This window comes from Myotis daubentonii, chromosome X, assembly GCF_963259705.1.
Source record: "Myotis daubentonii chromosome X, mMyoDau2.1, whole genome shotgun sequence".
NCBI classification, from domain to species: Eukaryota; Metazoa; Chordata; class Mammalia; order Chiroptera; family Vespertilionidae; genus Myotis; species Myotis daubentonii.
The window spans coordinates 121,647,267-121,719,355 of NC_081861.1; the positions used below are offsets into that span (position 1 = coordinate 121,647,267).

Sequence of the window (72,089 nt, forward strand, 5' to 3'; positions counted from 1 at the left end):
TCCCTGGGTTCGTCCTGATGTTCCTCACTAGCTGACAGTATTCTGTCTGAATCCATTCCCTGATACCTAGTCATTCTGATCAAATTCTTCTTTCTCAGAGTCAAAGGAAAAAAGTTATTGGCATTTTAGAATTTTAAAGCATGCCCGGAGGAATTTTGGTACTCAAGGCATCACTGAAGAAATCCTGCTTTCTATGGATGAGAGATGAAGTTAATTTTCTGCTCAACCTACTTAGAAAACGGGGAAATTAAAATAACTGAGACAATATATTTTCACCCAAAAGGTGGACCAAAATTTAAAAGGCTAATAAAATGAAACACCTGTGAGTGTAAATTATTTACATATATTACCATGTAAGAATATGAATCAGCATAACTTTATTAGAGCAGAATTTCAGCAATACTCATAAAACTTTGCAATCATATTATCTCCACTTTAATCCAGTTTGCTCTTTGCTGTCTTTGCTTGAAGAAAACATACATATTTGCCCAAGAATTCGTGTCAATGATGTTGATTTCAGTTCCATTAAACACAGTAACAAATGGCAAACAACGTATGTGTGCATCCAGAGGAAAATGATTAAATTAATGATGATGGCATATACACACTTTAGAATTTTAGGGAGTAGTTAAGTGATGGATCCCTATGTGCTCTCACTGAGAGATCCTGCATTCATTTTAGTAAGTGACAAAGGCAAGAGACAGACCAATATGTACACTATTATGCATGTATATTAAAAAGTCACAATGTATTTTTATAACACATCTATGTAAGGATAAGTCTAGAATACATTTTAAGATAACAAAGTTTTTAGTTAAAAAATAGTCCAGCGGTGTAAAGTACAGCATAGGGAATATAGTCAATAATTTATAATAATAAAAGCATAATATACTAATTAGACCAGACGTCCTTCCAGACAACCTTCCAGATGAAATCAGAGCTGCGAGGGAAGCCCGGGTCTCTGGTGCCTGAGGGAAGCCAGTGCCAGCAGCGGGGAAAGGAAGGCCTACTCTTGCACGAATTTTATGCATTGTGCCTCTAGTATTTTAATAACTATGTGTGGTGCTAAGGAGGGTACTGGAATTATTGGGGGGATCACTCTATAAATCATATAAATGTCTAACCACTATGCAGTACACCTGAAACTAATAAATGACATTGAATGGCAATTGTAATTGAAAACTAAAACATTTTTAAAAACAAAGTAACACAAAATTTTAATTGTGGTTACTTCTGAGGAGAGGAATGACTTTTAGAGGAATGTAGTAAGGAAAGAAAATTGTGATTCATTCATGCTGTTGGAAGTTTGGAGCAATGAGACTATTTGCACTATGACCTAAAATCAGATTTTCTCTCTGGAAAAACAAAGACACAAGTGGCAGTGGAAGAATGTTGACTTTTTCCTTTTCTTACAAAGGATATAATCTTTGTCATGGAGCCATTTTCTGGGTTTTTAGAAATTCTATCTACATAGACTCCTGGATTTTTAGAAATTCTGTCTATGTAGATGTTGTCTCAGTGGTTTCTATGATCTTTTCTCATCTGCTTTTTACAAAAGAGGCTTTAGTTTTGACCAACAAGGTAAACTCATTTATTGGCCTATGTAGGCTGTGGCCAATCCCAAAGAATTCAGCCCATTAAAATTCTACTACAAAGAGCCAGTAGATTCTGTGCCAAGTCAGACTGTAGTCATCAGCAGATTGAAAACCCTGAGAATGTGATGGAGGCAGCCAGAGGGGTTGAGGAGAGGTGTGCAAACATCCCCATCCGAAGTGAGGAATTGCATGGAAAGGGCCGCTGCTGTCAGAGGGGTCCACAGTGAAGGAGGGGCTCTGCAGGGAGTTGGGGTGCTCCAGGTTGGGGAGGCAGGGGGCATGCGCTGTGTGTTCAGGGGAGCAGGGTGCAGCCTGCAGGGGAGGATGTGGAGAAGAGCTGGATGGCAGGACAGGCTCCAGTGTGGACAGGAGGCAGGCACACTGGGAAGACCCAGGGGAAGGGCGCTATAATGCAGGAAAGGGCTGGGACTGGGCACTTGTGCTGGGCTCAGGGCAGTCAGCTATCAAGGAGCCAAGGGGGTGGGTAGGGGCTCTCCGGGAGCCTCAGGGGAGGGGGCAGGAGGTCCCTGGGTAAATGAACCACAGACAATCCCTACATTGTGCTTCATTCTCATTTTCACCCCTTCTTTAGGCTTGCTCTCAGGACTTTAGCCACAGGCCTCTGCTTCCTACCATCTGAGAAACATCATGGAATAGTGAGAAGAGAAATGAATGAATAGACACAGGGCTGGGAGGAGTGGAGCAGGGTGGGTTCTTCACCAATTCAGACTACGGCTCTGTCACTCACTAGCCTTGTGAATCCTGAACCTTTCCAAACCCTCTGAGCCTCAGATTCCTCATCAATGACTTGGGCTTGGTGCCTCCTTCCTTCTGGGACTGCTGGGGTGTGTGTGGTGTGTGTAAAGCACCTGGCACAGTGACTGGTGTGCATTGAGATTGTAAAGAATGGCAATTACTACCGTGATTTTCTTGGACCTTAAATAAGACCCACCCTCCTGCTGAGATTTTTTTCTTTGTATTGTTTTTGTGTTAATCCAGGAGATATATGCAGTGCTAAAGAACAGCTAACAACTCTGCCAAAAATTCTGCTTAGCAAGAAAAAATACCTCAGCAAATCATTCCTCTTAGAGGACACAGTATTTAATGGGATGTTAGGGGATGCCCCTCATCTGCATATAACACAAAGCTCCTAAAATGTGTATCAAAAACAACTCTCCTTTCCTCCCTCCCAGCTGCCCTTTGCTCAGAATCACCCCATTTTCCATTCACTTAAGCTTTCCCAAAATCAAGGCCTCCCTTAGAGGTTGACAAATTTTACTCAAGATAAACTAGCTAAGATGCCTTTTTATGGAGCACACCCTGTTTCTCCCAGCCCAGGGAAAGGGGCGCCAGCACAGTGGCTCCCTGGCATCCCACCCTGAGGAAGTACTGCCCTGATTTCTCAGAAACTCCCTGGAGATGAGTCTGTGCCTTGTGTTCTCCTGCTCTGGGCCCCAAGCCCAGGGCACCTTCCATCCCCGCTGCAGGGGGAGAGTTCTCTCTGCTTCATCCAGGATCCCAGTCGCTGCTACAAGCTGTTCTTTGGAGGCTTAGCTCCTCAGCTCTGAGACCCACCACGCAAGGGTCTGGCCCTGGCTCACCACACTCACACCCTCCTCTGAGGCCCCACCCGCCTCCACATAGCATCACCGCCCACTGAAAGGACTGAGGCTTCCCAAGACCCCAGATTGTCTGCTCTTATCACGACTTCCCGCTTCTCCCCTGCTCATAATTCTTTTCACTGAATTATTGTCTTAGAGGTATCTCACCATCTTCCTTTTACCATAGCTGGTTCTAGCCTCCATCATTCTAGGGGCAGTAGCTCTGTTTTCTTTTTCTCACCATCCCCCCCCGCCCTCCCCCCCCACCACCATGGAGCCTTCCCAAGAGCAGATGCTCAATTAATGTTTGAGAATTTTTTTAAAAAAGGCAGTAACAATTCATCATGATTTCATTTCTGTTATGTACTTGAATAAACAAAGCAAGTGCAAGTATATAACTTTTATTTTATAGAACAGCAGAACACAAGGAATAAGGGAAACCAAGAATTGATCATTTTTTTACTTTTCTCTGGATTTTTTATCACAACTATTTTGCCACTTCTTTCTGTTACATTTCTAAGAAAATACATTTCTAATGCCATGATGTCTTGTTCCAGATCACTATGTAAGTCAGAAGGTTAATCCATTTGTTCAGTAAAAAGCAAAACTCTTACTCTTAAGCCTCATAAACAACGTTAAACCCATAACCAATATCATTTGTGCACTTAGATTCTGATGTTAATGAAACTTGTTTTAATGAACATTTGAAAACATTCAGAAACAAAAAGATAAAGCAATCCTATCTAATTAAAGAGAAACATGTTAATTAGTGTATGACCGCTACCCTTCCCATTGGCTAATCAGCGAGATATGCAAATTAACTGCCAGCCAAGATGGCGGCCGGCAGCCAGGCAGCTGGAAGCGAACATGAGATTGCTTGCTTCAGTGACAGAGGACTCCAACGTTCCCCGCCTGCCTTTCCGGGCTCTGAGCTTGCAGTTTGAAACACTGTAACAAATATAGAAGCTAAACAAAACCCTAGAAACCTGATTTCAGCCGCCTGGGATCTCGGAGCTGGAGTTCTACATTGTTTCGATTATAGAACCCAAACAAACCAGATACCTGCTTTCAGTAGCAGAGGCCTCAGAGCTGGAGCCAGAGCTAAAGCTGGCCCAGAATAAAAAAATAAAAAAAGGAGCAGTTGGGAGCTTCAGTCACCTGTCAGCCTGAAAACAGCCCTCAGCCCCTCACCCAGACTGGCCAGGCACCCCAGTGGGGACCCGCACCCTGAAGGGTGTGTGACCAGCTGCAAACAGCCATCATCCCCTCATCCAGGCTGGCCAGGCACCCCAGTGGGGACCCCCACCCTGAAGGGTGTGTGACCAACTGCAAACAGCCATCATCCCCTCACCCAGGCTGGCAAGGCACCCCAGTGGGGACCCCCACCCTGATCCAGGACACCCTTCAGGGCAAACCAGCCAGCCCCACCCATGCACCAGGTCTCTATCCTATATAGTAAAAGGGTAATATGCCTCCCAGCACCAGGATCAGCGGAGCCAGGAGGCCTCCCTGCACTGGGATCAGCATGACAGGGGGCAGCGCCCAAACCCCCTGATCGCCCTGCAGCTCTGTGTGTGACAGGGGGCGGGGCCACAACCTCCCTATCGGCCCTGCTCTGTTCCTAACAGGGGAAGGCTTCCCAACACCCTGATCAGCCCTGCTCTGTGCCTGATAGGGGGAAGCTCCCCAACCCCTGATCTCCCTATGGCTCTGTGTGTGACAGGGTGCGGCACCCCAACCCTCCCACCCCACGGGCCCTGCTCTGTGTGTGACGGGGTAGATCTATAACCTCCCCATCGGCCCTGCCCTGAGTGTGAGAGTGGTGGCACCCCAACCCCCTGATCGGCCCTGCTCTGTGGGTGACCCCACCTCCCCCCCCCACGGGCCCTGCTCTGTGTGTGATCGCGTAGAGCCATAACCTCCCCATCGGCCCTGCCCTGAGTGTGACAGTGGTGGTGCCCCACCCCCCTGATCGGCCCTGCTCTGTGTGTGACAGGGGTCGGTGCCCCAATTCCCCTATCGGCCCTACTCTGTGAGTGACAGGGGGGAGCTCCTCAACTCCCTGATGGGCCCTGCTCTGTGAGTGACAGGGGGGAGCTCCCCAACCCCCTGATGGGCCCTGCTCTGTGCATGACATGGGGGAGCTCCCCAACCCCCTGATTGGCCCTGCTCTGTGCGTGACAGGGGGTGGTGCCGCAACTTCCCCATCGACCCTGCCTTGAGTGTGACAGGGGGCGGTGCCCCAAACCCCCAATCGGCCCTACTCTGAGCGTGACTGAGGGTGGCATTGCAACCTCCCAATTCGCCCTGCTCTGTGCATGACAGGGGGCGGCGCCCCAACTCCCCAATCGGCCCTGCTCTGAGCCGGACCAGGGGCTGCACCTAGGGATTGGGCCTGCCCTCTGCCACCCGGAAGCAGGCCTAAGCCAGCAGGTCGTTATCTCCCGAGGGGTCCCAGACTGCAAGAGGGCACAGGCCGGGCTGAGGGACACTCCCCCCCTGAGTGCACAAATTTTTGTGCACTGGGCCTCAATTTAATAACAGAACAGGAGCACAGATATGATGTGCACTGCATTCCCTCCAGCACTATCCAACCCCACACCATTTCAAGCAGAAAATGAAGGAAGTGCTTCCGATTTCAATACCTTTTTTTTATCACAACTATTTGCCACTCATTTCTGTCACATTTCTAAGGAAATACATTTCTAATGCCATGTTGTCTTGTTCCAGATCACTATGTAAGATGGAAGGTTACTCCATTTCTTCAGTAAAAAGCAAAACTCTTACTCTTAAGCCTCATAAACAACATTAAACTCATAAACAATATCATTTGTGCATTTAGATTCTGACGCTAGTTACACTTGTTTTAAAGAACAGCATTTGAAAACACTCAGCAACAATCTGTAAAGCAATCGTTTAATAACAGAACAGGAGCACAGATATGATGTGCAATGCGTTTCCCCCAGCACCCCTCACCCCCCCACCACCACCTCAAGCCAGAGTGAGGGAAGTGCTTCAGATCTCAATACATGTGGGGGTTGTTGAAAGGGGTGCCGGAAAGATCACAGGCCGGAGAGGCAGCGCGAATCACCGCCTCGAATCTTTGGCGGGATCTCTCCAGCTCATCCTCCCGGGCTTCTTCGTACCAGTGTGGGAAGGCGCTGGGCTGGGTACCGTGCAGCTTGGCTAAGAACTCCAGCACTTCCATCTTGCTGGTCTCCGCATAGGCTTGAGGGCCCCACAGGAACTCGTGGCTCAGGGGATCACTGCGGGGCACCTGGCGGTACTCCAGGTAGCCTTCTTTCACCAGATCTTCTGTGAGCTTCATGGTCTCCCTGTGGAGGCTGTGCTCCTTTCCAGCGTGGATGCCCATCGCATTGAGGACATCCCAGATCTCTTCCTCGGGGGCGCGGTTGCCCTTCATGAAGATCACACAGAGGACGGTCATCAGGAGGCCCTTCTTGGGCAGGATCTGCCCGTGCAGACTGCTATCCCCGCTGTGGTGCAGCTTGCTGACCAGGACGTAGCCATGCCCGGCCGGGTCGGCTTCCTTCACATCAATGCCGAAGGCCAGCACCATCAGCTCCGAGGCTCTCTTGAGGATCTCCTGGAAGTAGGACTTGTGCTTCCTGACGACATGCTTCATCATGTCTTCCTTGGTGATGGGCTGCTTCATGTTATACTTGCGCAGCATGAACTGCGCCAGCAGCATCGCCTTCTGGTCTAGAGGGCTCCTGCGGGATTCATCAGACCGCGACTCTGCCTGGCAGGCACCTTCCTGGGAGGCACCTTCCTGGGAGCCACCTGCCTGGGCGGCACCTGCCTGGCAGGCACCTGCCTGGGCGGCACCTGCACTTTCCTCGCTTTGGCTCTCGCTTTGACTCTCGCTTTGGCTCTCGGTGCTGGTGGTAGTGGTATCAAAACATGGCCACGCGATTCTTGCCTTGCGGGGAGAGCTAATGGCTGCTGCGGCTCCCTGAGGCTCCTGGGACAGCGCAGGCTCAGGGCTGCCCAGGGAAGAAACCTCAGACGAAGAGGAGGAGGAGGACTCATCCCCCTCCTCTGCTGAGGTCTGAGCTCTCAGGACTGTCCCAGCCTCCAGCTGGACCGGTCTGCGTCTCTCTTGGGCGTGGTGCTTACTCTTCTTCCCCTGAGGCATGATGACACTGGCCAGGGGCAGCGGACACCCGTGTGGCAGGAGAGGAGGTGATGTGGGCCCCTGGAGGAGGGAGAGTAAGATGGCCTGTGCGCCCTCAGAAGGGATATAGCACCTGGACCATAACCCCGGCCATGTCTGCAGGGTCTGAGGGCAGTGATCCAGGCACCCACAGGGCTCCTGGTCCGCCCTACGACCCTGCAGAGGAAGTGAGGGTGCACCTTGGGCTGAGAGCAGGGCTCTGCGGGTCCCCTGTGTTCTGCGGTGGAGGATCCTCTCCTTCACAGGATCATCCTGTGGACCCACTGTTGGCAGGGCCCGGCCTCCTCCCCTCTCCACTGTGAACTAAACTCCGTACCCCAATGGCCTTACCCCTGTGAGGCCTGGGGGAAGTGAGGGAGAGCCCTATCTCATCATCCTGCTGGGGATGGGCTTCTAGAGTTATATCAGGAGCAGTGTCTTATGGGATCTCTCTTGACAAAGGTATTAAATATGTGTCCTGATACCACAATTGCCACCCCCCCCCCCGCCCCGCACCTCCCAATCATGCCCTCACCACCCTGGTGTCTGTGTCTATTGGTTAGGCTTATATGCTTGCATAGAAGTTCTTTGGTTGATCTCTCCCCCTTACCCCCGCTCTCCCCTATCTTCCTTCTGGGGTTTGAACTTCAGATCCATGCTTCTCTGTCTCTGGATTTGTTTCTATTCATCAGTTTATGTTGTTCATTTTATTCCACAAATGAGTGAGAATATGTTATTTAATTGCTTAAATATTACATATACTATTACACATCTCCTTTTCGCCCATTTGACCCCCCCCCCATCTACAACCATCTCCCAGCACATGCCCTCACCTCCCAGGGTCTGCGTCTATTAGTTATGCTTATATGCATGCATACCAGTCCTTTAATTGATCTCTTATACACCCCTAAGGGATTCCTGGTCCGAAGCAATTACTAGGGTTTTCATTCCACACTTTTGAGGCCACACCCATTAGAACAAAACCCCATACCCAGTAGACCAAGAACCCCCAATTGCATGAGACTAAGAACTCCCCATTAGACCAAGACCTCCCACCACCATTAAACAAAGACCCCCACCCCATTAGACCAAGAAGAAAGATACCCCCAACCGGGTCCATTCAACCAAGACTCCACTCCCACCTCCCTCCCCATCCCAGAGAGTGAGAGTCCTGCCGTTTCCTCCCCAGGTAGACCGCAGGGGCAGGGGTAAGGGCTTGACAGTACCTCCGGGCGCTCCGGGTCTTCTCCCCCACTCCTTGACCACAAAGGAAGACTGGGATTTCGCTCTTTGACCCGAGGCCTGCCAGCCTCAGGTCCTCAGATCTCAACGTCCACTCCCTGGAAACGCCAAGACAGAGATGAGGCAATAGAGCATTGGCGTCAACCGCCAGGCCTTCTGCGTCGGAGCACCTGGTGGGGGCGGGGCGGGGCGGGGCGGGGCGGGGCGGGGCGGGCCACGCGGGGGGCTCGCGCTGCATTCTGGGAAGTCGCCCTGGTTCCCGTGGCTGGGAGCCTGGGAGTCCCCTTTCCGCAGGTCTGAGAGCCCGCACCTGGATGCTCAGCATCGCTTCTCTCCTCCAAGGCCTGGGACCCTGGAGGGGGAAGCCAGCTAATAGCTTTGCTGAGTTGATGTGTGATCACATGCTATACAAATTGAAACAATAATTGTGATTTGGACCCAAACAGAATCCAGGTATAGCATGTACTCAGGTCTCAGGAACTGATCCTGATGAGTTTGAATGTGTCCTCCTCCTACTTAAAGGAGGCACACTTGTTACTAAGTGTCCATAATTACGGTAACTAACTTTGAGAGAATAGCTAATGTGACCCTCAGGACTGGGTTGACGAGGGTGGCATCCACATTCAACTGTGCCATTTTGTCTCCATAAACTTGGGAAAATGTCTTCACCTCTCTGACCTTAGTGTCCTTTTCTCAAACATGCCAAGCAAAACACCTTCAATTCTATGGGAACTAGGTACCCACGGGCACGGCACAAACATGAACATAACCCACATGAGTCCACAGTGACGCCAACATTGAAATGTTCCGCAAATTATACACCCCATGTCCTACATAAGCATGCAACTTTAAAGTAATCACAAAAATGAAAACTGTCCCCATGATTTAAAAGATCCATTCTGGAATAGTAGGCTATGAGAAATTCAATAGTTAGGTAGCCAGATACCCAAATACTCTCAAATAAGAGAATCATATGAACTCAGATATTAACAGATAAAATGAAGCAGTCACTAGCCATCAACCTATCTGTAATTTCCCAGTAGAATATATTCACCAGCTACTGCAAAGCTTCTCTTGGAACTTTAGTGGTGGGAAACCACAATTTCCAAAACTCTCTTTAACAGTCAACGGTAGACATTTTATTGTATCGATTTATTGAGAATGTAATTTTTTTAAAATTTTTTCTTTATAGCTTAAGGTATTACATATGTGTCCTTATCGCCCACTGCTCCCCTACCCCCCCAATCATGCCCTCACCCCGCTGGTATCTGTGTCCATCCGTTAGACTTATATGCGTACATGCAAATCCTTTGGTTGATCTCTCCCCATTACACCTGCCCTCCCTTACCTTGCCTCTGAGGTTTGAACTTCTGATCAGTGCTTCTCTGTCTCTGGATCTGTTTCTGTTCTTTAGTTTATGTTGTTCATTATGTTCCACAAATGAGTGGGGATCACTTTTTTATTGCTTTACTTATTACATTTGATACTACATGTATCCTTTTACCCCATGTGACCTAGCCCCCTCCCGAGCAACCCCCAGCGCATGCCCTCACCACCCACTGTCTGTGTATATTGGTTATGCATGCATACAAGTCCTCTGGTTGATCTCTTACCCCACCCCCATGGGAATCCTTTTTCCAAAGTAATTTTTAGGGTTTTCAGTCCTCACTCTTGTGGCCACCCACATTAGACCAAGGCCCTCCCCCACCGTAATTAGACCAAGAACCCCAACCTTCATTAGATCAAGTCCTCCATTAGACCAAGAAACCCCATGAGACCAAGAACTTCCCACCCCCATTAGACCAAGAACCCCCATCTCCAGTAAACCATGAACACCCGACACCCATTAGAACAAGACACTTCTCCCCCATTAGAGCCAGACCACCCACCCTCATGAGACCAAAACACCCAACTCTATTAGATGAAGAACCCCACCTCCATTAGACAATCACCCCTCACCCTTATTAGACCAAGCCCCCACCCCCATTAGACCAAGACTGACCCCCAACCGGGTCCATTCGACCAAGACTCCACTCCCACCTCCCTCCCCATCCCAGAGAGTGAGAGTCCTGCCGTTTCCTCCCCAGGTAGACCGCAGGGGCAGGGGTAAGGGCTTGACAGTACCTCCGGGCGCTCCGGGTCTTCTCCCCCACTCCTTGACCACAAAGGAAGACTGGGATTTCGCTCTTTGACCCGAGGCCTGCCAGCCTCAGGTCCTCAGATCTCAACGTCCACTCCCTGGAAACGCCAAGACAGAGATGAGGCAATAGAGCATTGGCGTCAACCGCCAGGCCTTCTGCGTCGGAGCACCTGGTGGGGGCGGGGCGGGGCGGGGCGGGGCGGGCCACGCGGGGGTCGCGCGCTGCATTCTGGGAAGTCGCCCTGGTTCCCGTGGCTGGGAGCCTGGGAGTCCCCTTTCCGCAGGTCTGAGAGCCCGCACCTGGATGCTCAGCATCGCTTCTCTCCTCCAAGGCCTGGGACCCTGGAGGGGGAAGCCAGCTAATAGCTTTGCTGAGTTGATGTGTGATCACATGCTATACAAATTGAAACAATAATTGTGATTTGGACCCAAACAGAATCCAGGTATAGCATGTACTCAGGTCTCAGGAACTGATCCTGATGAGTTTGAATGTGTCCTCCTCCTACTTAAAGGAGGCACACTTGTTACTAAGTGTCCATAATTACGGTAACTAACTTTGAGAGAATAGCTAATGTGACCCTCAGGACTGGGTTGACGAGGGTGGCATCCACATTCAACTGTGCCATTTTGTCTCCATAAACTTGGGAAAATGTCTTCACCTCTCTGACCTTAGTGTCCTTTTCTCAAACATGCCAAGCAAAACACCTTCAATTCTATGGGAACTAGGTACCCACGGGCACGGCACAAACATGAACATAACCCACATGAGTCCACAGTGACGCCAACATTGAAATGTTCCGCAAATTATACACCCCATGTCCTACATAAGCATGCAACTTTAAAGTAATCACAAAAATGAAAACTGTCCCCATGATTTAAAAGATCCATTCTGGAATAGTGGGCTATGAGAAATTCAATAGTTAGGTAGCCAGATACCCAAATACTCTCAAATAAGAGAATCATATGAACTCAGATATTAACAGGTAAAATGAAGCAGTCACTAGCCATCAACCTATCTGTAATTTCCCAGTAGAATATATTCACCAGCTACTGCAAAGCTTCTCTTGGAACTTTAGTGGTGGGAAACCACAATTTCCAAAACTCTCTTTAACAGTCAACGGTAGACATTTTATTGTATCGATTTATTGAGAATGTAATTTTTTTAAAATTTTTTCTTTATAGCTTAAGGTATTACATATGTGTCCTTATCGCCCACTGCTCCCCTACCCCCCCAATCATGCCCTCACCCCGCTGGTATCTGTGTCCATCCGTTAGACTTATATGCGTACATGCAAATCCTTTGGTTGATCTCTCCCCATTACACCTGCCCTCCCTTACCTTGCCTCTGAGGTTTGAACTTCTGATCAGTGCTTCTCTGTCTCTGGATCTGTTTCTGTTCTTTAGTTTATGTTGTTCATTATGTTCCACAAATGAGTGGGGATCACTTTTTTATTGCTTTACTTATTACATTTGATACTACATGTATCCTTTTACCCCATGTGACCTAGCCCCCTCCCGAGCAACCCCCAGCGCATGCCCTCACCACCCACTGTCTGTGTATATTGGTTATGCATGCATACAAGTCCTCTGGTTGATCTCTTACCCCACCCCCATGGGAATCCTTTTTCCAAAGTAATTTTTAGGGTTTTCAGTCCTCACTCTTGTGGCCACCCACATTAGACCAAGGCCCTCCCCCACCGTAATTAGACCAAGAACCCCAACCTTCATTAGATCAAGTCCTCCATTAGACCAAGAAACCCCATGAGACCAAGAACTTCCCACCCCCATTAGACCAAGAACCCCCATCTCCAGTAAACCATGAACACCCGACACCCATTAGAACAAGACACTTCTCCCCCATTAGAGCCAGACCACCCACCCTCATGAGACCAAAACACCCAACTCTATTAGATGAAGAACCCCACCTCCATTAGACAATCACCCCTCACCCTTATTAGACCAAGCCCCCACCCCCATTAGACCAAGACTGACCCCCAACCGGGTCCATTCGACCAAGACTCCACTCCCACCTCCCTCCCCATCCCAGAGAGTGAGAGTCCTGCCGTTTCCTCCCCAGGTAGACCGCAGGGGCAGGGGTAAGGGCTTGACAGTACCTCCGGGCGCTCCGGGTCTTCTCCCCCACTCCTTGACCACAAAGGAAGACTGGGATTTCGCTCTTTGACCCGAGGCCTGCCAGCCTCAGGTCCTCAGATCTCAACGTCCACTCCCTGGAAACGCCAAGACAGAGATGAGGCAATAGAGCATTGGCGTCAACCGCCAGGCCTTCTGCGTCGGAGCACCTGGTGGGGGCGGGGCGGGGCGGGGCGGGGCGGGCCACGCGGGGGTCGCGCGCTGCATTCTGGGAAGTCGCCCTGGTTCCCGTGGCTGGGAGCCTGGGAGTCCCCTTTCCGCAGGTCTGAGAGCCCGCACCTGGATGCTCAGCATCGCTTCTCTCCTCCAAGGCCTGGGACCCTGGAGGGGGAAGCCAGCTAATAGCTTTGCTGAGTTGATGTGTGATCACATGCTATACAAATTGAAACAATAATTGTGATTTGGACCCAAACAGAATCCAGGTATAGCATGTACTCAGGTCTCAGGAACTGATCCTGATGAGTTTGAATGTGTCCTCCTCCTACTTAAAGGAGGCACACTTGTTACTAAGTGTCCATAATTACGGTAACTAACTTTGAGAGAATAGCTAATGTGACCCTCAGGACTGGGTTGACGAGGGTGGCATCCACATTCAACTGTGCCATTTTGTCTCCATAAACTTGGGAAAATGTCTTCACCTCTCTGACCTTAGTGTCCTTTTCTCAAACATGCCAAGCAAAACATCTTCAATTCTATGGGAACTAGGTACCCACGGGCACGGCACAAACATGAACATAACCCACATGAGTCCACAGTGACGCCAACATTGAAATGTTCCGCAAATTATACACCCCATGTCCTACATAAGCATGCAACTTTAAAGTAATCACAAAAATGAAAACTGTCCCCATGATTTAAAAGATCCATTCTGGAATAGTAGGCTATGAGAAATTCAATAGTTAGGTAGCCAGATACCCAAATACTCTCAAATAAGAGAATCATATGAACTCAGATATTAACAGGTAAAATGAAGCAGTCACTAGCCATCAACCTATCTGTAATTTCCCAGTAGAATATATTCACCAGCTACTGCAAAGCTTCTCTTGGAACTTTAGTGGTGGGAAACCACAATTTCCAAAACTCTCTTTAACAGTCAACGGTAGACATTTTATTGTATCGATTTATTGAGAATGTAATTTTTTTAAAATTTTTTCTTTATAGCTTAAGGTATTACATATGTGTCCTTATCGCCCACTGCTCCCCTACCCCCCCAATCATGCCCTCACCCCGCTGGTATCTGTGTCCATCCGTTAGACTTATATGCGTACATGCAAATCCTTTGGTTGATCTCTCCCCATTACACCTGCCCTCCCTTACCTTGCCTCTGAGGTTTGAACTTCTGATCAGTGCTTCTCTGTCTCTGGATCTGTTTCTGTTCTTTAGTTTATGTTGTTCATTATGTTCCACAAATGAGTGGGGATCACTTTTTTATTGCTTTACTTATTACATTTGATACTACATGTATCCTTTTACCCCATGTGACCTACCCCCCTCCCGAGCAACCCCCAGCGCATGCCCTCACCACCCACTGTCTGTGTATATTGGTTATGCATGCATACAAGTCCTCTGGTTGATCTCTTACCCCACCCCCATGGGAATCCTTTTTCCAAAGTAATTTTTAGGGTTTTCAGTCCTCACTCTTGTGGCCACCCACATTAGACCAAGGCCCTCCCCCACCGTAATTAGACCAAGAACCCCAACCTTCATTAGATCAAGTCCTCCATTAGACCAAGAAACCCCATGAGACCAAGAACTTCCCACCCCCATTAGACCAAGAACCCCCATCTCCAGTAAACCATGAACACCCGACACCCATTAGAACAAGACACTTCTCCCCCATTAGAGCCAGACCACCCACCCTCATGAGACCAAAACACCCAACTCTATTAGACGAAGAACCCCACCTCCATTAGACAATCACCCCTCACCCTTATTAGACCAAGCCCCCACCCCCATTAGACCAAGACTGACCCCCAACCGGGTCCATTCGACCAAGACTCCACTCCCACCTCCCTCCCCATCCCAGAGAGTGAGAGTCCTGCCGTTTCCTCCCCAGGTAGACCGCAGGGGCAGGGGTAAGGGCTTGACAGTACCTCCGGGCGCTCCGGGTCTTCTCCCCCACTCCTTGACCACAAAGGAAGACTGGGATTTCGCTCTTTGACCCGAGGCCTGCCAGCCTCAGGTCCTCAGATCTCAACGTCCACTCCCTGGAAACGCCAAGACAGAGATGAGGCAATAGAGCATTGGCGTCAACCGCCAGGCCTTCTGCGTCGGAGCACCTGGTGGGGGCGGGGCGGGGCGGGGCGGGGCGGGCCACGCGGGGGTCGCGCGCTGCATTCTGGGAAGTCGCCCTGGTTCCCGTGGCTGGGAGCCTGGGAGTCCCCTTTCCGCAGGTCTGAGAGCCCGCACCTGGATGCTCAGCATCGCTTCTCTCCTCCAAGGCCTGGGACCCTGGAGGGGGAAGCCAGCTAATAGCTTTGCTGAGTTGATGTGTGATCACATGCTATACAAATTGAAACAATAATTGTGATTTGGACCCAAACAGAATCCAGGTATAGCATGTACTCAGGTCTCAGGAACTGATCCTGATGAGTTTGAATGTGTCCTCCTCCTACTTAAAGGAGGCACACTTGTTACTAAGTGTCCATAATTACGGTAACTAACTTTGAGAGAATAGCTAATGTGACCCTCAGGACTGGGTTGACGAGGGTGGCATCCACATTCAACTGTGCCATTTTGTCTCCATAAACTTGGGAAAATGTCTTCACCTCTCTGACCTTAGTGTCCTTTTCTCAAACATGCCAAGCAAAACACCTTCAATTCTATGGGAACTAGGTACCCACGGGCACGGCACAAACATGAACATAACCCACATGAGTCCACAGTGACGCCAACATTGAAATGTTCCGCAAATTATACACCCCATGTCCTACATAAGCATGCAACTTTAAAGTAATCACAAAAATGAAAACTGTCCCCATGATTTAAAAGATCCATTCTGGAATAGTAGGCTATGAGAAATTCAATAGTTAGGTAGCCAGATACCCAAATACTCTCAAATAAGAGAATCATATGTACTCAGATATTAACAGGTAAAATGAAGCAGTCACTAGCCATCAACCTATCTGTAATTTCCCAGTAGAATATATTCACCAGCTACTGCAAAGCTTCTCTTGGAACTTTAGTGGTGGGAAACCACAATTTCCAAAACTCTCTTTAACAGTCAACGGTAGACATTTTATTGTATCGATTTATTGAGAATGTAATTTTTTTAAAATTTTTTCTTTATAGCTTAAGGTATTACATATGTGTCCTTATCGCCCACTGCTCCCCTACCCCCCCAATCATGCCCTCACCCCGCTGGTATCTGTGTCCATCCGTTAGACTTATATGCGTACATGCAAATCCTTTGGTTGATCTCTCCCCATTACACCTGCCCTCCCTTACCTTGCCTCTGAGGTTTGAACTTCTGATCAGTGCTTCTCTGTCTCTGGATCTGTTTCTGTTCTTTAGTTTATGTTGTTCATTATGTTCCACAAATGAGTGGGGATCACTTTTTTATTGCTTTACTTATTACATTTGATACTACATGTATCCTTTTACCCCATGTGACCTACCCCCCTCCCGAGCAACCCCCAGCGCATGCCCTCACCACCCACTGTCTGTGTATATTGGTTATGCATGCATACAAGTCCTCTGGTTGATCTCTTACCCCACCCCCATGGGAATCCTTTTTCCAAAGTAATTTTTAGGGTTTTCAGTCCTCACTCTTGTGGCCACCCACATTAGACCAAGGCCCTCCCCCACCGTAATTAGACCAAGAACCCCAACCTTCATTAGATCAAGTCCTCCATTAGACCAAGAAACCCCATGAGACCAAGAACTTCCCACCCCCATTAGACCAAGAACCCCCATCTCCAGTAAACCATGAACACCCGACACCCATTAGAACAAGACACTTCTCCCCCATTAGAGCCAGACCACCCACCCTCATGAGACCAAAACACCCAACTCTATTAGACGAAGAACCCCACCTCCATTAGACAATCACCCCTCACCCTTATTAGACCAAGCCCCCACCCCCATTAGACCAAGACTGACCCCCAACCGGGTCCATTCGACCAAGACTCCACTCCCACCTCCCTCCCCATCCCAGAGAGTGAGAGTCCTGCCGTTTCCTCCCCAGGTAGACCGCAGGGGCAGGGGTAAGGGCTTGACAGTACCTCCGGGCGCTCCGGGTCTTCTCCCCCACTCCTTGACCACAAAGGAAGACTGGGATTTCGCTCTTTGACCCGAGGCCTGCCAGCCTCAGGTCCTCAGATCTCAACGTCCACTCCCTGGAAACGCCAAGACAGAGATGAGGCAATAGAGCATTGGCGTCAACCGCCAGGCCTTCTGCGTCGGAGCACCTGGTGGGGGCGGGGCGGGGCGGGGCGGGGCGGGCCACGCGGGGGTCGCGCGCTGCATTCTGGGAAGTCGCCCTGGTTCCCGTGGCTGGGAGCCTGGGAGTCCCCTTTCCGCAGGTCTGAGAGCCCGCACCTGGATGCTCAGCATCGCTTCTCTCCTCCAAGGCCTGGGACCCTGGAGGGGGAAGCCAGCTAATAGCTTTGCTGAGTTGATGTGTGATCACATGCTATACAAATTGAAACAATAATTGTGATTTGGACCCAAACAGAATCCAGGTATAGCATGTACTCAGGTCTCAGGAACTGATCCTGATGAGTTTGAATGTGTCCTCCTCCTACTTAAAGGAGGCACACTTGTTACTAAGTGTCCATAATTACGGTAACTAACTTTGAGAGAATAGCTAATGTGACCCTCAGGACTGGGTTGACGAGGGTGGCATCCACATTCAACTGTGCCATTTTGTCTCCATAAACTTGGGAAAATGTCTTCACCTCTCTGACCTTAGTGTCCTTTTCTCAAACATGCCAAGCAAAACACCTTCAATTCTATGGGAACTAGGTACCCACGGGCACGGCACAAACATGAACATAACCCACATGAGTCCACAGTGACGCTAACATTGAAATGTTCCGCAAATTATACACCCCATGTCCTACATAAGCATGCAACTTTAAAGTAATCACAAAAATGAAAACTGTCCCCATGATTTAAAAGATCCATTCTGGAATAGTAGGCTATGAGAAATTCAATAGTTAGGTAGCCAGATACCCAAATACTCTCAAATAAGAGAATCATATGAACTCAGATATTAACAGGTAAAATGAAGCAGTCACTAGCCATCAACCTATCTGTAATTTCCCAGTAGAATATATTCACCAGCTACTGCAAAGCTTCTCTTGGAACTTTAGTGGTGGGAAACCACAATTTCCAAAACTCTCTTTAACAGTCAACGGTAGACATTTTATTGTATCGATTTATTGAGAATGTAATTTTTTTAAAATTTTTTCTTTATAGCTTAAGGTATTACATATGTGTCCTTATCGCCCACTGCTCCCCTACCCCCCCAATCATGCCCTCACCCCGCTGGTATCTGTGTCCATCCGTTAGACTTATATGCGTACATGCAAATCCTTTGGTTGATCTCTCCCCATTACACCTGCCCTCCCTTACCTTGCCTCTGAGGTTTGAACTTCTGATCAGTGCTTCTCTGTCTCTGGATCTGTTTCTGTTCTTTAGTTTATGTTGTTCATTATGTTCCACAAATGAGTGGGGATCACTTTTTTATTGCTTTACTTATTACATTTGATACTACATGTATCCTTTTACCCCATGTGACCTACCCCCCTCCCGAGCAACCCCCAGCGCATGCCCTCACCACCCACTGTCTGTGTATATTGGTTATGCATGCATACAAGTCCTCTGGTTGATCTCTTACCCCACCCCCATGGGAATCCTTTTTCCAAAGTAATTTTTAGGGTTTTCAGTCCTCACTCTTGTGGCCACCCACATTAGACCAAGGCCCTCCCCCACCGTAATTAGACCAAGAACCCCAACCTTCATTAGATCAAGTCCTCCATTAGACCAAGAAACCCCATGAGACCAAGAACTTCCCACCCCCATTAGACCAAGAACCCCCATCTCCAGTAAACCATGAACACCCGACACCCATTAGAACAAGACACTTCTCCCCCATTAGAGCCAGACCACCCACCCTCATGAGACCAAAACACCCAACTCTATTAGACGAAGAACCCCACCTCCATTAGACAATCACCCCTCACCCTTATTAGACCAAGCCCCCACCCCCATTAGACCAAGACTGACCCCCAACCGGGTCCATTCGACCAAGACTCCACTCCCACCTCCCTCCCCATCCCAGAGAGTGAGAGTCCTGCCGTTTCCTCCCCAGGTAGACCGCAGGGGCAGGGGTAAGGGCTTGACAGTACCTCCGGGCGCTCCGGGTCTTCTCCCCCACTCCTTGACCACAAAGGAAGACTGGGATTTCACTCTTTGACCCGAGGCCTGCCAGCCTCAGGTCCTCAGATCTCAACGTCCACTCCCTGGAAACGCCAAGACAGAGATGAGGCAATAGAGCATTGGCGTCAACCGCCAGGCCTTCTGCGTCGGAGCACCTGGTGGGGGCGGGGCGGGGCGGGGCGGGGCGGGGCGGGGCGGGCCACGCGGGGGGCTCGCGCTGCATTCTGGGAAGTCGCCCTGGTTCCCGTGGCTGGGAGCCTGGGAGTCCCCTTTCCGCAGGTCTGAGAGCCCGCACCTGGATGCTCAGCATCGCTTCTCTCCTCCAAGGCCTGGGACCCTGGAGGGGGAAGCCAGCTAATAGCTTTGCTGAGTTGATGTGTGATCACATGCTATACAAATTGAAACAATAATTGTGATTTGGACCCAAACAGAATCCAGGTATAGCATGTACTCAGGTCTCAGGAACTGATCCTGATGAGTTTGAATGTGTCCTCCTCCTACTTAAAGGAGGCACACTTGTTACTAAGTGTCCATAATTACGGTAACTAACTTTGAGAGAATAGCTAATGTGACCCTCAGGACTGGGTTGACGAGGGTGGCATCCACATTCAACTGTGCCATTTTGTCTCCATAAACTTGGGAAAATGTCTTCACCTCTCTGACCTTAGTGTCCTTTTCTCAAACATGCCAAGCAAAACACCTTCAATTCTATGGGAACTAGGTACCCACGGGCACGGCACAAACATGAACATAACCCACATGAGTCCACAGTGACGCCAACATTGAAATGTTCCGCAAATTATACACCCCATGTCCTACATAAGCATGCAACTTTAAAGTAATCATAAAAATGAAAACTGTCCCCATGATTTAAAAGATCCATTCTGGAATAGTAGGCTATGAGAAATTCAATAGTTAGGTAGCCAGATACCCAAATACTCTCAAATAAGAGAATCATATGAACTCAGATATTAACAGATAAAATGAAGCAGTCACTAGCCATCAACCTATCTGTAATTTCCCAGTAGAATATATTCACCAGCTACTGCAAAGCTTCTCTTGGAACTTTAGTGGTGGGAAACCACAATTTCCAAAACTCTCTTTAACAGTCAACGGTAGACATTTTATTGTATCGATTTATTGAGAATGTAATTTTTTAAAACATTTTTCTTTATAGCTTAAGGTATTACATATGTGTCCTTATCGTCCACTACTCCCCTACCCCCCCCCCTAATCATGCCCTCACCCCGCTGGTATCTGTGTCCATCCGTTAGACTTATATGCGTACATGCAAATCCTTTGGTTGATCTCTCCCCATTACACCTGCCCTCCCTTACCTTGCCTCTGAGGTTTGAACTTCTGATCAGTGCTTCTCTGTCTCTGGATCTGTTTCTGTTCTTTAGTTTATGTTGTTCATTATGTTCAACAAATGAGTGGGGATCACTTTTTTATTGCTTTACTTATTACATTTGATACTACATGTATCCTTTTACCCCATGTGACCTACCCCCCTCCCGAGCAACCCCCAGCGCATGCCCTCACCACCCACTGTCTGTGTATATTGGTTATGCATGCATACAAGTCCTCTGGTTGATCTCTTACCCCACCCCCATGGGAATCCTTTTTCCAAAGTAATTTTTAGGGTTTTCAGTCCTCACTCTTGTGGCCACCCACATTAGACCAAGGCCCTCCCCCACTCTAATTAGACCAAGAGCCCCAACCTTCATTAGATCAAGTCCTCCATTAGACCAAGAAACCCCATGAGACCAAGAACTTCCCACCCCCATTAGACCAAGAACCCCCATCTCCAGTAAACCATGAACACCCGACACCCATTAGAACAAGACACTTCTCCCCCATTAGAGCCAGACCACCCACCCTCATGAGACCAAAACACCCAACTCTATTAGACGAAGAACCCCACCTCCATTAGACAATCACCCCTCACCCTTATTAGACCAAGCCCCCACCCCCATTAGACCAAGACTGACCCCCAACCGGGTCCATTCGACCAAGACTCCACTCCCACCTCCCTCCCCATCCCAGAGAGTGAGAGTCCTGCCGTTTCCTCCCCAGGTAGACCGCAGGGGCAGGGGTAAGGGCTTGACAGTACCTCCGGGCGCTCCGGGTCTTCTCCCCCACTCCTTGACCACAAAGGAAGACTGGGATTTCGCTCTTTGACCCGAGGCCTGCCAGCCTCAGGTCCTCAGATCTCAACGTCCACTCCCTGGAAACGCCAAGACAGAGATGAGGCAATAGAGCATTGGCGTCAACCGCCAGGCCTTCTGCGTCGGAGCACCTGGTGGGGGCGGGGCGGGGCGGGGCGGGGCGGGCCACGCGGGGGGCTCGCGCTGCATTCTGGGAAGTCGCCCTGGTTCCCGTGGCTGGGAGCCTGGGAGTCCCCTTTCCGCAGGTCTGAGAGCCCGCACCTGGATGCTCAGCATCGCTTCTCTCCTCCAAGGCCTGGGACCCTGGAGGGGGAAGCCAGCTAATAGCTTTGCTGAGTTGATGTGTGATCACATGCTATACAAATTGAAACAATAATTGTGATTTGGACCCAAACAGAATCCAGGTATAGCATGTACTCAGGTCTCAGGAACTGATCCTGGTGAGTTTGAATGTGTCCTCCTCCTACTTAAAGGAGGCACACTTGTTACTAAGTGTCCATAATTACGGTAACTAACTTTGAGAGAATAGCTAATGTGACCCTCAGGACTGGGTTGACGAGGGTGGCATCCACATTCAACTGTGCCATTTTGTCTCCATAAACTTGGGAAAATGTCTTCACCTCTCTGACCTTAGTGTCCTTTTCTCAAACATGCCAAGCAAAACATCTTCAATTCTATGGGAACTAGGTACCCACGGGCACGGCACAAACATGAACATAACCCACATGAGTCCACAGTGACGCCAACATTGAAATGTTCCGCAAATTATACACCCCATGTCCTACATAAGCATGCAACTTTAAAGTAATCACAAAAATGAAAACTGTCCCCATGATTTAAAAGATCCATTCTGGAATAGTAGGCTATGAGAAATTCAATAGTTAGGTAGCCAGATACCCAAATACTCTCAAATAAGAGAATCATATGAACTCAGATATTAACAGATAAAATGAAGCAGTCACTAGCCATCAACCTATCTGTAATCTCCTAGTAGAATATATTCACCCACTATTGTACAGCTTCTCTTGGAACTTTAGTGGTGGGAAACCACAATTTCCATAACTCTCCTTAACAGTTACCAGTAGTTTTTTTTACACTTTCTATTTAATGGGAATGTAATTTTATATTAATTTTCCTCATTATACCCTTTCATTACTTATATAGCCTTGCAGAACATGTGGGAAGCATAGATCGCCTGAGAAGAAAGAAACTTCTTTAATAATCTTTGGACACCATTTCACTTGTTCATATCTTTATACATTCCTATCAATCATGTTCCATAGTTTTGTCATGCAAAGTGCTTGCCCAATTTCATTAAAATTTTTCCTAATATTTGATAATATTTGAGTTTGTTTTAAATGTATTTATAGTCAATTTAATATTTTAATTATTTGTTTCTAGCAGATTGAATTGCAGTTGATTTTTTATTAATCATGTATTCATCAGTGTTGCTCAATTCATTTATTAATATATTCATTTAAGATGTTAATAATTGCAGTTGCATTTCCTCTTTTCTCATCCTTATGTTTTTTTGTGTGTTGTTTTTGTGTATGTAGCATTGCCCTACATAAATATTTAATTGAAATGGTGATAGGAATCCTTTTCTCAGTCTTGATCTCAAGGGAAGATTTAAATATTTCAGCACTTATTATAATATTAGCTGCAGTTTTTTGAATTATTTATAATCTTAAGTGGGTGATAAGTTATACCAGTTTTTGCATCTCTTTTAATAGTCATACTATTTTCTTCCTTTGTTTTATTGCAACTTTATGATTTCAAAGTATTAATCCAACAAGAATTTCTTATTGGCTATAAGCCACTTTTGTCAAGATATGTCAGACATGATGTAACTCTAGATTGGTGTCATTCCTTTCTCAATTATAGGAAAAAAATCACCAACTCAGTCACCAGAGACTGTGGATTTTTATAGAAGACTAGTGGCCTGGTCCATGAAATTCGTGCACATTAAAAGGGAATTAATTAGAAAAGTGGTTCTCAACCTTCCTAATGCCGCGACCCTTTAATACAGTTCCTCATGTTATGGTGACCCCCAACCATAAAATTATTTTTGTTGCTACTTCATAACTGTAATGTTGCTACTGTTATGAATCATAATGTAAATATCTGATATGCAAGATGTATTTGCATTGTTACTAATTGAACATAATGAAAGCATAGTGATTAATCACAAAAACAATATGTAATTATGTATGTGTTTTCTGATGGTCTTAGGCGATCCCTGTGAAAGGGTCGTTCAACCCCCAAAGGGGTCGCGACCCACAGGTTGAGAACAGCTGAATTAGAGGCAATATTTTAATATTGCAATTTGCCCTTTCTCTATAGTAGAAGTGTGATAGATGAAAGAAAATTAGTAAAATGTATATGAAAATAATATATAACTTTATTAAGACACTGGGGGATAGGGGAGGCTGGGGGAAGTTCAAGGGGGGAAAAAGGAGACAAATGTACTACTCATTGTAATATTTTAAGCAATAAAAAAATATATAAAAAATATGTCTTTACTGATTTGATAGAGAGAGGAAAGAAGAGGGAGAGAGAGAAACATTGATCAGCTTCCTCCTGCATGACCCCTACTGGGGATCAAGCCTGAAACCTGGGCACCTGTCCTGACCCAGAATCGAACCTGTGACTTCTTGGTGCATGGGTTGACATTCAACCATTGAGCCACACTGGCTGGGCCACTGAATCAACTTTTATAAAGCACTTCTATGCATGGGGAATTGTCTGGAGTCGGCTGGAAGTATTGGGAAGCTTTTTCCCAATGAACTACATGTTACTCCCAAATCCTCTCCTTTCTTGGAATTTGTAAGAAGAAGCTTATATCAAAAGAAAACATGACATCAAAGCAAGTAAGTTTTACTGTCAATCCCCAGAGGGAAAGTAGGGGAGGGTGAGGGTAAGGGGGAGAAATCAATCAAAGGACTTGTATGCATACATATAAGCCAAACCAATGGACACAGACAACAGGGGGATGAGAACATGAGTGTGTGTGGGGGGCGGGTTGGAGGTTAATGGGGGGATGAGGACACATTTGTAATACCTTAACTAATAAAGAAATTAAAGATAAAATATATATAACTTTATTAATAAACAGTAACTAAAGGATATAATAACAACAGAGGCATTAGATAAAAATAACAAAAACATGATATGAAAATAACAATGATGCAAACAATGACTGATAAGTGATTAAACTTATTCTAATATCTCCCTGGACACCACATTAAGAGTGAAAACACTTTCAGAGTGCTTGACTTCCATTTTGATGAAGTATTTAGAACTTTAACTTTAACGTCACATGATCATTGAACTCGAGAGAAAGCAACACATAACTGACCATGTGCGCAAACGGGTTCAGTTAGAAATATGCCTATTCTGTCTAGAGTTTGTCCTTGTGATTTATTAATAGTCATGGCAAATGCTGGCATCACGGAAAACTGTCATCAAATTAATTTAAATGGGAGGCCAGTGTCTGATAGGGACAAATCAATTTTTGGAATCAGAACAACTTCTCCTTCTGCAGATCCTGTTAATATTTCAGCTTCAATAATGTTAGGTCATAATCTTTCGATAATAAATCTAGTGCCATTACAAAGACCCCATTTACTATTAAGATTTCTCAATAGCATGATGATTGCACCCACTTTCAATTGTAATTTATGACACAGAATTCCCGAAGGAGTAATACTATTAAGAAATTCGATGGCAAAATTTTCCTTTTCAGCATCATCTGTGGAATCAATGGAATCATCTCTCAAATATGTGTGAAAATCTCCATCGAGTATATCCAAATTTTCTTCCTTTAATTTTTGAACATGCTCATTTTTTGGACAAAGAATTGCACGTTTAGATATATTTTTAATATTATCTATAGATATACTATTTCTAAAGGTAGCTTCAATAATAGATCCATTACAAATCATTTCACAGGGGATTTCAATAATATCCATTCCTAAATGAAAACTGCTATCAAGTTTGCCATCTACAAGTTTTACTAACCATTCACTATAAGCAGAATCCTCTGATCTCATATTTGTTGTAAGAGACAACTTTCTGAAACATCCCCAAACATTACATCACTTTAAACTTGTTTGTACTATGGCAGATTGCATAGCATGCGGTACAATACTGAGACATTGTCAAAAATCCCCTCTAAGAAGAACTTTCCCACCAAATACAACATTCAAATTCATACTTTCTCTTAGTAATCTGTCTATGGCATTTATAGCATAACTGGATGTCATGGTGCATTCATCCACAATGAGAATTTGTGCCTTTTTAATAGTTTTAGCAACTTCACTGTTTCATTTAATGGAATCGGTAATTTATATTGGGAATGAAAGGTGCTTCTACCGAGAAGTAAATTTGCAGCAATTCCTGTAGACGCTGTGGGTAAAACAGTACCACCACGACCTCTAATATAATGTATTAAAACTTTATAAAGATATGCCTCCACGCTTAAAGGGCGGGTTCCTGCCTCAAAACTTGCCCTCGCGGAAAACAGCTCGGGGAGGGTGCAGCCATTGCTAAGGCAACCCCTGCAGGACTGACTTCCTTCCAGTTGGTTGAGCTTCGGTCGTGATGGGGTTATACCCAGGGTTTTTATATAAATAGATTTTTCATTGCAGGTACACCTTATTTAATAAGCATAGGAGCATACAGGTTTCCCATTTTATTTTTGGTTAAGTTGGGTTAGATATTTCATATAATTGCAAATTTATTGGAATAAAACTGCTTATAGTTTGTCTGTTTTTAGATTCTATAATGACATTTCTCATGTAAATAATGTATTAATTTCTTGATGAATTTTTTAAATCATAATGAAATATCCTTCTTTGTAATTTTTTCCCTGGATGTTTAATGTGTTTGGCATTAATTTACCTATCCCAGTTTTGTTATGCTCAATTTATTTTTTAATTTTAATATATGATACATTATTAATAATACATTATTTCTCTATACTATTACTTTCAACCTTACATTATCTTTCAACTTAAATTTTCCCTCATATAAACAGTGTATACTTGGGACTTTTTTTGTGTGTCTGAAAAACTTTGCCTTTTAACTGGAATATTTAGACTTAAAAATAATACTACTATTAATATAGATTGATATATAGTTGTCTATCTTGTCCTTTATTTTTTATTTTTCCATCTCTTTCTATTTCTCTTTTCTTTTTGTGCCTACTTTTGTGTTTATTAGATAATTTTTGTTATTCAGTATAAATTCCTCTCTTGGGTTTTTATCTGTGGTGATTTAAAAACATGCCACATATTTTTGACACTCCCTTGTTTTAAGAGATGGAGTTTATGGCCCCTGGGCCAACCTTTTGTTTAAAATATACTTTTATTTATTTCAGAGAGGAAGGGAGAGGGAGAGATAGAAACATCGATGATATGAGAGAAAACAAACAAACATTGACTGGTTGCTTCCTGCACACCCTTGACAGGAATTGAACTTGGGACCTTTCAGTCTGCACACCAGTGTTCTACCCATTATGCCAAACCAACCAGGGCTTCTAGGTTACCCTTAATGACTCTCTTATAATCAATAGAATACAGCAGTTTGGTTGCTATGTAAATTCCCAGGCTGAAGCTCCAATCAGCTGCCATTACCAACTGCTATCAATGGAGGATGCCATCTTGGACTGCAGCCCAGACTCTTCCTTCATTCCCGTGATTCTGTGTCTACCACATGTTGGTAGCAATGTTATTTACAGTTAGTCAAGCATAAAATTGTCTCAGGTTTGTTTATGTGGCTGTGTCTTATTTAACTCTCAGTTTGGAAGCAGAATTTTGATGGATGTAGAATTCTGGGTTGACAGTTTTATATTTGCTTTCAGCATTGGAAAGATTCTTCTCCATTTTCTCTGGTTCTCCATGGATTCTGCTGAGAAGCCAGCCATCTTATAAATCATGTTTTTCTCGGATAGGTAATATATCTTTATTTTTCACATGTTTTCAATTGGTATACAATTGTTTACTTCACTGATATTGTTATATTTCATATAAGTGCCTAATATATAGTTAAATAATAAAATGCCTCAAATATTTCAATGCCAATATTGTAAGTCCAAATTATTCAATTTATCTAATTAAAAATATTACTTATGTGGTTGACAGTAGCAAAAAAAACATAGCAGAAGCAAAAGAGAATCTATAGGAAAAATATTTAATTTTTATTTCTTATTGAATACATATCTACAAATTGTGTACAAAGTAAAATAATTTAAGTGCATTTCCAAGTAAAATATCAAAATTGTTTTTATAATTGCTCACTTGCTGTTGAGAAAAAAATAGAAGAAGAAATTAAAATCCTGTATAAAGAATAAAGTGACACTTGTATTACCTACAGCAAAATACTTGCTTTGGCAAATCACAGTCTATATCTGAAACTATTATGTAAGTATATTATGGAGTTGATTCAGTAACAGGCAATATATAAAACATAAGAGAAAGTAACATGAGTATATACATCTATATTTTTTAATATATAAAATTTTTGTTATTCCAAATAATTATAAAATAATAAACTTAGCAATGGAATAGTAAAATACAACAATTTATACAGCATGAGCATAAATCTTCAACAATTATAATAAAAATGCTTAATAATTGGTGCAAATTAAATAAATAACAAGATTCACTTTATCTTGATACCAGATTATCAAGAAATTTTAAAATGGTACTGATCTTTTGGGAATTAATTTGGCATTTTTAGCAAATTCTTATTTTACAAACTCTTTAAAAAACTAATTTGACTTTTAGGACTGTATCCAACACAGCTACTCAAAATTAAGCATAAACTTCTGGTTGTAACATTGGCAAAAGAGCTATTTTAAATAAATTACATTGTGTTCATTCCATGGATATTATGTAACTATACAACCAATCTGGTAGATCTTATATAGTTATAGATGATATATCCATGATATATTGCTAACAAAAATAAAGCAAATTAAAATGTCACTTGTGTGTACATATATATAAAAAATCATTTATGTAAATACATATTTATGTATATATTTGTTTCTGTACACACTTTAATGATATAAATGTTTATATAGTCAGATACTTTCATTTTTCAAAAATAAACTTCAAAGAGTGGGTTGCTGGATCACATGATTAGGGTATCTCTAAGTTATTCTATAATGTGACAAATATTTGCACCATGATTATACCACTTTACATCCTACCAGCATTGTGTCTCCTCCACTCTGCATTCTTGCTAGCACTTGTTATGTTCAGTATTTTTAACGGTAGTCCTTCTCATGGTGTGCAGTGGTATCCCATTGTCTGAATTGCACATGTGTAACCAAGTCTTAGTTCTTTTTGTCCCAGGTATCCCCAGTAAATGGAGAAAACAGATCAAAGGCCTAATGTTAATCCTTTTATACTTTTGCATGTATGGCTACTTTTAGTGCATGTTGCATTTTCTGTATGAACTTCTACAGAGGAAATTGTAGGCTCTGGGTGGCATTTCTCTTCTTCCAGGGACCGTTTCTTTCACTATTCAGAGGCAGTTACCTGGGGGAAGTTCTTTTTCACCTTGAAACCAACTTTTAAAACTGGGTCTCCAGTCTTATTGGAGGCGTTTTCTATTTCTGGTTCATGTAGATATTTAGGGTATAGCCCCTCAGGGATGCCAAAATAACCCACAAGGTTTGTTTTGTTTCATTAGCCTTCTGCCTGGCTGGGTCCTGAGCTCAATTTGTGTCCCTTGCGATGCTGAGAGTGCTGCTCAGGTGCTTAGCTCCTCGGCCTCAAGTTTAGGCTTAGCATCTCCAGCGTTCAATAACCTCTTTTGAGTTGGCAAATACTTTGTGGGGAAACATGTTACCAAATTTGAATCTCACTACCAGGGTCTCTCTTCTTCCTGAGATATTCTGTCCTTTCCATGCTTGCTTCCTTGAGTTTGATACCTTGAAGAGATATCTTTCATATATTTCCAGCTTTCCCAGTTTTTCTCAGCAGGATGTTTATGCTATTTGACTGTTACAAGAAGCAGGTGTCTTCTCCAAGACTATTTTTTGAAACAAGTGTTATGTAATAGGTGTTTTTATTCTCCCATTCCAATCAATTTGTTTTATATCAAAACTATAAACAATCTGTTTGAGGCAGAGACACTGGGGGGTAGGGGAGGCCAGGGGATTGTCAAGGGTGGGGGGAAAAAAGGACACATATGTAATACCCTTTGTAATACTTTAAGCAATAAAAAAAAACTATAAACAAAATTTAATTTCTATTCTTGGTAATTGTATATTCATTTGCAGTTATTAAGAAATAATACAGATATTATGGATACCCTGTACCCACTTTCCCCTAATTTTAACATCTTACAAAACGATAGTACAGTATCTCAACCAAGATATTAACATTTATACTAGTCAAGATACAAAACGTTTCAATCACCACAAGAATCCTTAGTGTTTCCCTTTTATAGACAATCCTCCTTGCCCCTTGGCTTATCCCTGACTTCTAGCAACTCCTAATCTGTTCTTCATTTCTGTAACTTTTTTCATTCAATGAATATTTTACAAGTGGAATCATTCTTCTTTAAATATGAGGCCCACATCTGGGGATGTTCCCTGACAGAGAATTGAACTGTGACCTCCTGGTTCATAGGTCGACACTCAACCACTGAGCCATGCAGACCAGGCAGTGAAGGTAATCATTACTTATGGACCTTTGGGTTGGCTTTTACCACTTAGAATTATTATCTGGAGTATCATCAAGGTTGTTGAATACAAATGTTTTGTTTTGTTTTTTTATTACTGAGGAGAATTCCATGGTATGGGTGTAATCATTCACATTTTTTTCCTTTTTATTGAATTATTGGGGTGATACTGGTTAACAAAATTACATAGGTTTCAGGTGCACAATTCTACAACACCTCATCTGTACACTGTATTGTGTGTTCACCACTCCAAGTCAAGTATCCATTCATCACCATTTATCACCCCTATACTTTCCTCCACCTCTTCTCATTCCCCCTCTCCTTGCCAATCACCACATGTTGTCCATATCTGAGTTTTTCCTCCCTTTTTTTCCTCTTTTGCTCAATCCCTTCACCCCACCCTTCATCCAGCCCCCTTTTCCCCAACAGCTGTCAGCCTGCTCTCTATGAGTCTTTCTCTACTTTTGCTTGTTAGTTCCTTTTGTTCATTAGATTCCACATATGAGTGAAATCATATGGCACTTGTCTTTCTCTGGCTTATTTCACATAGCATAATGCTGTCACAAACTGTAAGATTTCCTTCTTTTTCATGGCCAAGCAGTATTCCATTTGTGTAAATCACTTTTTTAAAAACACCTGGGTGTTTCCAGTTTTTGGCTTTTACAGAAAAAGCTGTGATAAACATTTCAGTACATGTTTTCTTGTGAACATGGGTCTTCATTTCTCTGGGATAAATATTTCAAAGTACAATTTCTGTGTCATATGCTATTTGCATGTTTGGTTTTTATAGAGACTGCCTAACTTTTTCAGAGTGGCTGTATTTGACATTACAACAAGCAATGTGTGAGTTTGTCTGTATCATTGCCAGTATGTTATGGTATTTAGCCATTTTAAGTTGTTAAACAATTTTCACGTGATTATTTGCTGTAAGTATATACCTTTGGTGGAATTTTTCTTCATTTCTTTTGACCATTTTTTATTAGGTCTAAAAACTTTTTGTTATGAGAGTTCTGTATATGTTATAAATACCCCTTTGTCAGTTTATGACTTATAAACAAATTCTCACTGTATGTAGCTTGCTGTTCCAATTGATTAAGAGAGATAAAACTGTTAGTATAGCAAAAGTTTTCAAATTTGATGAAGTCTAACTTATTAATTTTCCTTTGTATAGATTGTACATTTGGTGTCAAATCTATTGACTCTTTGTTCAGTCCTAACACCTGAACGTTCATATCCTATTTCTTTTATATAAGTTTTACAGATTTTGTTTTACAACTAGATTTGTGATACATTTGTGTTGATTTTTTTTTGTATGAGATGTGAAGTTTAGTCTGAGGCTCAATATTTGGCCTATGGATAGCCAATTACTTTAGCACAGTTTGGGAAAAGACTATTATTTTTCAATTGAATAGCTTTTGAAGCTTTATAAAAAATAAATTGGCCATGCTGTATGGGACATTTCTAGGTTCCCTTTCTGTTTCATTGATCTATGTCTCTCTCTCTCTAGTAATACCACAGGATCGTGAATATTGTAGCTATATAATACATCTTGAAATTGGTAGAGAGATTCCTCCATTTTTATTCTATTATTTCAAAATATTGTTAGGTGTTGTAGATCCATTCTCTGTTCATTCAATTTTAGAATGATCTTGTTAATATCTATAAAATGCTCCAAATTTTCTTGAAGACACACATTTGACACATGCTGCACATTTTGAATAGGCTCATTGAGGTATAACCAATTTAAAATAAATTTCACAACACTATCGTTAACAGCATATTTTTCAAAATATGTATTTGTGAAACCATCACTGCAATATAAATATTCATTCCTCCCCTACCAAGTTTCCTTATGAAACTCCCATTTCTTCTGTGTGATCCTTCACAAGCCCTTCACCCTTCCCCATATCAGTAGTTCTCAACCTTCTGACCCTTTAAATACAGTTTCTCATGTTGTGACCCAACCATAAAATTATTTTTGTTGCTACTTCATAACTGTGATGTTGCTACTGTTATGAATCGTAATGTAAATATCTGATATGCAGGATGGTCTTAGGTGACCCCTGTGAAAGGGTCGTTCGACCGCCAAAGGGGTCGCGACCCACAGGTTGAGAACCGCTTCCATATATGGACATTGTTGTAGAAGTTTTTGTAGAGAGGTATCATTTCACTTTTTTCTTATAAAAACTTCAAGGAACAGAATGTATGGATTATGTGATAGTTGTACATTTCAGTTATTTTAGAATATGCCAAAGTGTTATGTGGTGTGAATATACTGTTATACTCCCTACCATCATTATACGAGAGTCACATTTGCTCTATCTCATGCCATCATTTGCTATGGTCAATATTTTTCATTGTTGCCCATCTAATAGGTATCTCACTGTTGCTCTAAATCAACTGGTTGTAATCAAGTCTTAGTTCTGTCTGTTCCAACATCCTCAGTGAATGAAGGAAATGAATTCCCACCCCCACCCCCGTGATGAAATAGGTGTTGTTTTCCTTCCCACTTACTTATTTTTATTTTATTTAAGAACCAATCACTTTATTTGAAGAAATAGTAAAACTTGAACATGAAAACTGAAGTGCCCGTTTTGCAAGGGCAATATGGCAATAGGCATGCTGGGCAGGGCGGCCAGGGGAAGTCACCCCATGGCTTTCAGGAAGGCAGTCCAGGCTCAGTTCTTCTTGCTGGCACCCAGGGTGAGCTTGTCAAAGACGTACTCTGCCAGGCTGGATGTCGGGGCTCCCAGCTTGCACAGCTGGGTGACACTGGCTCCCAATCTGTAGATGAACTTCACCTCCTGGCTCAGGTAGTGGTCCCTCAGGAAATTGCACAGCTGAGTGTCCTTCTTGCCAGTGGCCAGCTGGTGCAGATGGAGCAGACTCTGGTTCACCATCCTATCCACGTGCAAGGCGCTTTTCATGGCTTTCAGGCCGCTCTCCCACTGGTTGCGGTCAGGCCTCCTGATATCTCGCAGGCGGATCCGCCCCCCTCCCTGGTTCTGCAGCCTCATCCTGCTCCCACTCCCTCCCTCGACTGCCACAGGAAGAAGGTAGCCAAGTGCTGCAGGGCCTCGTCCTGGTGGTCGAAATAGAAGGCAATGGACGTGTACACGTAGGAGGCGTAGAGTTCCAAGTTAATCTGGTTGTTGATGGAGGCCTCGCAGTTGGCATGGTAATTCTGGCGCACTTGGGAGATGGGGCCCAGCACCACCGCTGGAGGCGCAGGAAGCATGGGTGGAGGCATAGGTAACAGGTTTTCCAGGGGTGCCCCCCCAAACCCTCCCTCCCCCGACCAAGTAGATCAACAGAGCCTCATGGCAAGGGCTGTGGGACAGGCTGCGGGGCGGGCGAAGGTGGTGGCTTCTCCAGGGACCTACCGGTCATTCCCACTGTGGTGGATGAGGGCAGCGGAAAGCTGAGTCAGCAGCCATGGGTGGCGGTGGGGACCTTGAAATGTCCCTGAGGGACCCCCCCTCCCAGGGTGGCCGGAGACAGGGGTTCTCAGGTGTGAGGCTACAGGCAGCTGACAGCTGGCTCTGAGGTGGGACCATCCAACCTTACTTTTTTCCCCCTTGATTTTTTAATATTTTTTTTTATTTTATTGTTTAAGGTATTACAAATAGTAGTACATATGTCTCCTTTTTTTTTCTCCATTGGCCTTCCCCTTGGCCTCCCTTACCCCCACCCCCCCACCCCCCACCCCCCACCCCTCACCCCTGGCACTTGCCCTCACCCCAGAGAATCCAGAACGTGATAAAAAAAAATAAATAAATAACCACACGCAAAAAGTTAGGGGTTGTGCTTCCCCCTACGTTTTGCGTGTGGTTATTTTTGATCACGTGCTGGATTTTCTATATGAAATACTAGAGGTCATTGAAGTTTCTGAGTGGTTTGATCTTTTCTTCAGTGAACATTTGCTTTTGAGAGGCAATTAAGGTGGGGATAGTTCATCTCATCACACTCAGTGATTGAGTTTTTCTGGAAACCGGATCCCAGGTTTTGTGTTTTCTATTTTAGGTTCAGATAGCCACTAGGGCATAGCCACCTGGGGGTGCCTACCGAACCCCTGGTTTGTTTTTCAGAGTCTCTCTCCCTTGGTGCACAGTTAGGTACAGCTTGTGGCCCTGCGTTGGTTGAGACGCCTGGAACCCTGTTCAGTTGCTTAGCTACAGCTTCCTGTTTAGTACCTTGGATCCTGAGTCTCATCTTTGGAATCAGCAAAACACTTCAAGAGCAACGAAGTAGCAAACTCAGGTGTATTTCACCACGTAGGCTTCTCTTCTGAGATTCCACCTCTTTAAATGCTTGCTTCCTTGGGTCGTGATGCCTTCAAATAGTATCTTCACTATCTTCCAGCTTTCTTAATGTTTCTCAGCAGGATAGTTGGGCTAAATAGACTGCTGATATGCCATGAGTGGAAGTTTCGTCTCTGCAATCACTAGCTATTGAAATACTTTTGGATCTGTATTTTTTTTAATTTTATTGAAAATTAATACACTTTCTATGCCCATAAGACAAACTGTTTTTGTGAAGACACATGATCTTCCCAGGATTGCATTTTTTCTTATCATTTCACATAATGTATTTCAATTTAAATATTTCATTGATTCAATAAATTGTTCTTCAATTTCCAATGTGTGTCAGGTATAAGCCATGTGGTGGTGTTATTAATGAGGTACAATCCAGTGGGAAACAAACACAGTAAATAATGAGTATATTATAAAAGATAAATTTAGGAAGAATTCATTATACAGCCATGGTAATGAGATTACTACCTATATGCCATGTTTAATTGCTACTCTAGGGATTGGCATATAAATCTTTATCTTATACTGGTCTCTTTAGAGTTATGATAGTACCACTCAATTTGAATGTATCCTCCCAACACTTTATTTCCTTAAATTCATTTCCTTTCCTTTGTTATATTTATAATATGACAAATATATTTTTGTCATGTATTTTATATATACAATAATATTTACCATTTTGCTTCATAGAGATATATTTCCAAATAGAAAAGAAGTCATATTTATCCACATATTTTCTCTCTGCAATATACCTCGCTTTTTTCCTATAGCTTTTCATTTCCATGAGATGTCTTTTCTCTTCAGCTTAAAGACTTTGCTTTAGTATTACCTGCATTATAGTTTGTCTAGCGACACGTGATCTTAGATTTGATTGTGTTTTATTTCATTCTCAGTTTGGAAGGATAATTTTGATGAACATAGAATTCTTAGTTGACAGCTATATTTTTTACTTTCAGCATTGGGAAGATGCTGCCCCATTTTCTCCATGTCTCCTTGGATAAATACTCCTGAGAATGCAGGCATTTATATCATCATTTCCAGGTAGGCAATTTATCTTTATTTCTCTGGCATTTTTAATGTTGTTGTTTTTTAATTTGTTGGCTCTTAGCAGTTTAAGTATGATGTACACCCATGAATGTCTGTTTTAATCTAATCTGCTTTGGTTCTATTGATCTTGCGTCTTTAATTTGACATATTTCTAAAATTTGGGGAATTCTTTATTTCAATATTCACATTTTCATATTTAGTATATAGAAATGCGATTGTTTTTTGTGTTTGATCATGTATCCTACAACCTTACTGAAATCACTTATTACTTTTAGAAGGATTTTTAGTAGATTGCTTGTGATTTTTGACAGACAATAGTATCTTCTGCAAATTGGGATAATTTTAATTCTTCTTTACAATATGTGTGTATATTATTTATTTTTTTTCACATAATGGCAAGAATTTCTAGTATAATGTTTAATAGGAGTGGTGGGATCAGACTAGCTTGCCTTGTTCCTGACAGAGTGAAAACATTCGATCTTTCTCCATTAAATATGATGTTAAGAGGTGGAAGAGCGTATAGGGGGGATAAATGGTGATGGATGGAGACTTGACTTGGGGTGGTAAACACATAATGCAGTGTACAGATGATGTGTTGTAGAATTGTGCATCTGAAATCTATATAATTTTGTTAACCAATGTCACCCTAATAAATTCAAGAAAAAGATGCTCTTTACCAAATTGTGGTAAATAGACTCTGTGGATAACTTGATGTGATTTTTTTTTAAATCATGAATGATTGTTGGGTTTTTTCCAAATGTCTTTTCCATATCAGTTGCTATGATCATATTTTTTTCTTCTTTATTCTGGTTATATTGTGGTTTGTACTGATTGATTTTTTAAAAATATTTTTTATTGATTTTTATAGAGAGGAAAGGAGAGGGATAGAGAGCTAGAAACATCGATGAGAGAGAAACATCGATCAGCTGCCTCCTGCACACTCCCTATTGGGGATGTGCCTGCAACCAAGGTACATGCCCTTGACTGGAATCGAACCTGGGACCCTTGAGTCCGCAGGCCTACGCTTTATCCACTGAGCTAAACTGGCTAGAGCTACTGATTGATTTTTAAATATTGAACCAGCTTTACATACCTGGAATGAATCTCATTTTGTCATGCTGTATAATTAATTTTAGGCACCACTGCAAAAAATTTGCTATTCAGGATTTTTGCATCTATGTTCATGTGAGAGATTGCTGTGTAGCTTTCTTTTTTAAAAATATATTTTTATTTATTTCAGTGAGGAAAGAGAGAGAGAGAGAGAGAGAGAGAGAGAGAGAGAGAGAGATCAATGATGAGAGAGAATCATTGATCTGCTGCAGTGGGGGTGAGCCTGCAACCCAGGCATGTGCCCTGACCAGAATTGAACCATAACTTCCTGGTTCATAGGTCAATGCTCAACTACTGAGCCATGCAAGTTGGGCTGTAGTTTTCTCTTATTGAACTGTCTTTGGTTTTGATATCAGGATACTACTGGTCTTATAACATGAGTTGAGAAACATTCCTTTCTTTTCTATTTTGTGAAAAAATTTGTAAAATTGGTGTTAATTTTTTGACAACTTGGTAGATTACCAATGAAACCATCTGGACCTGGATATTTTTTTTAATTTTTTAAAAATTTATTTCAGAGAGAGGAAAGGAGAAGGAGTGAGAGATAGAAACATCAATGATGAGAGATAGTCATTGATCAACTGCCTCCTTCACTCCCCCTAATGGTGGTCGACCCTGCAACCCCAGCTTGTGACCTGACCAGGAATCAAACCCATGACTTTCTGGTTCATGGGTTGATGCTCAACCACTGAGCCACAACAGCTGGGCTGGGCCTGGATTTTTTTGACATCTTGTAAAATTATGAATTCAATTTCTTCAATAGTTTTAAAACTATTCAGATGATCTGTTTCAACTTGATTGTTTTGGTGTTTGTGGTTTTCGAGGAATTGATCCATTTCTTCTAAATTGTCAAATCTGTGTAAAGATCACTGTATCATTCCTTTATAGTGATAGCCTCTCTTTCTTTTTTAAAAATATATTTTTATTGATTTCAGAGAGGAAGGGAAAGGGAGAAAGATATATAGAAACATCAATGATGGGAGAGAATCATTATTTGGCCGCTTCCTGCATGCCCCCTACTTGGGGTTGAACCCCCAACCCTGGCATGTGTTCTTGACCAAAATCAAACCCAGGACCCTTCAGTCCGCAGGCTGACACTCTATCCACTGAGCCAAACCATGTAGGGCCCTTCTTTCATTTCTGATATTAGTAATTTGCATCGTCTATTTTTTTTGTCTTTGTCAGTCTTGCTATATGGGTTTACCCATTTTTATTGATTTTTTCAGACACTTTTTCTTTTTAAAATGTTTTCTTTCTTTCTTTTCAATTTCATTTTTTCCTGCTTTTCTTTTATCATTCTCTTCTGCTCACTTTGGAATGATTTTGCTCTTCTATTTTCTTGTTTTTAGCAGTGCAACTTACATATTGACTTGAGACATTTCTCTTTTTCAATGTAAGCACTCCTTACTAAAAATTTTCCTCTCAGCACTAGTGTAGCTCTGTCTCACATATTCTGATGTGTTGTATTTTCATTTCATTTATTTCCATGTAATTTTCAAAATTTACATTCAAGCTGCTTCTTTGACCATAGAGTATTTAAACATATATTTATTAATTACTGGGTGTTTAGAGATTTTTCTATTGTTTTCATGTTACTGATTGATAGTTAGATTTCATTATGGTCAAATAACATATTTTGTATGACTTCCAGCTATTTTTCTTTTACTGATTTCTTGTTTAATTTCTCTGTGGTCTGAGAATAGAAACTTGTGATTTTTATTCTTTTAAATGTGTTAATGTGTGTTTTGTAGCTCAGAATGTTCTATGTAAGTTTGAGAAGATGTGTATTTTGATGTTGTTGGAAATAGTTTATAAGTGTCAGTTATATTCAGTTGATCAATGATACTGTTGGGTTCAACTATGTCCTTACTGATTTTCTGCCTCCTGGATCTGTCCATATTTGATAGAGGTGTGTTAAAGTCTCCAACTATAATAGTGGATTCATCTATTTCTCTTGCAGTTATATCAGCCTTATCCTCACATATTTTGATACTGTGTTAGGTGTATACACATTTAGGATCAATATGTGTTATTGGATGATTGACCCTTTTATCATATAATGCCCCTGTTTATCCCTGATAAATTTTCTTGATCTGAACTTTCCTGTCTGTGAAATTAATATAGCTAATGCCACTTCCTTTTAATTGGTGTTAGCATGGTATAACTTTCTTCATTCCTTTACTTTTAATCCGTATGTTTCTGTATATTTTAAGTAGGTTTCTTGTAGACAACATATGCCAGGGTCTTATAAAAGACACTGTCTTTTAATTGGTAAAATTAGGGTGTTGATGTTAAAAGTGATGATTGATATATTTGGATTAATAGCTGCCATATTTATACTGTTTTCTATTTGCTGCCCTTGAAATTTATTTGTATTTTAAACTTTTAGATATTTTCTGCCTTTCTTTATTTTATTTTTTATTTACTTCTAGTTTTATTAAGGTATAATTGACAAATAAAAATTATATATATTTAAGGTGTACATGACTTTTTGATATATGCATACATTGTGAAATGATTACCAAAATATTTTTTTCTTTTTTGTGAGATACTTAAGATTCACACTGTTTTAAAATATATTTACAATATTATTGAAATGATTTTTAAAAAATATTTATTTATTAAATTTATTGGGGTGATGTTGGTCAACATGAACATGTAAGTTTCAGGTGTGGGTTTCTATGTTACAAGATCTGTATATTGCACCATGTGCCTACCACCCAAAGTAAAATTTTCTCTTATCACCAAACCCTCCTCCCCGTCCCCCCTCACCCCTTCCCTTTGACAGTCACCACACTGCTATTTGTGTTCAAGAGTTTCAGTTTTATACCCCACTAATGAGTGAACTCATATAGCTCTTAGCTTTTTCTGACTGACTTATTTCATTTAGCATAATATTCTCAAGATCCATGCATATTGCTGCAAATGGCAGTATTTCATCCTTCCTTATGGCTGAGTAGTACTCCATTGTGTATATGTACCACATCTTTATCCAGTCCTCTATCGCAGGACACTTTGGTTATTTCCATGTCTTGGCCATCTTGAATAATGCTGCAGTGGACATAGGGGTGCATATACCTTTGTGAATGCATGTTTTAATGTTGTTGTTTTGTTTTGTTTTTGGTATATACCAAGGAGAGGGATTGCTGGGTCATATAGTAGCTCCATTCTTAATTTTTCCAGGAATCACCAGACCATTTTCCATAGTAGTTATACCAGTCTACATTCCAACCAGTAGTGAATGAGGATCCCCTATTCTCCACAACCTCTTCAACACTTGTTATTACTTGTCTTGTTGATAATGGTGACTCTAACAGGTGTGAGGTGGTTTTTATTTTCATTTCCCTAATTGCCAGTGAGGTTGAACATCTTTGCATATATCTATTGACTGTTCGCATGTCTTCTTGGGAGACATGTATTTTCAGGTCTCTGCCCACTTTTTGATTGGGTTGTTTGTTTGCTTGGTGTTGAGTTTTATGAGTTCTTTATATGTTTTGGAAATTAAAACTTTGTCAGAGCCACTGTTTGAAAATATCTTGCATCTGGTTGGCTGCTTTTTTGTTTTGTTGTCAGTCTCTTTTGCTGTGCAGAAGCTTTTTGGTTTGATATAGTCCCATTCATTTATTTTTGCCTTTACTTCCCTTGTCTTGGGTCAATTTCATAAAATGTTCTCTACAAACAAGGTACATAAGTTTGGTACCTATGTTTTCTTCTGTGTAACTTATTGTTTCAGGTCTTATATTTAGGGCTTTGATCCATTTTGAATTAATGTTTGTACATGGGGACACACTGTAATCCAGTTTCATTCTTTTGCATGTGGCTTTCTGGTTTTCCCAGCACCATTTATTGAAGAGACTATCTTTAATCCATTGTGTGTTTCTGGTTCCTTTCTCAAAAATTATCTGCCCATATACATGTGCTTTTATATCTGGGCTCTCTGTTCTGTACCACTGATCTGTGTTTCTGTTTCTCTGCCAAAACCATGCTGTTTTGATTATTGTAGCTCTGTGGTATAATTTGAAGTCAGGTAATGTGATACCTCCAGATTCTTTCCTTTGTTCTCAGGGTTGCTTTGGCTATTCAGGGTCTTTTGTGGTTCCATACAAATCTGATAATTTCTTGTTTTATTTCTTTAAAAACCAACATTGGGATTTTGAAGGGTGTCACATTAAATCTGTATATTGCTTTGGGTAATACATCCATTTTAACTGTTGATTTTTCCAATCCACGAATGCAGGATCAGTTTCACATGTGGGTTGCACAAGGATCTGCCCAGGACTGAACCAACAGGGGAAGGTTGGGGGACATGCATGGTATTTGTTGGTGTCTGGCTATTTGCTAAAAGTGTTTGTTACTCTGGCTTTCCCTTTCTGTGTGTTTTGGCTGAAAAATTGGCTTTTCTTTGGGCTTTTCAGGGCATGTATCTGTTTGGTGTTCCAAATTAGAGATTAATCCACCACCCACTAAGAGTACATAGAATACTTAAAAAAGAGAGAGAGAGAGACGAAAAGAAAAAAAAAATAGAGAACCCGATGTCACATAATTTCTCAAGACCTGAGATTCCCTAGCCAGTCTGCCCACTTCATGCTACCTTTCAGAGTACTCTTATGATTGTCTGTTACATCTGTTATAATTTGTCCAGGGTTTTTAGTTTTACTTATCAGGGAAGAACAGGGTGAAGTGAGTCTATACCATACTAACTGTAACCAGGAGCCCAATATATACCCTTTGAGTCATGTTTTTCAATTAGCATAATATTTTTAAATTTAATTCATATTGTTGTATGTATCCAAGATCTTGCTGTTATGAAAAAATTTATTTTAGAGTTTTACCTTCAGGTTCAAAAATTAATTATTTAAACCTTCATGGGATAATATCACTCTCTTATTATTATATTTTTGTTCCTTACTCTTTGCTGATACTTTGGGAGTAGATTTTTTTTATATTGACTTAAAATATAAAAATATTTGCGTTTTTAATACATTTCATCCAACATTTCTATGGGCTTGTAATTGCTAGTGTTGGAAGTACATGGGGGTCAAAGATGGTAAGCTGCATCAATTCCTTTTATAATAAAAATATACATAAATTAGCAATTTAAAAAATTAAATTTTTTTTATTGACTTCAGAGGGAGGAAGGAGAGGGAGAGAGATATAAACATCAGTGAGAGAGAAACATTGATCAGTTGCCTCATGTATGCCCTCTAGTATGGATCGAACCTGCAACATGGCCATGTGTCCCAACCAGGAATGGAACCAGCAACTTTCTGGTGCATGGGATGATGCTCAACCAACTGAGCCACACTGGCTGAGCAACAACTATTTTTTATAAAGAAATGTATAATATGGGAAGTGTGTCACTTACTTTATTTCATTTAGTCTATACCACAATGATGTGAGGTAAATTAGGGTAGATTTTTTTGTTGCTAATTTTATGGGAAGTAGACATCAAATATATCTAGGTAATTTTGATTAGACATTTTATTAGAATGTAAAAAAAGGCAGAACATAACCTAGGTCTTATGCTCCTTTCTTCATATTCTTTTTGCTTCAATTTACTGCTAAATAAAATACAGCTTTGTCAAATTAAGCTTTGAACACCATGCATAAAAGTAGACGTAAAATTTTAATATAAAAAGAACAAAAGAAGTTTAATTTAGCTGGAATACAATAGCTAGTTGAAATCTCTATTAAAATACTGTTGCAGATGTATATTATTACATTTTACTTTATAATTTCACTAATTAAAATTTCTCTAACTGCACTATACAATCAGCTCTGTATTAAAGTTATTTTTACAAGGATGCAAATTCCTCTTAGAGTAGCTTTAGCCTTGATTTTTCGTGGCCTTTTGCTATATAAATGTCCTTGTAATGAGAATCTGTAAAATAGGGCAGCTAATGCCTTGTTCTCAAGTAGAAATGTGAGAGACCCAGAGAGAATGATTACCCAACAATTATCAAGTGGGTTTGGAAAATGTAGTTTCCAGAGTTCCAACTCCTGCAGTACACACTATAGTATGGAATGTCAGTGAAACAACTAAAAGACAACAGGCATGATCTGTCACAGTTAGAAGGATGAAGACAATTTGTGAATGCTAAACTTGGTTCAGTAGCTTAGATAAAATATAATGGTAAAAATAGTTTTGTATACGAACATACATTGTTGTAAACTAATAGTTGAGCCATTTAAATTTATTAGTTAATTTATTTTTCTTTAGGTTTATTTATTTGCTTACATCTTCTTTTTAAATTTATCAGGGTAACATTGGTTAATAACTATATAAATTTCAGGTGTACAACTTTATAATACTGAGCTATTTTGCAGAAAGATAATTTTTATTAATATGCTCACATCCAGATGCTTGCATTTGGATATTCCAATGGTATTAGTGGAGTTGGCGTATACTCGACACCCACATTTATAAGAACTCAGTTTTCCAAGCCAAATAGTTTTGCTATTTTCCAATTGTTTATTCATAAAGATGATATAATACATGTGTATTTTCAAAAGCGACATTTTTGGTGTGGTTTGGATACATGTGAGTCTGTATATTTTTTACATGCCTATATTTTGCATGTTAAATTAAACAGTATATTTAAAGTGCTTAGTACAGTGCTTTTGCTTCTAGATTATTCTTATGATAGTACCTTCCAGTCTTATAAGACTAGTAATTCATCTACTTAGTTCAGTTTAGTTCTTCCTAACCATCTTAGGTTTTGGACAAGAAATCCTCAAGTAATTACGTTTTCAGAATGATATCCTATGATTCCATGATCACTGATCAACAAAATGCTTCTTAATACAGGCCATCTCCAAGAGGTGGGTTTGAGGGTGTGGGAAAAGTACATGCGTTAGAGTTCTAGGGAACCATCTGATACATAACTCTCAGAGGGAGAAAGAAAAGGAAGGAGGAGGAGGAAGAGAATGACATAGTAAGATGTAGCCTATAATCACATTACAGACAGTAGTTGTCTCTAAGCAGCAACAATGCCTAAAGCCCTAAGATACATACTGCCCAAATCCTATATTCTAGAAAGTTTTCATTATTTTCCTACCATCTTCTTATGCACCAGTGGCTATTGCATGTCATAACCTATTTCTAAAAAGTTATGTAAGCAATTCTCAATTTTATATTAACATCCTGAACAGGTGGTTTTTAAAAATAGTTTCTCATTGGCAAACAAAACTTTATGATATATATAAAATTTGCAAAAGTATGATATGATCACACAAGTTTAAAATTTTTCTCATCACACACCCGCACCCATGTTAAGTCATGCTCCTGCCAAATACACACAACCAGAATATGAAGAGAGGACAAAATTGAATTTAAAAAGTGCTCTATTAGCCGAAACCGGTTTGGCTCAGTGGATAGAGCGTCGGCTTGCGGACTGAAAGGTCCCAGGTTCGATTCCGGTCAAGGGCATGTACCTGGGTTGCGGGCACATCCCCAGTAGATGTGCAGGAGGCAGCTGATCGATGTTTCTCTCTCATCGATGTTTCTAACTCTCTATCTCTCTCCCTTCCTCTCTGTAAAAAATCAATAAAATATATTTTAAAAAAAAGTGCTCTATTAGAAAGTATTAGTTTCCCCCAGGTTTTCTCCCCCTCATTTTCCATATAGTACCAAATCAACACTTCGTACAACCATTAAAATAATTTTGCTAAATAAAAATTATCATTTTGTGAAACTATTTTAAGTGCTATATTTTGTATATTCCGATACAATAGTTGTTATAAATATACATTATGAATAAATAAGTACTCTCTAAACATTTTAATTGCCTAAAATAGTTTACTGTTTTTACCTATATGCTCTGATTTTTTTTTCCTTGCTGCTATTATTCATGATCATGCTGCTATGTACCTTTCCCTTCCCATTGAAAATGTGTAAATCCAGGTAAAAATAATTTCATTTATTAAGCTTTTCCTAATCACTTCTACAAGAATATGGCACTGTTTTTATAGTAATTTTTTCTTGTTACTGATTTTCTGATTGGCTGTCCCCCATAAGGCTGTGATTTGTCTGCTGGTAGGAACAATTTCTCTTCTATATCAGAACCTAACATAGTGCTACACATAGAGTAAATGTTCGATGAATGTTTTCTCAGTTGACTCAAATTAAGATTTCAGTATTAATGCAATTCAAAAATGCTAACATGCATATGCAGACATTATACATGATTAGAAAAAACAAAGCCCTCTATTTCATCTTCCCCAGTTCTTTATATGCAGCTTATGTCTGAATGGGAATATTTTTCTAGACTTCTAAAGCCCAAATGAGTTTTTAATTATACATGATAGCAGACTATATTATGTGAACAGATTTTCATTTCACGGATACTGTTCTTCCTTATTTTAATGGGATATTTTTGAGAAAAAATTTTCCCTTTACTTATGACTAAAATGTTATTTTAAAGTTATATTAGCTCTACCTCAAACTTGGGTGTGTGAAAGAGGTTTATGAGTTGACTTTGAGGTGGTGCAAATTAGATGTATAATTTTAGAATACTCAAACTAATGATTTCAAAGTAATCTAAACCTGACATAATATATCATTATTCTAAGTTTTAAATTTTACATGAAATTAGATTTTGTGAAATGAATGAAGGTAAGACAATTTGATGTTCTACTAATAGCCATACAATAATGTTTCTCTTCCTTATAGCAGTCATTATGTTTGGAATGTAATTTTCATTTGAGTTGTATTTTCATATAGAGTTTTAAATGAAGTATACAAAACATTGAGATATTTGTTTGCGAATATTATTAGATGTTCTATGAACACCAGCTTTGATGCCCACAACTATTCTATAAAATAGGCACGATTTTTCAGATGAGGAAACTGATGTCAGAAAGAATAAATAACTGGATAACTTTATCATAGAATGTCTTGACTCTAAGTCATCTTAACATTTCCACTTTCTTTACAGATTTTTCATTTTAAAGATAGTTTAAATGGCCTCTGCTTTCCCAATAAATAATAGTTAATTTAATAAACAAGAATGCTTAACATTCCATTTGTTATGGTTAATAGCACTATAACAGTTATTAAAAGTCAGAACCTACTAAAGTACAAACTGAAGCAAGAAAATGTAGTATATTAGATGCTTCTCTACAAGGCTGGAAAGAGTATAGCTGAAAATATCACCACGATCTCGTGAGCTAAATTCTGAAAACAATGGGACTAGTTTTTAAAATATTTTATTGAATTTGTTGGAGTTACATTGGTAAATAAAATTATATAGGTTTTAAGAGTACAATTCTATAATGTATCATCTGTATATTGCAGTGGTTCTCAACCTTCTGGCCCTTTAAATACAGTTCCTCATGTTGTGACCCAACCATAAAATTATTTTCGTTGCTACTTCATAACTGTGATGTTGCTACTGTTATGAATCGTAATGTAAATAGCTGATATGCAGGATGGTCTTAGGAGACCCTTGTGAAAGGGTCATTCGACCGCCAAAGGGGTCGCGACCCACAGGTTGAGAACTGCTGGTATATTGTATTATGTACATACCACCCAGAGCCTAGTCTCCTCCTATCACCATTTATCCCCCATTTACCCTCTTCTACTTGCCCCCCACCCCTCTTTGCCTCTGGTAATCACCACACTGTCTATGAGTTTGTGTGGGGTTTTTTGCTTAATCCCTTCACCTATTTCACCCAGCTTCCCAACACCCCTTCCCTTTGACAGATGTCAGTCTGTTCTCTGTATCTATGAGTCTGTTTCTATTGTGTTTGTTTATTTTTTTCATTAGAGTCCAATGTAAATGAAATCATATGGTATTTGTATTTCTGTGAGTCACTTATTTCACTTAGCATAATGCTCTCTAGGTCCATCTATGCTTTTCTTTCTTTTATGGCTCAGTGGTATTCCGTTGTGTAAATGTACCACACTCTTTTATACACTCATCTACTGATGGGCACTTGGGCTGTTTCCAAATCTTGCCTATTATTAATAGTGCTGCAATGAACATCGGGTTGCATATATTGGAATCAGTTTAAGCAGAGAGAGGCAATGATGGTTGAGAGCAGAGATTATGGAGCCAGACAACCTGGGTAAAAAAAAATCTGCTTTTAAAAATAAATCCTTGTTTTAACTCTTACTAGCTTGGCAAGTTACTTAACCATTCTCTGTTCCCATTTTTTTGTGAGAACTAAATGAAGATATGTAATATATATAATTTAGAACTATAATATATATAATTTAGAACTGTACCTGGCACATCTTGAGTCTGATAAACAAGCTGCTGGCTATCCTTTCCCTTTTCTTCTTTTATTTTTTGACAAGCTTAAGTAGCTCACCCTTTGTTATTATCCCCACCATTATGGTTTTTATAGCACTTTGTACTACTCCTTGCCAGTAATTTTCAGAACAGTAGTCAGTGGATTTTATAGTGAGAGTTAGCTAAGGTTCCCATAACTGGTACAAATAGAAAATCCTATATAATAAAAGGGCAATATACAAATTGACCCTAAAAGCAGAAAGACCAGAACAACCACTGGACCAGTCACTGTGAGGCGCACTGACCACCTATTGGTCCCTTTCCCTGGCCAGTAGGCTCCAATCTCCTGATGATCACCCACTGCGGGGGTTGGTCTGGTGAGTGGGCAGGAATAGCCGACCTCTCGGTCCCTTCCCCCTGCCGTCAGGCATTGATCACCTGATGGCGAACGTGTAACTAGGGTGGGTGGCAGTGGGGGGCGGGGCTGGCTTCAGGCAGCTGGGGAAGGTAGTCCTGATCCCAGGCCAGGCCTAGGGACCATACCTGTGCATGAATTTCAAGCACCGGGCCTCTAGTAATAATATAGTTAACAGTCTTTGATGTCAACATTTGCCCACTATTTTCTCCATCTGTACAATTTTTCCTGGGGTATATTTTCCAGTCTCCACTATTCACCGCCATCTGTATGCAGATCACATTCAAATCCCTTTATCCAGCAACAAGCTATCCCCACAGCTTCAGCTGAAATATCCAAATGTCTAATGGCCATATCCATCCAGATACACAAAACCCACTAAAACATGCTCTTCTTATTGCAATCTCACTTATGGGATAATATCCAAACTTCTTAGCATAACATACAAGACATGTTATTGTTATGCCCAGAATTCAAGATCCCCAAGATACCATGCCAGGGAGCCAATCCGATGCAAAAGCAGAAGGTCCTTTATTGAGTTAGCTAACCCGACCCGGGCCTCCAGCCGACGCGGCGACCGGAAAACCGAGTGATATCCATGGGAAAATCAGGGCTTTAATAGTGAGGGGAGGGGGCTAGCTGTGGGCCCTTCGGATTGGCCAGGCGCCAAGTCGGGTCTTGTTGCACAGGATGTGGTCATCTCTATGGCGCGAACATCCCTTGCTTGTCATTGGCTAGTTCAAAGAAATCCCGGGCGTGGCCAGCAGGGGCCTGGGCTTCCGGGAAGAAGGCACTCTTCTGAGCACATGGTCTCTGTCCCAACATGGAGGATCCAGGGTAAGATGGAGGGCATAGCCCTCGCCCTTTCATTCCCCCCTTGTCTTGGAACTTCCGTCTCAATCATGAGACGGACTGCACTTTTATTTCACCGTCGCTAGGGGCCCATAGTGAGCACACAGAACTATCAACCGAACTATTTTATACACTTAACAAATGGTCCGGTGGAAGGGAAAGAAACCATTTTAGCTTTAACAACTTCTATTGAAATAGGATTTTTCTTCTTAAAATTCCTCCATGGCTATTAAAAAGCCAAATCAAGATAAATTTATTTACTGTCCTGATGTTTGCATAAACACAACAAGAATGGTAACTGACTATCTTTGCTGGAATTTCATGGTTGAACCTTAATGTGCCCCGTAGGGCCAGGAAGCCAAGCCATCCAGATGCCATCAGGCCTGCCTGCAGTATCTGCTGAGTTAGGTGAATCCCTCACCTGTAGCAACTCCACCTGAGCCCACGCTCCAGGCTTTAAGGCCCATCTCAGTAGCCCTCCTACTCGTTGCGGCCCAGAGTGTGTGGGGGTTTCGCAGGGATGCAGAGGCATCTTTACTGCTCCCCTTCTACTCTTACCAACCGCCAGTGATGGTAGGGCATGGGCCTGACGCTCCAGCGCCAGCCATCTTCAGGGCTCCCAGGCAGGACACCAGGCTTTCTTCGTGGCATTCTTAGTGGCTTCAAGTCTTTAGAGCTCAGATAGGTCTCTTCAAAACATGATACTCCAGTCAAAGTTTTCCGTTAATAAAACCACTATTAGGAACCGGTCTTACTGAATCTATGCAAAGAAATGTACTTACTTAGCATTGCCAGATTTCGGAGGAATTACATAAGGAGAAAAACATACTGATCTACTCTAAGATTTTCTGACTTTCCTTGCTAATTTCTTTTCATGGATTTAAAACAAAACAGTAATTGTTGGTATAAAACCTTCTTTCTATGCATAACCATGCCTCAGACTTTCTAGTCTAAACAGGCTTTTTTCAGCTTTACTACCCCTGACATGGGCATGGTCACGCAGGCCTGCAAGACAGTATTACAGGCTGCCAACTGTTAGCTGTCTCTCAACAGAGACCAAAACCTGATGGGCACCCTTCCCTGCCCAGTTGGGCACTTGTCCTCTTGGCAGCTAGACACCCTTTACTTTTGGGGGTCACCCCACACAGCTCCCTTCCAGGACAGCCAACATACATTCAAACCTGCAAACGAATCAAAGGTCAATATAACATATCAGTACAATAAAACATGATACTAGACATGTGATACTAAAGTCTATTCCTGATCTTTCTATGAATTGTCCTTGTCATTTTGGAGCCGTGTCCATGAAGGTGCAGGCATTATCTAAATCTATTTAATGTTACCAGCATCACGCAGGTCGAGCACGCCGTAGCTTGAGCTTGAGCGGGTTGCGTTGATCTCGATCGACGCTCCATTTGGTGATGAAGTCCTTCCGGATCGTGGAGGGGTCCGCTGACCGGACGTGAGTGTGATGAACCCAGGTCGCGACGCCGTCTACCTTGAGAGCAGTGGGGGTTGTTAGCACCACGGTGTAAGGACCCTTCCAACGTGGTTCAAGGGTTTCTTGATGATGCCTTCTGACGTAGACCCAATCTCCTGGTCTGTGTTGATGAGGAGTTGGGGTTGGGCTGGTCTCATAGATGGCGCGGAGGCGCGGCCAAATGTCCTCGTGTGCCCTCTGGAGCCCTCTTAAGGAAAGAGATAGTTCTTGATTTTCAAATTCAGCGAGTAAGTCAGCTTTAAGGTTAGGAATGATAGGGGGTGGCCTGCCAAACATGATCTCAAAGGGAGTAAAACCCAGGGTGTAAGGGGAGTTCCTCACCCGGTAAAGGGCATATGGAAGGAGAGCCACCCAGTCTCCGCCAGTCTCCATGGTTAATTTGGTAAGGGTCTCTTTTAGAGTTCTATTCATTCTCTCTACCTGACCTGAACTCTGGGGTCTATAAGCACAATGTAATTTCCAATTTGCCCCAATAGCCCTAGTTACTACCTGCGTTACCTGTGAAATAAAGGCTGGCCCATTGTCGGACCCTATCATAGCAGGAAAACCATACCTGGGTAAGATGTCTTCCAGCAGCTTCTTGGCCACCGTCTGAGCTGTTTCGTGCTTGGTTGGGTATGCCTCTACCCAGCCAGAGAAGGTGTCTATGAACACTAAAAGATATTTATAACCATACTTCCCTGGTTTAATTTCAGTGAAATCGACCTCCCATTGTGCTCCCGGTTTGGTGCCTCTGAGCCTGGTCCCTCTTTCATTTGATCCGACCCTTGCGTTTGTAAGTTGGCAGGTCTTGCAGGCAGACACAACCTGATCTATCTTGGTATTCTGCTGGTGAATTTTGATTCTGGCATGTTGGATTAAGTCCTTCATTTTCCGGGTTCCCAGGTGAGTGGATTGGTGCATATGTTTTAACATCGTGTCCCCGAGCCAGTCCGGCAGTATAAGTTCTCCTTCTGGTGTATGCCACCATCCCTTTATTTCCTGGGCTCTGGGGAGCTTTCTGATACGTTGCAACTCTTCCTGGGAGTACTTGGGCTGGTCTGGTAAGACTGGGTCCCCTGGGTCTGGGAGTTGTAAGGCCATGGTAGGGACCGAGGTAAGGGCTACTGCCTTTGCAGCCTGGTCAGCCTTTTGGTTGCCTTTCGCTACCGGGTCATCAGCTTTTTGGTGTCCCTGGCAGTGGATTATGGCTAACTTGGCAGGAAGCCACAAGGCCGCGAGCAGGTCGAGAATTTCCTGCTTATTTTTTATTGTCCGTCCCTCGGCTGTCAATAGCCCTCTTTCCTGGTAGATTGCCCCATGAACATGAGCTGTAGCAAATGCATAACGGCTGTCTGTGTAAACGTTAAGCCGTTTTCCAGCCCCCAGTGTCAGTGCCTTGGTGAGTGCAATGAGTTCTGCTCTCTGAGCTGATGTCCCAGGGGGCAGATCCTCCGCCCACACGGTGTTCGTGTCTGTGACCACCGCTGCACCCGCGTACCTGCTCCCGTTCCGCACGAAGCTGCTTCCATCCGTGAACCAGGTGGCCTCTGCATCCGGGAGGGGCCGATCGGTCAGGTCCTTCCGAAGTCCATGTACCTGCTCCAGGATTCCCGCACAGTCATGCAGTGGGGCATCTAGGTCAGGGTCAGGTAGCAGGGTAGCAGGGTTGAGGGCCGCACTGGGATGGAACCGTACTCTAGGGGGGTTGAGCAGCAAGCTTTGATAGTGGGTCATGCGAGCATTGCTCATCCACCTATCGGGAGGTTGTTTTAGGACCCCTTCAATGGCATGCGGGGTTGTGATCCAGATCCCCTGTCCCAGGGTCAGTTTGTCAGCATCCTTGACTAAGAGCGCGGTTGCCGCAATGATTCTTAGGCACGGTGGCCAGCCGGCGGCTACGGGATCCAGCTTTTTAGACAAATACGCTACTGGGCGACTCCAGGGGCCTAAAGCCTGGGTTAAAACTCCTTTTGCTACTCCTTTGCGCTCATCTACAAAGAGGCGAAAGGGTTTTGTAATGTCTGGTAGGCCCAGGGCTGGAGCAGCCAAAAGAGCTTTCTTTATCTGATTAAAGGCAATTTCTTCTGTCTCAGTCCATTTAAAGGCCTTCCCCTCCTTGGTGGCTTCGTATAGGGGCCTGGCGATCTCAGCAAAACTTGGTATCCAGAGGCGGCAATAGCCAGCCGATCCTAGGAATTCCCTCACCTCCCTCCGGGAGGTGGGAGCAGGGATTTTCAAGACTGTCTCTTTTCTAGCATCTGACAACCGCCGCTGTCCGCCCTCCAGTATGTATCCCAGGTAACTCACCCTCTTTTGGCATATCTGAGCCTTCTTCGCCGAGGCCCGGTACCCTAAGGTTCCTAAGGTGGCCAGCAGATCTTTGGTCCCTTGCTCACAATCTTTGGCGGTATCGGCAGCAATCAGGATGTCATCTACGTATTGAAGAAGGGTGAGATTGGGGTGTTCCCTCCTGTACTCACCGAGGTCTTCATGCAGCGCCTCGTCGAAGATGGTGGGCAAATTCTTGAATCCTTGGGGCAATCGCGTCCAGGTTAATTGTCCACTGTAACCTTCCTCGGGGTCGTGCCATTCGAAGGCAAACAGGGGTTGGCTTTGAGGCGCTAACGGCAGGCTGAAAAAGGCATCCTTCAAGTCTAATACAGTATACCAGATTCTAGAGGGTGCCAGAGAGCTTAGGAGAGTGTATGGGTTAGGAACGGTTGGGTGTATATCCAGGACTCTTTTATTTACTTCCCGGAGGTCCTGAACTGGCCGATAGTCATTCGTATGAGGCTTTCTGACTGGCAGGAGGGGGGTGTTCCAGGCAGATTGGCATGGAACCATTACCCCTAGGCTTCGCAGTCTCCGGATGTGAGGCTGGATTCCCTTCCGAGCCTCCTGGGACATAGGGTACTGTTTGACTCTCATCGGGCCTTCTCCTGGTTTTAGTTCTACCAGCGTTGGGGCCCTGTGGGCGGCCAGCCCTACTCCCCCCGTCTCTGCCCAGGCTGTGGGGAATTCTCGCAGCCACCTGTCCATATTGTTCTCTACTGGTGGCGCCCCCTGGTGGAGGCGATATTCATCCTCCAGTCTCAGAGTCAGGACCTGGATGGGGTGGCCTTTGCCATCGGTGACCTGAGGCCCCCCTTGTCTGAAGGTTATTTGGGCTCCAATCTTGGTTAGCAAGTCTCGTCCTAATAGGGGGTAGGGGCATTCTGGTATTACCATGAAGGAATGGGATACCCGGCCCGTTCCTAGATCTACTGTTCTTCGGGTAGTCCATGAATACTGGCTCATGCCAGTTGCCCCTTGCACCCAGGACTTTTTGCTGGCTAGCTTCCCCTGAGGTGTGCGGAGAACCGAATGTTGTGCTCCAGTGTCGACAAGGAAGTCAACAGGCGTCCCCTCCACTTTAAGAGTTACCCTGGGCTCGGGGAGGGGATCCGAACCCCGACTTCCCTAATCACTCAGTCCTTCCAGCTCCAAGACCTCCACCCGGTCTGTCTTGTTCCCCTTTTTACCGGCCTTCTTTGGGCATTCTCGGACCCAGTGCCCTATCTCTTTGCAGTAAGCACACTGGTTCTGTTGCAGCTTCCTTTTCCCGTCCCGGGCGGTTCTCTTACCTCTTTCTTGGCCATCAGCAAGCTGGCGAAGGTGACGGGTCCGCTCCCCAGGGGACTCCATGGTGGTGGCTAGCAGAATCTTGGCCAGGTTTCGAGTCTGCTTCTCACTGGCAGCCACCATGGCGCGGGCTTGCCTATCCTCAGGGGGCTCTCGGTTATTGAACACCTTCTCTGCTACTACCAGTAAATCCTGTAAACTCTTTTCTCCTAATCTATCTATTCTCTGTAGTTTCTTTCTAATGTCCATGGCTGACTGGTTTATAAAACTCATGATTACAGCTGCCTTATTCTCAGGGGCTTCTGGATCCATGGGGGTATAGGTGCGATATGCCTCCATGATCCGTTCTAGAAAGGCAGCTGGAGACTCATCTCTTTCCTGCTGTACATTCCCTACCTTGGTCAAATTGGTGGGCTTTCTAGCAGCCCTGCGGAGACCTCCCATTAGAGTCTGACGGTAGACCAAGAGCCTCTCCTTACCTTCTGCCGTGTTGAAATCCCATTCAGGCCTAGTTAAGGGAAAAGAGACATCTATCTGGGCCTGGTTCGTGGTCGGATTTCCGTCTACACCGGGAACCATCTTTCGGGCCTCATTGAGGATCCTTTCTCTCTCCTCCGTCGTGAACAGAACCTGTAAAAGCTGCTGACAGTCGTCCCATGTGGGCTGATGGGTGAAAAGAACAGAATCTAGCAAGTCAATAAGTCTCCCCGGTTTTTCGGAGAACTTAGGGTTCTGTGCCTTCCAGTTATAGAGGTCGCTAGTTGCGAAAGGCCAATAAATATGGGGCTGGTTGCCATCCGCATCCGGAGGTCCAGCGGCTCGTAAGGGCAGGGTCTTGATAGTGGAGTCGGGTGCTGCGACAGACAGCTCCCGTTGAGCTCTTTGCCGGGTGAGAGGTGGGCCTCCTACCGGAACCAGAACCGCGGCCATTCCCGGAACCCCGCCCCCAGCCATTCCCGGAACTGCGTCAGCTTCCCGCGACGGGGTAGGATCAAATCTCTCCGGCGTCCTGTGGAAATGATATGGGGGAGGAAAAATTAACTCTTCTCCAGTTCCCCCCTGCAAAACCGGGTAGGGGGGAGCTGGAGCTGACGGCAGGGTGACTTTCTTCTCCTTCTTCTTCTCCGCTTCCTGCAAGGCAAGAATGGGTTCTGGCTCCGGAGGGTGTGGAGGTAAGAAGGGCCTAAGCCAAGGTGGTGGATTTTCCACGAGGTCCTGCCAAGTAACAATGTAAGAGAGTTGACCAGGATGTCCCTCTTTGGGTTGGGAGACGACGTCCCTAACCCGGCGAATGGTGGGGAGATCGAACGTCCCCTCCGGCGGCCACCCAACACCAAAAGTCGGCCACTCCTTAGAACAAAAAGTCCGCCACCGGTCCTTCCGGACCTCCGCACTGAGGTTGCTGGCCCTTCCCTTTACCTCTTTGAAATGATCGACCATAATGCTTAAAGGAGTAGTTTGAGCCTGTCCCATAATGTCCATCCAGTAAATCCACAAAGTAAAACCGAAAAAACACAAACACAGACAACTAAGGGGCCCGAAAATATAGTATTCCAACTCCATGGAAGCGAAACCAAAACAAGCTTCCAACTCCATGGAAGCAAAAACCGAAAACGACCGCTGTGTGCCAACCAGCGGGAGCGACCCGACTGTCTCAGATTGAGGGGTTCCTACAGAACTTCCGACTCCGCGGAAGCAAAATTTCCCCTCTTCAGATGGAGGATCGGGGCGCCCCCCGACTCCTCCTGCCTGTCTCAGATTAAGGGGGTTCCTACAGAACTCCCGACTCCGCGGAAGCAAAGCTATACCCCTTCAGATGGAGGATCGGGGCGTCCCCCAGCTCCTCCCGCCTGTTGATCCACTCAGATCATTATTACAGGCATTTACAGGCATTTACAGATTTCAGAAGTGAGCTCACACCAAAACACACGACACAAACAAAACACGACCTACCTACCGCGGTCAGTCAGGCCCTCCGGACTGGGAGTCCCATCGATGGTGTTGGGGATCCCGGCGAGCCCCCAAAATGTTATGCCCAGAATTCAAGATCCCCAAGATACCATGCCAGGGAGCCAATCCGATGCAAAAGCAGAAGGTCCTTTATTGAGTTAGCTAACCCGACCCGGGCCTCCAGCCGACGCGGCGACCGGAAAACCGAGTGATATCCATGGGAAAATCAGGGCTTTAATAGTGAGGGGAGGGGGCTAGCTGTGGGCCCTTCGGATTGGCCAGGCGCCAAGTCGGGTCTTGTTGCACAGGATGTGGTCATCTCTATGGCGCGAACATCCCTTGCTTGTCATTGGCTAGTTCAAAGAAATCCCGGGCGTGGCCAGCAGGGGCCTGGGCTTCCGGGAAGAAGGCACTCTTCTGAGCACATGGTCTCTGTCCCAACATGGAGGATCCAGGGTAAGATGGAGGGCATAGCCCTCGCCCTTTCAGTTATGATCTAGTTCTTGTCTCTCCCAGCCCTCCCTTCCTCATACTGAATTGCTGTGGTGCTCTGGCATAAAAAAAATGCTGATTTCTGCTCATATTATCCTAGAATGAACTTCTAATTTCAGAAACAACTGAGCTATTTTATTTTTCTGAAACCTTCAAACCTTAATTGGACATTATTAGTATGCACTTCCGTTTCCTCTGAACCTACATATATAAAAAGGTTAAACTTAACAAGGTATCAAGGTGGATCTATTAAATCCATCTTTTTTCTTATGGTGATGAAAGAAGGTACAACATGGAAAAAGCCCATTGTTTCTGAGGCACAGTGGTACTGCTAATTCATTATTATTGCTCAACTAATGGGATGGACCATTAGCTTAACCATTCTCACTCAGCTAGTAAGTATATGGAAAGCTAAGAAATTGTGAATGATGGAAGTTACTTGCTATAATGCAAGAATTAAGGAAACCACCCACTCGCCCAACACATATGTGTACACCGTTGTTTTTAGTGGTAATGAAATGTCCTAAATACAAATGCAAACAGAAAAACTTCCAGGCTTTCACAAAAACCAGTTTATCATCAACTGTCAAGAATACTGAAGTGATCATCGAGGCACTTCCATATACCCTTAAAGTTGAATTTAGCCATGTGACTTGCTTTAGCCAATTAAAAACCAGGGGAAGATATGTATCTGTGAGGGGAATCTTTATAAGACACTTCTTGATTTCCTATAATCTCTCATTTTGAGAGATCAGAGAAACATTTCAGTTTGGAGTTTCCACCAGCCTGTGTCCCCAAATGACTGTGATGTGCAGATCCCCTGCTAAACGGCATTGACTCAGGCATAAGTTAGACATGAACTCTTGTGTTGAGCCTCTGAGATTCTAACTTGTCCTTCCTGATTTAATGTAAACACTATCTGTGGATATAATATGACATCACATATTGTTCATCTCATGAACTCTTTTTGATAGTGTTTAAAAAATAATATTTCTATAACAGTTTAGTTTACTTTGGGGGTTTATCTATCAGTGGTATTGACATGATTTTACAAATCAGTTTACACTTTTTATGAGTCTCCCTTATTTTGTGTACATTTATCAACTCCTACATGAATATCTCAAAACAGGGCATTTATATTGTCATTCAAATAGAAGACATTTCATGAGAGATAAGAAAGATATTTGAAGATCTGTTTCCAATCTTTTCTTGATTCCTTAAATTAACAAAAATTGTTAGTATGATTAAAATTATCTATCCTTCCTTATTTTCTTGAATTTGTGTGAATGTAGTGCATGGAATAGTATAAAGGAGAAAAATATTCAAAACGGATGAAAGAAAATGAATAATTATGTAGATATGATACATTTTTTAAGATATTAGATTGATATTACTTTTTATATATAACCAATTCATCATGGTCTCTAAGATTTCTTTTTTATGAAATAGCACTATTTGCAACAACATAGATGGACCTTGAGAACATTATGATAACTGAAATAAGTTAGTCAGAAAAAAGCTAAGAACCATATGATTTCACTCATATATGGGATATAAAACCTGAAACTCATGAATAGAGCAGTGTGGTAGTTGCCAGAGGGAAGAGGGTGGAGGGAGAAGAAGATCTTAATATATAGTAACAGGAGATTTGACTTTGGGTGATGGACACACAGTGCAATATACAGATCTTGTAACATAGAATCCCACAACTGAAACCTATATGTTCATGCTGACCAATGTCACCCCAACAAATTAAATAAAAATAATTAAAAATCCTTTTTTTAATCTTGCTTAGAAAGAAATAGCTGAATTATATATTCTAAAAAGCAATCTACAGCATTTCAAGTATGTGGGATTCTTTCTAATCTTTAATTTCTAAGAAAGAATTAGCATGTAAATAGGGAAAAACATAAAAAGCTATGATAAAAATGAACATATTTAGAATAAGAATAAAAGTTTATTTTTCCATTTTTTGCAGCACAGAGAAGTAACTAGGTTACAGTATTTATATATCAGAGGGATAAATCCTAAGGTTGTGAATCTTGTAAGTTGTGTTTCCTTCTAATTTAAAATGTCCCTTTAAAACATAGTGAAATAATTAAGTGATGCCTTCAAAATCTTGGTGAGACTGAATGTATATTTGACCTATAACAAATGTCATTACATTGAGAGGCAGATGCATGGGGTCATTCACTTACTGTAGTACTTGCTTCCACACATCAATTTTACAGAACTTGTAATTCAAATCTGTCACTCAGCCCAGCTGGTTTGGCTCAGAGGTTGAGCATTGACCTATGAACCAGGAGGTCACAGTTCGATTCCTAGCCAGGGCACATGCCCACGTTGCAGGCTCAATCCCCAATGGGAGGCATGCAGGAGGCAGCCAATCAATGATTCTCTCTCATCATTGATGTTTCTATTTCCCTCTTCCTTCCTTTCTGAAATCAATAAAAATGTAATTTTTAAAAATCTGTAATTCAGCTGTATTTAAATTTACTATGCAATGGATATTCAGATAGCCAAAATCATGACTATTAAATCTATTAAATGCTTGTTTATGACCCAAGATAATAGTGTAATATTTATGGGTTATTTAAGGAAACAGAGATTGGTGTAATTATAGAATTGATGGGGGTTATGGGGGATGCCTTAAGCAATGCTTGAAAGAAGTTTGGGACCAACTTGTAATGGATGTTGAATGTCATGGTGGTCCCATTGGTTAATGGGGAGATCAATTAGTTTTAGTTTATAATATTTTGTTTGTCTATTCTTTGTTTGATTTTCACTACAGAAGTGGTATAATGTTCTAGCTCAGTGTGAAAATGAATTACTGGGATGTGGAGAAATGGGAAGCAGATATTAAGCTAAGTCCAAAGCTAAACTAAACTATGGGGAAAATCAGAACAGGAGTCACTTCTTAGGTACTGACTTCAGAAGGGCATTCAGGAATTCTCTGGGATGATGGAAACGTTTCATATATATTTTTCAATATGTTTTTATTGATTTCAGAGAAAGGAAGGGAGAGGGAAAGAGAGAGAGATCAAACACCGATGAGAAAGAAACATCGATCAGCTGTCTCCTGCACACCCACTACTGGGGATTGAGCATGCAACCTGAGCATGTGCCCTGACTTGGAATCAAACCTCGACCTCCTGGTGCATGGGTTGATGCTCAACCATTGAGCCACACCAGCCGGGTGGATATGTTTCATATCTTGATAGGGATTTGCATCTATTTCATATCTTCAGGGGTTACACAGTATATTTTGTCAAAGCTCATGACACAGTACACTTAAGATTTGTTGATTTCCCTGAGTGTGAGTGTGAATTTTGCCTCTAAGAATATAAGGTCTGAAAATAAATAGTGAACTCTAGATAAAGATACGCATGTTTATAAAATGCATCAGAAAGATGGGTTTATGGATGGATGGATACGGGAATGAAAAGATATATGAAATAAAGCAAACATAAAGATGGTAGCAATTACAGGTAGTTATCTGGCTATTTAATATGCAAGTATTTCAGATGTTTGATATGTTTGAAAATTTTCATACTCAAATTTTGAGAAAAAATAAGAACAGATCACAGTGTGCAAAATACTTTGCAAGTTTTAAGAAGACCCACACTCTGCCCTGAAAATCATTTAAAAATTAGTTAATGGAGACACAAGTCTGAAAAAGGTCTTACTATTTTAATAAAAAACAGGTTCCATTACAGTCTTGGAAATTTCTGTGTGATTAATATATCTTTTCTGAAAAAAAATATAACAAGCCATATATACATTTCTGTATAATATATATTTAATACACAAAGTAAAACTATTTTCTAGTTGAGCTAGACTAAATATTAATTTACTCACATTCTTGATAGGGTTGGATTAGGGGATAGAATATAGTGGCTTCTAGAAGAACAAAATTATTCTAATGAAAAAATTTAAAAGTGCGGGTCTTATAGGTGAAATAAGATCATTCCTGTCAGGCCTGGCCAGTGTTGGTCAGTGGTTAAGCATTGACCTATGAACCAGGAGGCCACAGCTCGATTCCGGTCCATGTGCCTGGGTTGCAGGCTCGATGATTCTCCCTCCTCTTCATTCTTCTCTGAAATATATACACTGAGTTGCCAGATTATTATGATCACCCCATCAGTACTTCGTTTGGCCACCTATTGCCTTCAATATTGCAGCGATTCTTCTTGGCATTGCCTCCACGAGATGTTGAAAGGTGATGCGAGGAATCTGACACCATGCCTGATGAATAGCACTGTTCAGTTCTGTGAGATTTGATGGTTGTGGAACCAGCTGCCTGATGGCTCTTTTAACTTTGTCCCACAAATGCTCAATTGGATTGAGATCTGGTGATTGTGGGGGCCACCTAAGCAAGGTAAAGTCTCCCTCAAGTTCTTGAAACCACTCCTGCACAATACAAGCACCGTGGCATGGCGCATTGTCTTGTTGGAAGAAGCCATCTCCATTGGGATACGCCATCAACATGATAGGATGAACCTGATCAGCAATGATACTTAGGTATGTTGTGCTATTCAGACGTTGTTCCACACGAATTAAAGGGCCCAAATCATGCCAGGAAAACATGCCCCAAACCATAACACTGCTCCCACCAGCTTGAAGGGTTGTACTCATGCATGTGGGGTGCATGCTTTCATGCTGTTTCCGCCAAATTCTCACTCTGCCATCTGCATGATGCAACTGGAAATGTGATTCATTGGACCACATGACTTTTTTCCAATGCTCGACTGTTCAATTCTTGTGTTCCTGTGCGAATTGGAGACGTTTTATCTTGGTAACTGCAGACAGCAAAGGTGTTTGAACAGGCCTTTGACTTCCATATCCCATATGATGCCGTGTACAGCTAATTTGCCTACAAACATCAGGTGGTCATAATAATCTGGCCACTCAGTGTGTGTGTGTATCCCACATTCAAAGTCTGTTAAATCGCATTGTTTACCCACATCTTCAGAAAAAAATCACTTCTACCGTCATGGTAAACAATCTGATTCCCTATTTATAATAATCTGGCCCCCTAGCAACTTCAGCGCAAAATTATAGCTAATTTGCCTACAAACATCAGGTGGTCATAATAATCTGGCCACTCAGTGTGTGTGTGTGTGTGTGTGTGTGTGTGTGTGTGTGTGTGTGTGTGTAAATAATAACTCCATCAGAAACATAAAAAGAAAACAAAAAAATCAGGGGATTTCAATGTGGTGTCAATGTCTTTGTTTTAAGCAATTCCTTTGGAATACTGTCATTTTCTTTATCCTGGCTGAGTAAGTAGAATGCCTTTAAAAATCCTCCCATGCCTTACAAAATATAATGTTTGTTTATCTGGTTTGCTCATCAAAGTATTCTTATAATTGTTTCCCTTAAAAATGTGTACATATGTTATTGCTTTTATTAGAATAATATTTTTGAAGCCAAACCAATTCAAATATTTAGAAACTGGTGTTATTTAGGGTTCATGCTCATTTTATGCAAACATGACAAAGACTAAATATTAAGCAGATCCTAACCACTGACTGTCATCCAAAATTAATTTATTTGGCAAGTATTAGGAATACTGCAGGGATTATTAAATGGTAATTATTGAAAAAAGTTACATTTGTAAATTGAGTCTCATCGTGGTCTGGGCTTGTTTACATTTTAAACTAGTGGCATTATACTAGCTTTTGTAAAACAAATTAACATCATATCTGTTTCTAATATTGAACATGTAGAATAGGTATGAATTATAGTGTAGTCACATATTTTGTATCATATTTCTGTAGTCCTAACAAGCATTACTGTAACACTCTACTTAGGTTTATTTGGAATGGATTCAGACACTTCAGGTAGAATTTCAAAAAACATTAGCTTTGACCTTCCTCATTCTAGTCTCTGCAAGCTGACATGTTTCATCTGGTGATTTTAAACCGTTGATCCTCTTTCAAAAATCCCAAAAGAAACATATGGCAAAATTACATCGTACAAGCTTTCCACTTCATCACCTCATCAGAAATTGAAACAGAACATTAGGAATTCAGCCAAGAGTTGCCATCCAAAGGCTACACTTTCTGTATGCTGACTCAACTCCGGCATTAATTATGGGTGCCTGTGATAGTTACTGATATATCTTTGGAACATCCAGAAGTTGCTTGAGAAAATATAGTAAATTATCCTTGTCAAATTTAGAACAGGTACACAAATCTCTCTGAAAGGCAGTATGAAAGTGAATGACGAAGAAACATCCTCTAATCAGGCTCAGATTTGACTTTCAAGTATGCAGTGCAGTTAGATACTTAGAAAATTTGACTCTGAATGGTATTTGATAATCTTGTTTCATTGGAATTTTATCAAATACATACCGCATTTGATTTAAGAAATGTGCTTAATAGTCAAAGTTATTTTAGTTCTTTTAAATAATTTCAGCAGTTAATTGTATTAGATATGAGTTTTATAGGAAAGAATCATCTCCAGCAAGTGTGACTATAAATATATACCATAGAGAATGTTTCATTTAAATATGTCAAATAAGGCAAAATTAGCAGCAAAGCATTAACTATAACTCCTTCCTTATAACTGACAAGTCAAGGACAAGTGGGCTAGGGAGAGACAGAATGAATACAGTCACAGGATAATTTCCACGTTTATAAATTTTTTCTTGATTATATTCACATTTCCTTTATTTCCTTAGTTATGTTTATAATAATGAATTAAAGTCTTTGTTAAATTTATCATCTGTCAATTCTAGGTCATTTTAACTGATTTGTTTCCTGGTTATCAGTCATATTTTCCTGCTACATGTATATTTAGTAATTGAGAATTGGATACTGGACATTATGCATGTTAATATTGTCTTTTGTTGTTTTCCTTGAAAGAACATTGAGTTTGATTTTGGACATTTATGTACAGTACTTGCTTATCAGCATTCTCTTACTGAGACATTTTTTTAAGCTTTGTTAGGATGGGTTTAGGTTAGCTTTTATTCTAGGGTTAGCATAACCTTCCTCCTATAATGTGGCCTTTTTGGGGTCTCTACTGAATTCTCAGATGATCAATAGACTACTTTACTTTGGTTATGTTCTCACCCCATATGAACTTTGAGAACTTTTCAGCTTATGTCTCTCTGATAGCTGTTCTTTTCCAGACCTTGGGAAGTCTCACCTTATGCATGTGACATTTATTCAGCCAGATGTTCAAGAGGACCCCAATTCAGATGTATGGGACTCATTCAATACCTAATTTCTCTGTCCTGGTACTCTGCCCCACAAACTACAGCCATCTCAGCCTTCCAAACTTTTGTCTCTGTCTCTAAATCCTGGAAATGCCTCTGTGCTCAGTTTGGAATCACTTTCCCTTTGCCAGAGTTTAGCAAATACATCCAGGCTGAAATATTGGGCTATCGAAGGGCTCACCTTTTTCTCCCAGGAATTCTGCAGTTGTTCAAGTCTGAAAAGAATTGTTTCACATATTCTGTCCATGCTTTCAGCTGTTCATGGCAGGGGGGATGCAATTTTATTAATAGTTTTCCTGCCATGATAATAAATAGAAATGCTTCATCTGTGATTCTTAAAACTCTCAAGAAAATTCAGATGTGCAAAGTTGAGTCCTCTGTTCTACTTGACATTTATTTTATTTTAACATATATTTTATTGATTTCAGAGAGGAAGGAAGAGGGAGAGAGAGAGAAAGAGAGAAACATCAATGATGAGAGAGAATCATTGATTAGCCACCTCCTGCATGCCCTCCACTAGGGATGGAGCCCACGACCCCGGCATGTGCCCTGACTGGGAATTGAACCTGACCTCCTGGTTCATAGGCCAGCACCAGCTGACCTACCAGATACGCCAACTGAGATAGTTAACATTTATTAACTTAAGCTACATGTGAATGAATTTAATATAAAAAACACATGATCATCTTATAAAATGTATCTATAATAATACAGGGTGGGGAAAAAGCAGGTTGACAGTTATTTGTATGGAAAATAATACAATAATTAATAAATGATGATACAAGAAAGCCCGACCAGCATTGCTTAGTGGGAGGCATTGACCTATGAACTAGGAGGTCACGGTTTGATTCCCAATCAAGGCACATGCCCGGGCTGCGGGCTTCATCCCCAGTGTGGGGTGTGTAGGAGGCAGCCTATCAATGATTTTCTCTCATCATTGATCTTTCTATCTCTCTCTCCATCTCCCTTCCTCTGAAATCAATAAAAATATGTATTAAAAGATAATAATACAAGAATAAACTGTGTTGCACATACTCACAACTGTAAGCCTACTTTTGCCCACCCTGTATTGTATGCCAATAATACTTGAATAAAAAATTTTAAGTGTATCTATAACCTTTTAATTATTTATACTTGCATAAAGATATTACATATGTAGGCTTTTCCCACTTGAACCTCCAGTATTCCTTAGTCCATTATGTCCTTTGTTAAAGAAATTCATTATTTAACACACAAGTAACCTAGTTTCTATCTGACTGCCAATTTTCAGTTATAAAAATTTAATTTACATGCATTACTGAATAGTTTGGAAAGAATTATTATGTAAAATGTTGTTGTGATTTTGCCAATGGAATTTGCCTTGGGAAATATGCACATAACAAGCTACCCTCTAAACCAGTGGGTTGACAGCTCAAAGACCAAACCAGGACCATTGCCTGATTTTGTAAGTAAAAGGTTTTTTTTTGGGGGGGGTAACTGGGCCATGCTCATTTGTTTATGTGCAATCTATGGCCATTTTTATTGCTACCACAACAGAGCGAGTAGTTGACACAGAGACCAGATGGTCTTCAAACAGAAGCAGTAAAATATTTATTATCTGTCCCTTTCAGGAAAAATTTGCCAACCTGTGCTCTAAACTCATACATTTGAATACTGGTCCCATTCAATAGACTATAAACTAAGCCCTAAAAATATCATACTTTCATTCATTTAGAATATACTAGCACAGTAAGCATGGGAAGAATATTCTCGGTTCCAGCTTCCTTTGCCTCCCTTTGTTTCATGGAAGCACTCTAGTAAGGGGATACAAATGTGAAAGAAGATAGAAGCTAACAATGAAACCCCTCACTGAGTGTTTAGAGCAGTCAGTCATTCAACTTCCTCCAGTATTCCTCCTGTAAACTACACTTCCTCATCTGTAGGCACATCTGGTATTTATAAAGTTAACAAGTCTTATTTGTATGAATTTAAGAGAATACACACATATCATATTGTATAATATTTATAAATGATGCTCATAAAATGCCTCAAAATTAAGTACAAACATAACAAAGATGAAGCATGCTAATTAAAAGGGCAATGATCAAGGAAAGCTAAAATGATGGTGTATAGTCCAATTATTGTACCTACTGGCTGCAAGTAGGGTTTAACTTAGAGGTAAAAGAGCTTCTGTAATTTGTAAACCCTACAAAATACTGAACAGGGACCAGATTGAAGGGCTTGACTCCAAAGCAATGTCTGAATATCAAAATCACAAAATCACCAATGGCCTATAATGAGTGTACCGGATTACCAAAATGTTTTTCTCTTTTACATGTTACCTTGCAAGAAATACTGAACTACTAAAAAAAAATAAAAATAAAGCAAAATTTATTTTAATTAAAATGAGTTTAAAATAAGCCCCAATTCTGCTGAGCATTTAAAAACTTCCACTAAATGCCATTTTCCTTTCTTCTTCCTCCTGGCATTAAAAAAATCAATTTTCTATTTTCATTAGTATTAAAATGAAAACATATCTGACTGACAGCAGATTAAATCAAATGGTAACAGGCTTTCAACTATCCTTGCGATATTGAGCCTAATGAAGTAATCAGGTCACGGCTATGAATCTAAAATTACAATTTATATTAAGAAATTGCAAATATATGTTCATTGTATATTTGCATTTTAATATAGTCAATTATTATTATATTCCTTTTATTTTAGTTGAGTAATTTAATGTACCAGGTACTGTGCTCTTATATGAATGGTCTTATAACCATTCATAACTCGCTATTGATAGGTAGCTTCTTTTAGGTTTTGGAGCAATTGTTATGAACATACCCGACTGATAGTATCTACTGTGTGCCTGGCAGTGGGATCAGTGATGCAGATATATCACTTAGCTAATGTATTTCTAATCTCATGAAGCTTAGAGTCTATAACTTTATTGATCACAAGACAGTGGAGATCACTATTTACCACACTTTCTAAGGGTCTTGATAAGAAGGGTAGTGGAGGTAGCAATAGAGAGTTCTTGTCTTTTCTGTCATCACACTTCATTGTGAGTCCTTCCCCTGGCATTGGTCTAAAGGTGTTGAAAATGAAAAGCAGTCCTCTTTTTTAATGAGATTTGATACATTGTACACCTTGAACTTACAGTGTTATATGTCAATTATATCTCAACAAGGCTGGGGAAAAAGACTCAGGACTCCTCTGAGTTAGTAAAAAGGAACTTCTCATTCAGTTTTACAGTTATGAACTCTAAACCATGAAGTGTAGTATGGGAAGACTGCAGAATGCTAATTTTTATGAAGTTATTTGGGAATATGAAAAGAAGGTAACATTTTGTCCTACTAACCTCTTTCAGTGAAGTTATGTTGATATGACAACAGTGAACTGATAACATCAATTCTTTCAGTCTAAGTATATTATTTCTCACAAACATAGATCTTCATTACAAACCATTTCTGAAACTTTCTTACATTTAAATGAAGGGTTAGTTCAATTCCAAATATCACTGTCTCCCTAGGAAGCCCATTTAATACAGAACGATGGCAGTAGGGGTTTTCTCAGTAAATAAACCAGTATATTTATTTATTTATGTATTTATTTGCTTGTTTTTTAATGTTGTTTTATTGCTTAAAGTATTACAAATAGTATTACATATGTCTCCTTTTTTTTCCCCTTGACCTTCCCCCGGCCTCCCCTATCCCCCAGTGTCTTGTGTTCATTTGCTTATTTATATGTTGTTGTTGTTGTTGTTGTTTATTTTAGAGTGGGAGGAGAAAGGAGAGAGAGAGAGAGACAGAGAGAGAGAGAGAGAGAGAGAGAGATAGCGAGCGAGAGAGGAGAGAGAGGTGAGAGAGATGCATTGATCTGTTGCCTCCCATACCTTCCTTGAACAGGGATTGACTAGGGCGGCAGTTGCCAACCTTTCAGACCTCTGGGACGACCAGTGGTCCACACCACTGGTTGGCGACTGCTGAACTAGGGATCAAACCTGCAACCTAAGTATATGCCCTGACTGGAATAAACACTCCAACCAACTAAGCCACACAGGCCAAGACTGTTTTGATTTATTTTATGGTTAAAAATACTTCTACACACGAACTCTGTTTCTTGGAAATTTTCTTTTGATCACTGCATTTTCTATTATGATGGGCCTACAAACATGTATACTTTTCTTTCTCTTTTTCTTTAAATTAGGTTTTCTAACATTACAGTTCACAAAATTCTCAGAAATAAAAATAAATTGAAATTGTACACCGACTGCTACCTCCAACTGAAGTTGAAGTAGTTGGGAACAATTTCTGCTGAAGGACTCACTGCTGACCTAGAAAACATTGACATAACCATTATTTCTATGACTCCCTCAATTTTAAGAAAACAGAAGTTTCATCATCTATTATCAGCTGTCAATATAAGGTTTTTCCCTGAAACCTTTTCCACTATATTTTCTTCCAAGGAAAAGACAATTGAAAAAAAAAAAGATGATTGCTTGTAGTTTTTAAAAAATATAATGCACAGCTAGTCTTTCATATTACTGTAATAGAATCAAATATAAGTATCCAGCAATATATAAATGGCTGGAATTTTTCCTAGTGAAATACAAAATATCATCATTGCCAATAATCTAGTTTAAGAAGCTATATTTTCATTAACAAAGAGTAAATTAAATTACTTCCCATATCACATATTGCTTATTGCCTGATGCAAGGGTATAAACTTAATAATAATGGAGTTAGGATTATATCTGTTGAATTGGAACAATAGGGGAAAGGAAATGGGGATATTGTACTAGCTTCAAAAAGTTTTCTGACCGATGATGAGTTTTTAAATGATAAAATATGAGGGTAAAACTTGAACATAATTTATCAAATGGTATTTCACATAGAACTTACATTCCTTAAAATTTTGCTGCTCATCTAAAGAGGTCAATCCAGTTTTACAAGCCTTCTTCCACCATGCCCCTGGAAAGAATAATTCTTTAACTGGCTTTTATTGCTTTTTCATATATAATACTTTAAATACTCCTTGACTTTAGAGTTTAAAATCATGGTGTTTTTGTATTTTCAAATTTTATTCTCTATTGTATTAAACTAGAGGCCTGGTACACAGATCTGTGCACCAGTGGGGTCCCTTGGCCTGGCCTGCAGGGATCGGGCTGAAACCAGCTCTCTGACATCCCCCGAGGGGTCCCATATTGTGAGAGGGTGGTTCTTGGGTGACACACCCCGGAATCGGACTCCCTTCTCTCTGGTTCCAGGTATGTCACCCAAGAACTGCAGCTGCTAAGTCATTGCAGTTTGGCATCCCCTGCATTGAGCACCTGCCCCCTGGTGGTCATTGTGCATCATAGCCACTGGTCAGATGGTCAAATGGTCAGATGGTCGCTTAGGCTTTTATATATATATAGATGGGCACTTGAAAAAATACCTGAAGAAGCAGTACATTGACTGAGTACCATCAAGTATTTCTTGAATAACTAAAAGAAATTATAGGCCCACACCTGTGCTGCAAAGTCCACCAGACACTGAAGGTGGTGAACAATATGAGTGATTTTGAGGAAACCTAATCTGCTACATTCTACAAATTGCTTCATATTCTTTCCTAAGGGACATGCACTTAGTTCTCAATTCATATCCTAATCACATGTTAGACAGTGATTCCAAGACAGCCTGACTGAAGTAAACACAGGACAACTTACAATGAAGTTAACCAATATCCCCCATTACAAAATTGGAACCATGAGTATCTTCAAACCCATGTCATTAGTGACGGTTTTATTTACATACACATCACTTGCTAGAAATTTCCTACATGGCCTAATAGGCATAACACAGAAAAAAAATCTTGAAAACCAACAACTGACATGCTAAGCTTCACCCACTTACCGTCATCAAGATGTGTGACATCAACATTGCTTGTGTTTCTAACCTATTGAACAACTGGATGAATGAACAACCGTCTCTGAGTGGGTAAATCTAAGGGAATTAATTCTCAGCTATATATAATCCAATGAATTTCACCAGACTCCATAATTTCCATCTTGCAGGTGGCAAGCTATGAAAATTTAAAATGAGTGCAAAGGAAACACTTTGAGAGGAAGGAAATCACCTCTGTGACCATGACATATTTTCAGTAACATTAGGAACAACTGGACAAACTACATTAAATAACAGAAAAGATAATCTTGTCTAGTCTGAAGAGTTACATGAACACATGGTGAAATCTTCTGGCAGGCACCTATATTATTCTACATGAGGCACCTACACTGTCGTCACAGGAGGCACTGTGTTATGGGAATATACAGAGCAGAGAATTCATCTCGCAATATTAGTACAGAAATTAATTCCAGGGCATAGGAATTTTTGAGACTATAAGCCCGTGGTTCTCAACCTGTGGGTCGCGACCCCTTTGGCAGTCGAACAACCCTTTCACAGGTGTTGCCTAAGACAATCCTGCATATCAGATATTTACATTACGATTCATAACAGTAGCAACATTACAGTTATGAAGTAGCACGAAAATAATTTTATGGTTGGGTCACAACATGAACTATAGTAAAGGGCCAGAAGGTTGAGAACCACTGCTGTAAGCAAACATATAAATTGTTCATACCTTGACCTGATGAACTTGCTTGTGGAAAAAAAAATGAAGTCTATGCCTATTATTGGAAAGTTCAACAGAAAGTGAGTGTGGGTGAAACAGGGTCAGGAGTTTAGGGAAAACCAATGCCCAGCATTCATAAAATGCCAACCTCATTTTCCTTATTCAGAGGGTATCCTGTAGGATAAGTGTCCACATACAACATAAGATCCTGGGATAATGACTGCAAAGGCTTGTGATTGGGGTGAATACAGGGAAAGTCCTTAAGTTGAACCAAAGCTAATGGATTTTAAGCCCAACAACTTAATTGCTACACTCGTTAATCGCTTGCAATGGGACTTAGAGGAGAGCACATCCGTCTCCATGAGGAAAAGAGTAGGAGTTTCATGAGCATATACTCTTTCAGGTTCATGGGAAACCCCTGATGTACCAATAAAGATGAAATCAAGCCCCTATTCCAAACTTATAAAGTAATTATAATAAGTGAAATTTGGTACAAAGTTCAGTAGAAACTGACTGTGGTCAAAAATTGGCAAGTGTTTCTCAGGAAACCACTGCCGGTCCTTTATAAAATGGCATTTTTCTTTTCCTAACACGGAAGACATTCTGCTGGGTGTGTTAGTAACCCTACAACACATGCAAAATCATGACTGCAAATGGCCTTGAGTAGGGTGAACACAAGGCAAGTAATTCAAGTGGCAACAAATTCAATGGCTTCTAAGGCCAGCAATTTAAGTATCATTCTGTAAAGGGTCAGACCATGAGAACCTAGAGAAGAAGTCATAAAACACCTTTAAAAGAAGAATAGGAGTCTCATATACTTTAGGCACTCGAGAAACCCTTGAAGCAGAAGTACATTGAGCATAAACCAGCTATTACTTCTGACCAGGAAAGCAACTGTACAAGGATGTGGGTTGCAAAGTTCACTATAAAGCGAAGCAGGTGAATATGAGGAGTCATTTTGAGGATAACCATTCTACTTCATTCTACAGCTCCAAATTATCCCCACCAGAAATAATCCACTTGGCCTTGTGTTCAAAATCTACAGCACATGCTAAACAATGACTATAAACAACCTTGAATGGGGTAAATACAGGGTGAGTTGATCTATGGTTAAGAAATAAGCTGCACTATAATGCTGACACTATCACTGTCATCAAACCTGTATCACCCACTGGGTGATGAGTTTACACTTAACACTTGGCCAATGCTTGCTGGAACATCATTACACTGGTCTGATTAGGAGTTAACAAATAAAAAGTAAATATTGGAAACATGACTGATATGCTAAGCCAGCCATCTACTTTCATCAAATAGTATGGCATTCAATAGATTTGTGTTCATATCCTATAGCACAACAGGACAATAGAACAGCATGTACTAAGTGGAATATAATTCTCAGTAAGACTCATCCAATGGTTTTAGACCATACTCCCTAAATTCTACCATGCTGTTGGCAAGCACTGAAAATTTTAAGGAATAGAGATACAAACACTTTTAAGAGAAATAAGTCATCTACATGCTTATGTCAACTGTTTACAATGTATAGAACTAATGAAGTACTATTACATTCAATTGAAATACAAGATAGTGTTGATGGGCAGAAAGTGGAGTGAAAATAAGCTGAAAAGTTCTAGCAAAAACATGTCTATGTTATTCTAATCAAAGTATCTTCATTATCCCTCAAAAAAAATCATACTATGACAACATACCAGAGACTTCATAATGCAGTATTTATTTTTTACTTTTTAAAAATCTTTGTTGTTCACAGTATTACAGATATCCCTCTTTTCCCCCATAGCCCCTCTTCACCCAGTTCCAGGCTTGCACCAGGCCTTCACCACCCTATTGTTTGTGTCCACAGGTAATGCATGTATGCATATGTTCTTTGGTTAATCTCTTCCTACCCCTCTTCCCTCTGAGATTCATCAGTCTGTTCCATGTTTCCATGTGTCTGGTTCTATTTTATTCATCAGTTTATTTTGTTCATTAGATTCCTTGTTCATTTATTTTGATTTTTATATTCAATTGTTGATAGCTATGTATTTATTGCCATTTCATCATTCATTTTTTTTATCTCTTCCCCCTCTTCTTCCTCTTCTTAAAGAATACCCTCCAACATTTAATATAATACTTGTTTTGTGGTGATGAACTCCTTTAGCTTGTTCTTGTCTGTGAAGCTCTTTATCTGACCTTCAATTCTAAATGATAGCTTTGCTGGGTAGATTAATTTTGGTTGTAGGTCCTTGCTATTCAACACTTTGAATATTTCTTGTCACTCCCTTCTGGCCTGCAAAGTTTCTCTTGAGAAATCAGCTGACAGTCATATGGATGGCCATTTGCTTTTCTCTTGCTGCTTTTAGGAGTCTCTCTTGCCCTAACCAGTTTGGCTCAGTGGATAGAGCGTCGGCCTGCGTACTGAAAGATCCCAGGTTCAATTCTGGTCAAGGGCATGTACCTTGGTTGCGGTCATATCCCCAGTTGGGGGTGTGCAGGAGATAGCTGATCAATGTTTCTCTCTCATCGATGTTTCTAACTCTTTATCCCTTTCCCTTCCTCTCTGTGAAAAATCAATAAAATATATATATATATATATATATTTA

General features: G+C 41.7%; 2 protein-coding genes and 1 pseudogene across 2 annotated transcripts; all 3 read right to left on the bottom strand.

Annotated features, from left to right (window-relative positions):
• Positions 1 to 6,218: 6,218 nt before the first annotated feature.
• On the bottom strand, positions 6,219 to 7,355 carry LOC132223343 (melanoma-associated antigen B10-like). The gene is made up of 2 exons (XM_059678589.1): positions 7,031 to 7,355; positions 6,219 to 6,955 (listed from the first exon to the last, which is right to left on the bottom strand). Exons 1-2 carry the CDS (start codon positions 7,353 to 7,355, stop codon positions 6,219 to 6,221), a joined length of 1,062 nt encoding a protein of 353 aa, XP_059534572.1.
• A 25,478-nt stretch (positions 7,356 to 32,833) lies between these two features.
• LOC132224162 (ferritin heavy chain-like) lies at positions 32,834 to 33,405 on the bottom strand (annotated as a pseudogene).
• A 15,959-nt stretch (positions 33,406 to 49,364) lies between these two features.
• Positions 49,365 to 54,820, bottom strand: LOC132223989 (uncharacterized). The gene is given in 2 exon segments (XM_059679033.1): positions 49,365 to 49,815; positions 50,182 to 54,820. Coding segments are annotated over 2 exon segments (4,953 nt in total). The 5' UTR covers positions 54,795 to 54,820; the 3' UTR covers positions 49,365 to 49,475.
• Between the last annotated feature and the right edge of the window lie 17,269 nt (positions 54,821 to 72,089).

Bases quoted from the DNA above. Each gene is read 5' to 3' on its own strand.
- LOC132223343 (XM_059678589.1), bottom strand. From the start codon at position 7,355: ATGCCTCAGGGGAAGAAGAGTAAGCACCACGCCCAAGAGAGACGCAGA. The intron at 6,956-7,030 runs GTGCCTGCCAGG...CCTGCCAGGCAG, and splicing joins TGCAGGTGCCGCCCAGGCAG to AGTCGCGGTCTGATGAATCC.